This window comes from Aythya fuligula, chromosome 12 (genome assembly GCF_009819795.1).
Source record: "Aythya fuligula isolate bAytFul2 chromosome 12, bAytFul2.pri, whole genome shotgun sequence".
NCBI classification, from domain to species: domain Eukaryota; kingdom Metazoa; phylum Chordata; class Aves; order Anseriformes; family Anatidae; genus Aythya; species Aythya fuligula.
The window spans coordinates 1,735,744-1,806,387 of NC_045570.1; the positions used below are offsets into that span (position 1 = coordinate 1,735,744).

Here is a 70,644-nt window from a genome sequence, read left to right on the forward strand (position 1 = left end):
GCATGTCTGTAGGATAATGCTCACCAAAAAAACAGGCACACCATCAGGTACTGGCTGGTAACTATGTGCAGAATGAAATCTGTGTCCAGCTGATTACAGTGGCCAACTCCCATTGATTTTAACAGAGTCAACATTTCTTGGAGAGTGTACTGTGATTTACAGTACCACTTAGAGGATATATTTTGCACAATTATCTCACATTTTCATTATAGTAGCTTCTAGCATAGAAAAAAATGGCATAATATCTGCTGATGTAGTCCTAATAAATTATTAGTGTTTATCCTTACTTTGAGTTCTGAGTTAATAATTCAGTTCAGGATAGACTTATAAAAATTCCCCCCTTCAGTGGTCAGCAGGCTTCATTGCTCTTAATTTTGCTCCTAGGAAAGAAGGAGGAACTTTTGCAAATGTACGCGGCATTTTGGTTCTTTGTTCATTTTAGGGATTACATTTGCTTTTTACATCCAAATCATAAAAATCAGGAGCACCAGCAGACCTGTAACATTTTGAGTTGTTAAACAGAGAGTTATTTTATGTGATCATATAAAGCATGGGGAGGTTAAAAAGTCCCCAGTGCAACCACAGGAAAGAGACTAGAATTGTAAGTGATGTGCTTTCCTCTTTGCATCCTGCTTTTTCATCTTCTCAACGAGGAATTGAGGGGAGATGGCTGACTTTAAATCAGAGATGAAATCGTAACAAAGACTTAGCTGACAAGAAAACAAAACCCTCACAGTAATCTATTCTTGTAAAACAGTTTTTTTAACGTTAGGCAGCGACCTTTTTAGGATTGTGCTAGTGTTAAGACGCAGTGTGGTGTTTCCAGAGCCCGTACGGGGCAGCTGTCGGGCCCTGCCCCAGCTCCTCACGGCTGCGGGTGGTGCCGCTCCCGCCTGGCGCCCCGGGCTGCTGCCTGGCACTGCTGAGCGGGGCACGGAAACACCCGGGTGGGCCTGCTCGCAGCGCGGGTGCCCTGATGGCGTTGTTCGGACAGGCCCGGCCCTCCTTTTTCCTCAGTAGCTCAGCCGGGGCTGGGGCTGCTCGGCGCTCCCCCGGGCTCCGCGCTCGCCCTTGACGAAAGCCGAGGTGTCGCCAGGGCCGAGCACAGCCCCGGGCGGCTGCGGCGGGGCGCCGAGAGGGTGGGGAAGGAGGGACCGGGCCTGGGGCTGCTCCGCTCCGCTCCCCGCCCCTCCGCCGGGGTCGCCGCCGCGGGCCGCGCTCCTCCCCCGCCGACGCCGCCTGCGGGCCCGGGGCCGCCGGCCGAGGTAGGAAGCCCGGGGTCGGGAGCCTGAGCGGGCCCGAGGGAGGAGCCGCGGCCGGAGAGGGCTGGGGGGGGGCTCGGCGGCCGCACGGCCTCTGTCAGCCTGCGGGGGGGGCTGGGGGAGGTGGGCGCAAGGTGGAGGCGCGGCGGCGGGGCCGGGGCCGAGGCGGGCCCCTGGGGCAGCGTCAGCTCCGTGTCACCGCCGGGCCGCGTCCTTCCGAGCGCCCTTCGCGGCGCAGCGCCCGGCACCGGCGCCGCAGGAGAACTGAAACGAAAAGAAACGGCAGGCGTGGCTGCTGTGCTCAGCCTGCTGCGGGCAGAACATCGGCGCGCTGAGTGATTGCATCTGCTTTGTGCTTTTGTAGGGAGTCGGAGGACGCAGCTTTAAAGCAGGACCGAATCCAGAAGGTACCGCTGTAGCGTGCCGCCCCAGGTGTCTCTGCAAGGGATCCCGCGCTGCGACTCAGCGGCTCCCCGAGCGTCTGCCCTTTTTCCTTTCCTAACTCAAAGTCTGGTCCTTTTGGCTTCAGTGCAGCTAGGTGATGCAAGGGGCCTGTAACTCCTGAATCTGTTCTCTGAAATGGAAAACCTAACTGGGAAGCGAAATAAGTTTCTGCTCAATTGGTAGATTAAAAAAGACAATTGGGTAGGGCTAGCGTTTCTTAAGTGATAAGGAACTTGTGGCCAGCCCTTCGCAGATACTTAGTCATATAGCAAGCTTCTACATCCTATAGGAACCTGATGCTTCACCTTTGGGTGTCTTTGCTCACAAAAAGTTATTTCATGTGTGTTAGAATTACGTTGGTTTAGGAAAAGAAGCCAGTTTGACTGCGGGTGGGTGGGGGACACATTATGGCGCTCTTGCTTGCAGGTGAGCAAGAGGCTGAATTAGGCTGGAAAAAAGGAACAGATGATGCAGGAAAGAAAGGATGGGTAGAAAGTGTTTATTTGTTGGTTAGTGATACCCATGAGGTTGACTATCTGAGGTAACAGTCTCATTTTTCAAATGCAGAATTCTTCATTTTTAGGAATATGCTGTGGCAGAACAGGGTGTTTTCAACTTCTGGTAAACTTTCTGAGATTCCTGAAGCATTCTGTCATTAAGTCCTCTCAGATGGAGAGCCACGGGTTTGGGTAGATGCTAACCACTGTTGCAGGTCTATCCACCCAGGTAGTTAGAGATTCTCTAGCATTTCATTTGACTGCCAACCAAATATTTAAACCTCAAAATAGTTATACTTTCCTTTATCTCTTCACAAAAACCTGTGTATCCTGTGGCCTAGCCATAAAGCATGCAGTAAGTGCTAGGAAAGTTGAGAGGAAACCAATTGCAAAGCAGCTTTTCAGATGAAGAATAAATTGGCTTTTTGTAAGAGAAAATGTAAGGGAGAGGGAAAATCTGAAGTACTTGCTGAACCTGGCCTTGAGAGCTCATCAAGAGCCCGGCTTGCTGTAGGTGTCAGGAAAACTAGGCTCATGTAGTTAGCTTTGATCCTCAGCAAGATCTGTATTGTGCTGCCCTGTCAGTGCTGCAAAGCCTTCATATTGAAGAACTTTGCATGAGAAATTCTCTGCCCAAAGAGAAGAAGCAAATTCAGCACTCTGGCCATTGGTTTAGTCTGAGGTTGTGCTGAGCTGGTGCAGGACACACTGAAGTTGGTTTCCTTCTCGTTGGGAGAAAGAACTGGATTTTGCACCAGTTACAGGTTTAGAGTGCTGGTGTAAATATTATTCTGGGTGGAAAACTGGTTACTTGTTGCTATGTTAAAAAGAAATACTTTTCTTCTTGTTTTTCAACATTACCAGACTAGTGTGCTTTCTACAAGTTGTATGTATTGTTTTTGTTTTCTTGCTGCTCCAGGAAGAACAGAGCAGCCATTTGTTTTTTACTTTGAGCTTGGATTTTATTGAGTGACACGATGGAAGCAGAGCGTGTCACTTTGTCACCAACCAACACACCCTGTTACTCTCATACACTGCTGTGTCCTAAGCCTGACCAAAAAAAAAAAAGAAAGAAAAAAAGCTACTGTGGTAAAATTAGGAACTGTGATATTTTATTTGGGCTGGCATGAAGATGAATGAAGTACTGAGAGGAATGCAACTATTTGACGAATTTCCTGCTGTGTGTCTATGGAGCTGTAGAGCATATTTGCTCCCTTTCCCAAAGAACACGTTTTTGTTCACAGTCAGCAGTGCTTGGGTACTGCAGACACTCAGATAATTTGGAGCCAGCCATTTTAGTGCAAAAGAAACCTTTCACTTTCACAATAGCTACATTTTAATATGGAAGTCTGTGATAGTGCTTCATGTAAACTTTGCACTGGGGAGAGCTGTTCAAGAAAGACCCACAGTTGGCTCAGGCTGAGGAGCTATGACATGCTGTGTGCAGTAAAATCTGTTCTAGAGACGGGAAAATCAAATGGTTGACTATGAGATGGGGCAAAGTTACATGTGCAACAATGCCTCTGTGCCTTCGGAGTGTGTGTGATTATATTTTTAATCATGGCATGTGCTTTCTTTCTTTCCTTCTGCAAGACCTTTCCTGATGTGTAGTGCAGAAGGAAAGGTATTTGTGTCAGGAGCAAGCTTGTTCTTACTGTTCAGTGCCGAGTCCTATTGCCTTATTTACTGAACGCTCCTTGGACTCTGCTGTTTGTTTTGAGTTGCATAATTTCTTCTCTTCATGGGTTTTTCTCTGATCCCAGTGTTTCACTGGTATTAAGCTTGCTTTTGCAATATGAGAGGAGGATATTTTTAGTATCTCTGTCCTCCTAGTATTAATGTATTTGTAAAGCTGACAGTATCTTCTTGCTGTACCAAACTCAAAACCAAAGATTTATTTTTCAGTGTTTGTTGTTCTCAAACACTGTATGTAAACAGAGCTGTGGTTGAGTTTGGTCATTGTTGTGAGGGATCAGGATTTTTGCAGATAATCTTTTCTAGATTGTAGGTTGGGTGTCTGGAAAATTTAGAATAGTAACTTATTTCTAAGAAGTGTGGTTCAAGTGGCTGGCTTAACAGCACACAACCATTAGTAGCTAAATAAGGGGTAGGATCTTGTTTGTTTGTTTTTCAGGGAAGCATTCCGTTTGTTTGGTTTTTGTTTTGTTTTTTAGCAAAGAAGCTATAGTATCTCTTTATCTAGTCTCCTGTCTTGCTCACCATACTTGCTGATACCTGCAGCACTGTGCCATATATGTTCTTTAATATGTAATGTGCAGTAATTCCAAAAACATGCCTATATCAGTAATAATTTAACTAGGTAATGTTTGGTGCATTACCTGCAGCACTTTCTGCTTTGCGCAGCATCTCCTGGCTCCTGCTGAGTTTCCTGTGGCCCATGTAACTTCCACTTGGGAAAGCAGAATTCCCTGGTAGGGTTGCCAGATCCCTCTGGTCACAGTCCCACCCTGCCGTACACACACATCCCTTGTTTCTGGTGCATCCCGTTTATTCCCAGTCCCAGCTCTCTCTTCTGCCTCCTCTCTCCTTCCCCATGGCTCTTCCTGTCCAGGGCAGTGGTTGAGTCACCATCCCTGGAGGTCTTCCAGAAGCATGTAGATGTAGACAAGGAGAGCATGGTTCGGTGGTGGGCTTGTCAGTGCTCGTTTAAAGGTTGGACTGGATGGTCTTAGGGTCTTTTTGAACCGGAGTGACTCTACGATTCCTGCTCACGGTAGCCAGATCTTGGTTCAACAACCCCAGTCTTCTGCCAACTGAAATCTTAATGCAAGTGTTTAAACATGTAAGGAAATGGAGAGAAGCAATACCAAGCGAATAATTTATGGCAAGAATTAGGACAAAGAGGAGATGCCTGGCAGATTTGTAAACTACAATCTACTAGTTATATTTGAATGGGGCTGTTTGGTTGTTCTCCTGAAGCCATACGCAAGGCTGTATAAACATAGTAATGGCTTGAGACTAAGATAATATGCTGTAGAATCAGATGGAAAGTTCAATCTTTCATTGCTATTACTGCTATATTATTTATAATATTCATTGCTGTGGTTTCAATTGCATTTTCACTACCTATAAACTAGTTGTTTTCTGTGAAGGAAACTCCCACTTTTTTTCCCCCCATATTGACTCTACCTCTGCTTTGCATAGACTCCAGAACTGTGCTTCAATCCAGCAAGAGTTAGTCCGTGTTGCATCAATCAAAACTTCAGTGAAATATCTTTTTCAGGACCATAACCAGCCAAGATGCCTGTCAGGGTTGATGACGTGATGCAGCTGCTGTGCCATGTTTCCCAGGAGAAGGGAATGAAAGCTGCTGTGAAACACTCCGGTCGAGGAGCACTGGTGGCAGGTGCAACGGCGTTCCTTGGGGGCTTGATGGGAGGCCCACCTGGTATCGCTGTAGGTAAGTGTGCTTTGATTTAGGAGTAAGAAGCGTGGTTAACTCCCTGAGTGAAGAAACTAGTGAGTCTATGTAGTAGGTACAAGCTGAAGTAAAAGGATGTGTAGTGGCAGGATTTCATGCAACTGAGCTGTTTCAAGATGGCATTGAGTATTTTAGCTGTTCAGAAGGGTGCTGTTAAGTAGGTGTGCATCAAAAGGCATGTGTAGGTGCTTCCTATCAGGGTGACAGTAACCTTGTTGATTTATACTCCTTTGTTGAGAATGGAAAGTCATACACAGAGCAGAAGTTTAGGTATTGACTCCTCTGAAGGCCATGGAACGAGCTATTAGAAGTTTGTTTGCTTTAGATGGGTAGAGTGCTGGTTCCCATATGCTGAGGCGTACCAGTGTCAGTAGTGTAGCACAATCCTGAGAGCAAGCTGACAGGTTCTGAGCTTGTTATTGTGAGCTCTGCTCTGGCACTGCAGTAAGGGAGTGGAAATGAGGGGTGAGGCAGTGGCAGGAGCCTGAGAGACAGTGGTAGCAGTTGTGGTGGTTGAAGAAGAGCAGCAAAACAATGTTTTGTTTCTGTATTTTAAAGCTACCTGCTGTCCGTTTCTTGGTGAACTTTCTTTCCCCATCTGGGAAACTTTCTAAAAATTACAAAAAGGCCAGAGTCACAAAAGTCGCATGTGCGTCAGCCCTTGAATAGTCTTTGCTCTTGTGAGCACTTCCATAAATTTAAAGGGCTTATTGGTATTGGAGTAAGTGGCAGTCTCTGGGCAGCATTGTAAATTGTGTGAGTTACTGTTGAAAAGCATTGTTCTGTAAGTTTGGTAGCCCTTTGAAAGAGAATGTCAGCGTAGGGCCATGACACCGACTTTCTGTTGTTACTGGTCATAATCACATCAGCCATGTGGGATCCTTCATCTTGATGACCTGCAACTACGCTTCTTACTGGAGCGTTTCTTGGTCAGCTGGGGTGGGGTGTTGATTTGGTAGGTGAAAGATTGAATGTGCCTGAATAACCCCACAAAGTTGATGGTCTTAATCTCTGTTAGCTACCTTCTGAGGTGTGGACTTCATGGGTGCAGTGGGAAGGTACTATCTGGGGCTTGGCAGAAACAGAAAGCTCTGACCATTCTGGGAATCTATAGTAAGAGATTACATGTTAATGGCCACTGATAAGGCAGTTGTCAGTGCTTGTTTTTTCCATGGAGAGGGATTTAGATGATAATAGAGCGTATTTTAAAAAGACAGCTGCCTAAAGGATGCTGTTTTGCTTTTGAATTATAGCTTGAAACTGTTAGCTTTGATTGTGTGGAGTTCCTTTGTGATTGTTGTTGATGTAAAAAGCTGTAAAAATCCTTTTTGGTGCTTTGAACATCATGTGTAAACCTTGTTGAAAGTAAACGTGCCCGTCCACGCAACTCTGCACAGATTTCTTATACAGGTGAGAATGCCTCTGAATAGAAATTCAGGTTTTACCATCATTTGCTAGAGGGTAACATCTCTCTCTGTTTTCTAGGAGGAGCACTTGGTGGATTGCTTGGTGCCTGGATGAATAGTGGACAGTTCAGGCCAGTCCCTCAGATATTATTGGAATTGCCTCCTACTGAGCAGCAAAAACTCTATGATGAAGCAATGGATATACTCAAGCGCTTAGACTGGACTGATGTCATTCAGCTGACTGCTCTCGTAATGGGAAATGCGAGTCTGCAGCAGAAGTTGGCAGGAGTGGTGGTGAATTACCTCTCCAGAGAGCTAAGAGCAGAGATACAGTATGGAGAATAAACCTTTCCAGATCAGGTTTTTACACTGTAATGAATTCTACTCTGACAATTGTGATTCTTCAACATAGTAATTATTAGTTATAATTATTAATTATGAAGTTAGGCAAATCTAAGTATCTTTTTCATTTTTTGTTTGTTTGTGAAACTAGTCTTTTGTATTTTCCTGTTATGTAATTATGACCTGCCATGTAATTTTGAATTAATGTGCACCGGAATTCAGTTCAAAATCACTGAAGGGGGAGTTACACTTCTCAAATGGTAATGTTGCACACGGTTTAAAAAAAAAAGTCATTGTGTTTTATTTAGGAGATGTAAAGCATTTCTACAAACAGGATTACATTTCTTCTGTAATGGCCTGTAGGTGTCAAAGTAGCTAAGGAATGCTGAAGAATTTTATCTTTTGAGTCCTGCAAAGGAGAGTTAATAGAAAGTACTTCTACTGTGAATTCAAAAATCTCAAGCCTTTCTTTATTTTTTTGAGGTATTCCTTTCTGTAAGAAGTGAAGCCAATATCTAAACAGACAAAGCAACAGGAAACTACTGTACACAATTAGTTGTTCCTGGTGTCCTAGAACGGGAAGGTATGGCAAGAAGACTATTAAAAGAGGGGGGAGGGAAATCTGCCATTTTTATACTATCTCTAGTATTAGCTTGTCATATTAGCATCAGTTTCCCACCTGGATCTGAACATCTGCTCCTCTGTTTTCATTAAAATATTCCTAAGAAACATCATAATGTCTCTGTTTTGCTTTAGAGTAAATGAACTCTTTAAAACTGTGCACTTAATACCTTAGCCAGTAGTTCACCATTTGTTTAAAGGCACTTGAGAAACAAGTTTGTAAATAGAAATATGTGCAGATGTACCTTTTTTTTTTTTTTTTTTTTTAATGTTGGAACAAGTGAAACTGCTCTGATAGTTTTGTTTTTCCCCTAAAACAAAGATTTCTCTGTGTGTTTCTCTGAGGTTTATCAAAGTTGAATTTTCAGTGGGGAAGCTTTTAACTCAAAAGTTGCTGTTGTATACATTTGATTAATTTACTTCTGTAGGTATATGTTGTCATTGGTAAATTCAGTTTATTTTCCTGCCTGGAGTGCAGGGCAATAATTCTTCTTCTTATCATTTGAAAACGCTTTTTCAGTGAAGTGGAAGATGGAAGCAAATGGTAAGTGGGAACTTCCTACCTTGTAGTAGTTTCATAATACAAACCTGAAATCGGTGTGTTTTTTTTTTTTTTTCAGTTTAATTGACAGCTTACACACACTGCAATTTGCTTTTTAAGGCTTCACATGCTCTAAAATACTATTCTTATGAAGGCTGATATTTGCAATTTTATGATTAATTCACAAATTAAGTTTGCTCTTTCTAAAATAACACCCTGCTAACGGCAGCAGATGACTGAATGATACACTAAGAGAGAGAGACCAGCCCTCTTGAAGTTGGCAGTTTGAACACAGACATAAGAAAATTTAACATCCAAACGTGAAGTAAGCTGTAGAAAAGATGTTGGTTTCAATGAATTTATAGTAGTAGCCACTATTTAAACAGATCACCAGCAGATTTCACTGTGGATTCAGACATCAGGATAGTGGCTTTCATTTTATATAGGTATTCATAAATTGGGTCCCAGAATTCAGGTACAGAATTAATTTGTATGGCTCATGCCAGTGTCATAGACATGAAATGGAGCTTACATTATGTGAATACCAGTCCTGCTCTGTCCAATGTTACTCTGTTTCCTGTATTCTTTCAAATGCTTTTTATTAGACACTTAGAAATGTTAAACTGTTTTTAATCACAAACTTTCAGCCTTCACTGTAGTATATAGGGATTATGAGCTATAAGTATATGAAGAGAAACCTAGACTAAGTTGTTTGTAATTTTGTTGGGGGCCAGTCTAGCTTATGTTAAACCTTACTGCCACTGAGCTCTTGAGGAGCTTCATACTCTGTGCTACAGAGTAACATGCTCTTAGCCATTATAAATTTAATTTACACATGTTTTCAGGTGACTGAAATAGAGTCAGAAAGAAGTGATTGAATTGTTTGTTCTCTGTATCGCTATTTAATAGGTTTAATGTACGTGGAACTCCTTGGAAGGTGGCAGCTACCTACTTTCAGAGGGGTAGGAATAGGTTTGCAGCAAGATTTGCAGTTTGGTCTGAAATACTTTTCACTGCTGGTAATAGAAGAAGAAAAGAATGCAGCTCAGCTGTTCATCTCAAGTGAGTTTGGATGTACAAGAAGTAGTAAATAACCACCTGTAGTTAAGGAGACCTTGATACATAGCTACTGTGGGAGAATGAACATGGGAACCCACAATATTCAGTGTTTTTATTTTAACAATTTATGGCAGTTCATGCTGTTGAATGCTGCAGAAAGATCAAATTCGTCCATATTTCTCTGACTACAGACTAAGGCTATAGTGTCCAGGTCACCACAGTATTTGCATCTTAGCATTACTGGGGTATTTGGGCAAGTTAAAAGAACTATTCAGCACATTTGATCATCTGAGGAAAAGACCTGTGTGAGAATGTATTAATATCAATCTGTTAGTGTTCTTCGGTACATGTGTCATTATTGGAAACAGCCACAGGCAGGGGATGACATCCTCTGAAATCCATTCTAGCTGTATAATGTCCATGCTAAGTGTAGGACAGAGACATCACCGAGGAAACAAGGTAAAGCAGTGCCAGCAGTTTCAGGAAGCAGCTGAGTCACTATGGGTAGATGTACATATTTATATAACAAATCCACCTGTGATGCTGGTTATTAACCTGGTTTGGTTGTAGATGTGACAGAATCATGCTAGATTTTTCACTGGCAGATGCTGTATTTTTAGGTAATTTTTCTCCTCTGGTCTTTTTTTAGTTATCTGATTTAAAAATGGAAAGCAAGCATAATTATCAAGTGTTACATTAGCAAAGAGAGGGAATTTTTATTTATATGTTTTATTTAAAAGCAATCCTGAATTCCAACATAGATTAGTCATTGAGATATGCCATCTAGTGGCAATTAGCTTAATTCTTAAATTCAGCCTATCTCTGCTGCCTCTATGGATAACACAGCTATTTTTTTCTATAAAAAATGGGGATAGTTTTATTTTTTCTATTAGTCTGTTAAATCCTTGGCTTCAGTGAATTTGCATTAGATCACAAATATCAGCCCAGCTATGACTAGAATTCAAGTACATTCCCTGATTAAGTTTTTTTCTTTTTTAGTGGTATTTATCTCATGTGACCTATGACTGCCTGAAGTTTACTGCAGCTGTGTGTCACTTTTCATTACAATGAGAAAATGCCCAATCAGCAAGAGGAGGGCAATTCTGCCCTTATGAATACTGAAGGACAAGTGGATTTTATGAGCTGAGCACCAGCCAGTTTGGAAAGAATGAGTGACCACTGGTGAGTTGACAAGCCAGGTAAAGCCACAGGCTCTGCCTGGGCCCCGCTGCCTTAGGAACAGTGCTTACTACTTACATATGGCTGGCTGGCCCATGCTTAATTGCTGTTCATGTGGGTCCTCCTCCCCTCTGGGCTTCAAAGCTGTCGTTTTGATACCTGCTATTATCATCAAGTCGGAAAGACTTAGGTTATAATCAGTATTAAGTCATTTCTTGGTGAAGTTTACCAGCCACATCTCATACTCTTTGTTAACCGGCCTCTGTTCCTGACCGCTTTTGTTTTGTGTAAGCCTAGTTTTCACAGCTCATGTTTTTGTTAAGTCAGTGCTTCATAGATTTCCATTGCAAGTCAAGTATTTTCTATGAAATCCAAATAAGTTACAAAAAATGTAGAGATACTAAAGACTGGGCAGTTTCTGAGAACCCTATGAAATTTCTGTGCTGCTGCATTGCCAAGTCAGTCATCCAACAGGAACAGCAGTATTAGAAAGCTGTGTGACACAAAGCCTCCCTCAGCTGAATGCTGCTTTGGGAGAGGCTTCTGGTACAGCACTGCCATGCATCTGTTTGAGAGGCTTGTGCATGATTTTCTCTTTGAGCCTTATATAATTGTTCACTCAAGATTCCATAATCTTTGCCAGATTTGTTAAAAGTGTTCAGTTCGTTCCTCTAGAAAGTCACATAAAAGTCGCTGACAGTATTTGTGTTCATGCAGCAAAAGACCAAAACTCATGCTTCTTTTATAGCTAAAATCAAAATTGGTTCAAACAGACAAAAAGTTTAATAAGCAGTGATGACAGGAGCAAGGTGAATGACAGGCATCAACTTTTCACATCAGAGAACTGCTTAAACAAATCTTTTTTTTTTTTTTTTTTTTTTTTTTTAAACTTCCTTTTTAACTGTGAACTGATTTGTATATTATTTGGTTAATAGTGTACACACAATGCAACCTGTTTATTACCCTACTATTACCTAATTAACAACAACAAAAAAAAAAAATATATATATATATATCCTCCATGTCAAAGGTAGGTAAATCATTAAAACATTGGTCTATGCTACATGCACTACTGAAATTTTAGTTCAGTTGGCCTTTGCTTTGCAGGCCAATCTTCTGTTAGTAACTTTAGCAGCTGACAAGCCCATTCATGATGGCAGGACGATGCTGTTGCATAGCAATGTTCTCAAAATTCCAGCTTTGCATGTACCAGTGGTGAAGAGAAACTGAACATTGTGTTAGGTTAAGTGAGGCCCAAGAGCACTCTTGCCCTTGGCAAGCTTAAGGAGCATTTGGCTGTGAGAATTCTGTCCTTGCTAGTCACTGTCAGGGTACAGACTTTCTGGAGGGTCTTGTTCCCAACTGCATCTGAGACTTCTAAGGTCAGTCCTCTTGAATTCTCCTCTCCATGAGGAGAACTAGACCCAGACCTTCAGCTAAGGACAGGGAACAGGGTGCTAGAGTGGTGCACCATGGTGGCATTCTGTGCTGGCTGTGGCATTGGCAAATTATCATCATATAATATATATAGAATGGCTCAGGTTGGAAGGGACCTTAAAGATCATCTAGTTCCAACCCCCTGCCATAGTGTTCTGCAGGGTGTTTGCCTTGCCAGCTGAGGAGAGTGTGCTGGCTCGGAGAGTTTGTCTTTGTCACATCGGTTCTCACCTCTTCCCCTAGCATGCAAGGTAACACAAATCAGCATTATGTTGGCACTTTTTGCAGGTCATGTCCATGTTCTTCGAGGACTGCAAACCAGTGGCTGTAAAGGGCTTTGCTGGTGAAGAGCAGTCACAACCCTGAGTCTTCATGAGCTGCTGACAATAGGGGGTGCTGTGTAGCTGTCTTTGTAGGGTTTCTTTCTTTCCAGGGACAAAAACAGTATTTGGGTTTCCTCTAGGTGCAGGCTGGTTCTCTTCCCTCCCTGCCTGTGCTGCAAATGCCTTCTCACTTTGAGAAGGATTGTTTTGGAGACAAGTTTTGCTGATCAACTTCTGGCAGTTTAAAGAAGCTGATTGATCTGCTGCAGCAAGAATTCTCTGTGTGACTTGGGCAGTCACTTAGCTCCCCCCAGTGACCTGCTTTTAGGTGGGATGGCAATGACAATGCCAAGTTACTGGTGGAGAGCTGTGCAAGGTGACAATTATGTCAGCATTGTGTTGTTATGATTTGATCATTTCATGCAATATTGTTTGAGATATTTCCAGTTGTGTGGTGTGTGATACTGTCCACTATAACTTGATTATATGCCACTGTACCCTGGCGGAACTGCATTCCCCTTTTATAGCTTGCACTTTATAGCTCCTGTCATATGTGTTTAAGTGCACCAGGTGAGTAGGAATTAGTGCTATCCACTCCTCCTGTTAACATTCATCTTACTTTTAGAGAGGAAAGCTTGTGGTTCAGAGGGCTTGGGTGTGCTCGGATAGCTCTTCTTTGGAAGTGAAATTCTGCTCAGTACACATAGTGTAAAAAGCTCCCAAGACTCAATGTGTTCCGATTTTTTTCACACGACAGCTATTTGATGATTGCAACCCAGTGACTAGACGGTGATGGTTAGTATGCCTTTTTCATTTTTGGTTGTTTTATAGAAAATTAGTGTTATAAAACTAAGTAATAGATCTCATGGAAGGGAAAGGTGATTCTATTATTCAGAGTCACTAAGCAAATTGATTTTATACAGTCATACTCCCATGATGTATCTTTTCAAATAGTCTGACCAGGATTCCTTCTGTATGACATGAAGGACAAATCAAATCTTCATCTTCCAGCTTCTTCTTGATTGCCAATGATGAATTAACTTTTGGGCTAATCTTTTATCTCCCTTAAGATATCTTTTATAAACTTTTACTATTGTTTTACTGTTAGCCTTTCTGTTATCCCGTTAGCCCACTGGGTTAACAGAAGGAATGGCATGTGTGATTTGCTGCCACCTCTGACATCGTCTTTATGTCAGAGTGCAGGGTTTTCTGTTAGCAAGAAGTCTGTGCTGTGGTCTTATTGAAGGGGGATCTTCTGGGCTCAGTGGAAACAGCACACCCTTCAACTTGATGAAATGGCACCCCTTCTAATCAATACAGGCTTCTTTTTTAATTGATGTTTCAGTGTTTTCACACACACCTATTTCCAGTCATACACCATTTATACCAATTTCAGTTAAAAATATGCAATTTCATGTGGAAATACACTTCCTTCCTTTTTTTCCCCAGTACTGCAGCAGCTTCAGCAGTGATAACTGGGGAAATATGGCCAGGTTCACAGGGTTTATCCTGTGAAGATGCATTGGTATGTTGGTATAACCTATTGAGCTCTGTCTACACTAGCAGTTTAGCAGCAACAACGCAACTAGGAGATGACTACTGGTAATGTAAAAGGAATGCATATTTTTCCCCCAGAGTAAATGCTCTTATGGAGAAAGCACGAGCTTCTTAGAAAGGCTGATGTTGCTTGACCAGCTGATATATAACTCAAGACTAATTGAATAGCAGACTTTCAGCAGGGTTAGAAAGCTTTAACAAAAAATAATAATTTTTTAAAAAAGAGCTTTGTATTGCAGTGAATTAAAGTTATTAGCCCCTAACTAAAACATGAAGTTTCATCTTTACCTTTCTACAGATCACAGAAATATCTATGTATTTTTCAGGCTGTGGAAAAATGGAGAGAAGCAATAAGAAAATGGAGAAGAAAATGGAAAGAAGCAATACCAAGCGAGTAATTTATGGCAAGAATTAGGACAAAGAGGCCTGGCAGATCTGTAAACTACAATCTACTAGTTATATTTGAATGAGGCTGTTTGGTTGTTCTCCTGAAGCCATATGCAAGGCTGTATAAACATGGTAATGGCTTGAGACTAAGATAATATGCTGTAGAATCAGATGGAAACTTCATTCTTTCATTGCTGCTATTTGTTCCTCCCTGTTCAGTCTTCTGGATTCATCCTCCAGTCTGTACTGTGGTTTCAATTGCATTTTCACTACCTATGACCAGCAGAAGTTGGCAGGAGTGGTGATGAATTACCTCTCCAGAGAGCTAAGAGCAGAGATACAGTATGGAGAATAAACCTTTCCAGATCAGGTTTTTACACTGTAATGAATTCTACTCTGACAATTGTGATTCTTCAACATAGTAATTATTAGTTATAATTATTAATTATGAAGTTAGGCAAATCTAAGTATCTTTTTTTTTTTTTTCTTTTTTGTGTGTGTGTGTGAAACTAGTCTTTTGTATTTTCCTGTTATGTAATTATGACCTGCCATGTAATTTTGAATTACTGTGCACTGGGATTGATTTCAAAATCACTGAAGGGGGCATTACACTTCTCTTGAGGTAATGTAGCACTAGGTAAAATTCATTTAAAAAACAAACAAACGCAAATTTCATTTCAAATGTTGTTATATGTTATTTAGAAATTGTAATGCTCTTTATGGAAATGGTTTAAATTTCTTCTGTGAATGGCCCTTAAGTAGCTAAGGCATGTTGAAGAATTTTATCTTTTGAGTTATCTTTTATTTATCTTTTGAGTACAAAGGAGTTATGAGAAAGTACTTCTACTCTGAATTCAAAAACCTCAGGCCTTTCTTTATTGTTTGAAATATTTTTTGAGTATTCCTTTCTGTAAGAAATGAAGCCAATACCTAAAGGAACTTAAAGGAACAGGAAATGGAACTGTACAAAATTAGTTGTTTCTGGTGTCCTAGGGAAGACATAGCAAGACTGTTTAAAGGGGGAGGGGGAAGGGAAGGAGAGAAAGCAAATCATAGAATCATTAAGGTTGGAAAAGACCTTCAAGATCATCTGGTCCAACCATCTCCCTGCCACCAATATCACTCACTAAACCATGTTCCTTATCACCACATCCAACCTTTCCTTAAACACCCCCAGGGACGGTGACACCACCACCTCCCTGGACAACCTATTCCAATGTCTGACTACTCCTTCTGCTATAAAGTGTCTTCTATTTTCCAACCTCAACCTCTGCTGGTGCAGCTTGAGGCCATTCCCTCTACTCCTATTGCAAGTTACCTATGAGAAAAAGTCAACCCCCAGTTCCCTACAACTTCCTTTCAGGCGGTTGTAGAGAGCAATGAGGTCTTTCCTGAGCCTCCTCCAGACTAAGCAACCCCAGTTCCCTCAGCTGCTCCTCACAGGACTTGTGTTCTAGATCCTTCACCAGCTTTGTAGCCCTTCTCTGGACATGTTCCAGGACCTTGATGTCCTTCTTGCAGTGAGGGGCCCAAAACTGAACACAGAACCCAAGGTGCAGCCTCACCAGAGCAGAGTACACGGGGCTGATCACCCTTCAGGTCCTACTGGTTAACTTATTCCTGATACAAGCCAGGATGCTGGTGGCTTTCTTGGCCACCTTGTGCAGCCTTGAGAGGCTCCTGTGGCCCTGCAGCGCTCTCTTAGGACCTTCTGGAAGACTGGCAGGGCCTTGCAGTGTCCTCTAGTACCCCCTGAAGGCCTTGCAGGCCTCCCCAGTGCTTTCTGCAGTCCTATTCAGTGCCCTGTGCTGTGCCCCAGTGCCCCCTGCAGGCCTCCCAGCACTCCCAGTGCACTCTAGCATCTGCTACCAGTTTCCCAGTGCGGCCTAGAGGCCTGCCAGTGCACTCCACTGCATCCTGGCTGCCCTTGGAGCCTCCTATTGCACCCTTGGGGGCTCCCGGAGCCCCTTGCTGTAGTCTACTGGAGGCCTCGAAGGGCTCTCTAGGAGGCCTCCCGAGGCACCGCAGGTTGCTCTAACGCCAGCTAGAGGCCTTGCAAGGCTCTTTCCAGCGTCCTCTAAGATGCCCTGAAGGCCTTCCAATGCTCACTACGTGCCTCCCATCAATCTCCAGTCCACCCTAGAGACCGTCTGTGTCTTGCAGGAGTACACAGTGCACTCTAGTTCCCCCCAAAAGCCTCTCAGTGGCCCCTAGTGTCCTCTAGGGTGCCCTAGAGGCCCCCCCGTACAACATTCAGGCCTCTGATGGCCCCCAGTGTGCTCTAGTGTCCCCTGCAGGCCTCCCAGGGCTTCCAAGTGCCCTCTATCACATCCAACTTCTTCTCAGCCCACACCCAGTTTCCTCTAGGATACTCTTAGAGGCCACCCAGTTCTCCCCAGTGCACTCTAGAGAGCACTAGAAGCCTCCCAGTGCACCCTACATTCTTCCAGGGCCTCCCAGTAGAGTCTGGCACACCCTGAAATCCTCCCAGTGGCCCTAGGTGTGCTCTAATGCCCACTAGAGATCTCTCAGGGCTCTCTAGTGTGCTCTAGGAAACATGCAAGGCTACCCAGGGTCCCCCAGAGAGCTCCCGTACAAGCTAGAGGCCTCACAGGGCTCCCTGCTGTCCTCCATATGAAATAAATGCCTCCCAGTTCACACTGGAGGCCTCCAGTGGCCCTCTGCTCCACTCCAGATCCTCCACAGGTCTACCAGGGCCACCCAGTGCACTCCAGCTCCCCCTGACTATCTTCCAGTGACCCCTAGTGCACTCTAGAATGCTCTAGAGGCTTCCCAGTGTACCCTTGAGGCCTCCTGTGGCCCTCTAGTGCTCTCTAGAACCTTCTGGAGGCCTAAAGAGCCTCCTTACCCTAATTATGGCTCTAACCCAACAATAGCCCCACTTAAGTCTCACACGAAATAGTCCTCACAACGGAAGCCTTTTGGTAGACCTCCACTTCCTTTGTCAGTTCTTACACAACCCCCCTCACAACAGCACTCTGCACTTTCTCTCTTTCTGACCCTAACCCTTACCATAATTATGACCCTAATCGAATCTGTTTCTGCTGGTTTCCATAAAAGGGGATTGCTTGCTTTTTCACAGCTATTCTCTCCAGGAATCTGTATATAAAAATATTTGTTCTATAACCACATTGAACAGTCTTGCATTGCCTGGCAGACATTTGTGTGCTGGAGGCTTTCTTCAGTTTCTGAAGTTTAACTCTATAGGAGCTTGTGCGGCTGCTGAGTCTAATCCTTCCTTCAGTCTTTTTTGTCCCCAGCCCAGGCCCTGTGGGACTTGGACTGTTGTCAGTGGCTGTAGCACATCCCACTTGAGTAAAGGTCAAAGATTAGCTTTCACATTGTACCACTAATGATAACCAGCAATGAGGATAATAAGGAGCTCTCTTGTAGTGTTTTACGTCTTCAAAGTGCTCTAGTGATACTAATTAATCTGCCAAGTAGCCTTATGACAAAGGTATTTTTCTGTGTGTAATTTAACTGCACTATATTGTTATGCAATAAAACAAAACAGGATGGTGTCTTCAGATTGGATTCAGAAATCAATTAAGCAGCTATTCTTTGCTTATATCCTTGACACCCCAACAACTGAGTCAACTTCAAAGCTGTCCTATTTCTTTTGGTTAGTTTTGGCACAACTTGGGGAACCTCAAATATTCATGCAAAGCAGCACAATGCCAAGTGTTTAACAAAGTAGCTCCAGTTATTTGCAGTAGCTCATTTCCATTGATGCACACCCATCTCTTAACACTGTCTGGCAGATGTGGTCCCAGTGCCACTGGAACCTAAGTTAAACCTGGGCACTCTGCTATGCTTAATTGAAGAGCTCCATTTTGTGTGCTAATGGTGCTTTGTTGTACTTAAAAGTATTGTGTGCGTATTGGTCACAACAGAAACCAAGGTCACGCTGTGTGCTGGTGCTGTGCTGACCTGTCAAGTAAGAGTGCACAAGCTCTATTTTAACTGCAGGATTTCAGTGCCTTTCTGCACAGATAAATCATCTGCTCCAAGTACTCCAGTGTCTGCTACCTTCTGTCTGCGTCTACTGCTAGCATGAACTTGAGTGACTGATCAGTAGAATGGTCAGTAGAATAAATATTCATCGAAGAAAGATAACCTTGATTATATAGTCATAATGCTGATCTCTGAAAGACCTATTTCCACTCAGGAAAGAGCTTGAGGTCACTGTGGACAGATTTGTGAAAATATAAGCTTAGTGCTCAGCAGCAGATCAGAAGGCAAATAGAAAGGCCAGATGAGACAAAAGGCAGTAAACATTGTTATGTCACTGAATAAACCCAGGTTGCAACCACATTTTGAGCACTCTGTACAGTCTGCTTGACTGTCTCTGATTAGTCCTTCTTGAGACAAAAAGAACATTATAGAGCTAGAAGAGATTCAGAGAAGAATAATGTGGTGTGGAAGTGCATCTGAGTAAAGAGATTTTGAACAGTCTGAAACTGTTTAACCTGGAAAAGACACTAATGGAGGGAGCTTTAGTAAAGGCTATGAACAGTACAGAGAAGAACAAGAAGAAAAATAACATTGCATAGAAGTCAGGGTGTACCTATTGAAATGATTGAGGTAAAAGGAAGTGTTTTTTCACACAGTGGAAAAGTGAATTGTGGAACTAATTGACGCAGGATGTCTAGATGCCTAATCGCTTTTTGAACACATTTTTCTTTTGGCAGATTAATGGTAGAGGGGGCCAGCAAGGACTATTAAACACACAAGTCCAGGATCAAACACTGGCTTAAGAAGCTTTCAACCACTGGTTGTCAAGAGACTAAAAGAGCGGAAGTATCACTCTGTGGTTGCTTGCTACATGCTTTCCCTAAGGATTTTCAGGTAGGTGAGCAGCGGCTCTGGTTCATGAAGTCTACTTAGATATGTTATCCCAAACACATGCTAGCACACAATTTCTGTAGTGTTGTGGCAACATATACGCTACTGCAAGTAAAATATGATGTGCTGCCAAAGAAATCACATTCTGAAAACAGTGCAGCACACTTAATATTGTTTAAAATGTTTTTCCTGTAACAGGGGAAGACCCGCCCATTTGCCTTTGTGCTTGTTATTCCTTCTCAGGAGTGGAGCCTTCCTCCCTGAAAACTTACCAGTGTATAAAAAAAGCAATTAGGAAAACCTAACCTTTCTTAGTCAGTTGCAGTCAGATACTTCATCTTCTCAAAACTGCATTATCAGCTTAAAGATTAAAACAAATGCCTTTATTGTTTTCACCAACAAGAAAATGCCTCTGTGCCACCAGAATCAAAGTCATTAGACAGTATTTTTAAAGAAGAAAAGCTCCTCTGATTCATACCCAAATTCAGTGGAAGTTATGTTAAAATACTGTCAGGCTGTTGCTTTGTTTTGCAGAAGGGAAAGTTGTTTTAGAGAGAGACATTACATATGGGCCATATGCCATATTCACACTTCTTTTTGAATGTTAAACTGTTCTCACAGAACTAATTTAAAGTGTATATAAAAAAGCTCCCTCTCTTTACCTGTTTTGCTATTCTTCCAGGAACTGCATCAAACTCCACTCACAGATATAGCTGAATGCGCCTCACATAAATGTAAGTGACATATTCTACCAGACACCCTACTTCCTAAAGCACAGTGTATTTTCCACATTCCAGCATACATTCCAGGGGCCATATAGCTGTGTGAGTTTGTCTCCAGGAAAGTTCAGCCTCCAAAACACAAGAGACAAATTCTGCTGGAGGAGTGGGTGGGAGAGGACAGGCAAGGAGGAGAAAGTTCAAGTGCTCCTGGGTGGGAGGTGGAACAGTACTGGAGGTAGATCAGTCTGTTTTGGTGAAAACAGCTGTTATTACCACATCTGGTTCTTTAACTGCCTGTGAAAGTGTGTCTTGTGGGAGCTGCATGGCTCATGCTTAGATTAATGACTTGCTCCTCTGCTTGATTCCAATACAGGACTCTTCCCCCATCTCCCAAGTGGAAGAGGAGCTGCAGTCTTTAACGGTCTCCCTGCATGATTCGTGAATTTCCCAGATGATTCTCCTGAGTGGTGAGGACACTGAAATGGGGGAAGCTGTGTAGAGGATTAACTCTATTTTACCAGAATCTGTCTCTAACTTGCAATGTGTAAAATGACAAATATGTCTTTTAGAATTCCTTCTGTAATATGGTCATGTGCAGGACTTTGGTTATTGCATGTCCCTGAGGAGAGAAAGAGAATGTCAGCCTAAAATGTTGAATGCTTTGTTAGTGATTGCCAGCATGCTTGCAAAGTTGAAGCTCATGTAAGGGGTGAGGTTGAGAAACAGAGGCATGATATGAGGGACCGTCCTTGCTCTGGCAGCTACACTAGCTGCATCACAGATCCCATTTTTATGAGGTAACATGTGCCTAGGGAGTATGCTTCAAATCTGAATAATCCTGCTGTGGTCACATATAGCAAGTCTGTAACTCAGTAGCTCTGCCATGTACCAAAATATCTAATGTTAGGAAGTGCCATTTCAGAAATCCTGGTCTCATTTCTCAATGCTCTGTGCTAGAAAACAAACTCCATGGGTGTGTGTAGTCCTGCAGTGCCTCTACAATAGGAGGCTCTGGGGGCTGGGCTTGTGCTGGAAGATTTTCCATCTCTCTTTGTGCCTCCTGCTTCATTCCAAGGGAGTGAGACAGAAATGAGCCAGTGGAACTGTACAGCCGGGGGCAAGTAATGAGCAGATATAGAAGCTCTGTGATTCCATGGGGGTATCTGAAAAATCCAGGGCTAGTTTTAACTAGCATTTCTAGTGGCCAATTTGAACCAATTTTATTCCACCATGGTGCAGAGACATGGTGCATGGTACAATAGTAGGAAAATCCATGCTGTACATCTACTGATGGTGTTTTTCTATCACACCTCTAACTGCTGTATCATAGGAACACCCATGGTACTGCTGAAACCTTGAAACAGCAAGGCACAAGTCTCTATTTGTCATCCTCTGTTCATTAACACCATAGCTCTTTCCCAGTTGGGTTTTGGAGAACCTCTCATCATTAAGACTGCTTCTGTGAGAACAGATGGCTGCACTGTGTGACATCCCAAGTGTCTGTTGGGACCTAGCACAGATATATGGGTTTGCTCAGCCTGTTGGCCTGCACATCTTGTATTTACCTGGTACTAGGAGAAAGAACAAACATGGAAGCAGCCTGAAACCCTGCAGACCAAGCCCTCCCATGGCCATAGGACCAGTGCTATTGACACTGGCCCATCTCTGTTTAGGTTTGGGGGTGAATGTGTCCACCCTTTGAGAACCACAGCCGAAAGCTCTGCTGCAGAGGCCCTTGCAGAGTTAATGCATAGCTCCACTGCTCCCTCAGCTCCACTGTTGTGATTAAATAACATCAGCTGTGCTAGGAGTGTGGCAGGGAGAGCAGGTGGATCCTGCCAAGCCAGTGAAAAACAGCATTTCCTCTGAGAAGAAACACACCTGCAAGTGGTGTGGAGCTTCCTCCCACTGCAGCAGAGGTGATGGGGCAGCGGTGGCTCAGGAGCTCTGCTGTCATGCCTCTGGTGACATTGCGTGTCAGGCTGCTACTGAGGCTGGGCAAGTGTGCTTGTCCCCAGTCCTGCAGGGGAGCTGAGGGGAGCACAGAGGCATGCAAAATCCTGAAGGAATGTACAAAATACCTGCTGGCTAAGAAAGCTGTGCACAGTAAAATCTTGCTGGACTGCCTGGCCTTTAGAGGCTGTTCTGTAAACAAGGTTGCTTGAGCCTATTTTTTGGAAGGAGCTAGAAACTCTGGTTTATCTGAAACTTGCTGCAGAGTAAACATTCTTGAAGACAGACTGATGGAAATGAATTAGTTGCAACTCGGGTGCAGTGACCTTGGTGGTGGTTGTTCTGGTCTGTGGTTTTGGTTTGCCGTCTTGCAGTATGTTATCTGAGCCATCCAGGCTGTCAGGTCAATTAGCGGGTGCTGCTCTAAGTGCTGCTTTCCTGCCCTAAAAAGCCAGGCACCGGGCTTGCCCCGTGGCTCTGGTAAGGCTTGAGGCAGCGTGTCATGTGTGGGGAGAGGTGCTGCTGCAGCAGGTCGCTGAGGGGGCCGCCACCACACGCTCGCCCCGGCCGTGGCAGGGAGGCAGTTACATGAGGGCTGCCTCCTCATGGGTGAGCTCCATCGGTGAGCTTTGACAGGAGTGGGAACAAGCCTGCTGAGAGGCCTCGGTGCCACCATTATTTTTCCCTCTGGCATCTCTGGAAGAGCCTTGAGACGTGAAACCACTATGGTGTCTGTTTTTCCCTTATATGTAACTCTCCCGATAAAGGCCGCATGTGACCTTTTCTTTCTTGTTGTTCTCTGTTAGAGGAAAAGAAGCCTGCCCGGCCTTGGGTTAATGCTTTTCCTTGCTCAAATCCTGTTTTTCTAAAGTTCTCACTGAAACACTCATATTGTTTTTAGGACAAAAATATAAAGCCCAAATATGCACTGGCGACATACAAACAAGGCGTTTCCTTGAAGCGATGAGAGGCTGCGCGACACTGCCAGCGAGCCCTAGGCCGGTGCCAGGGCTTCATTGCTGGGCAGTGGCTGCTCTACCAGGCACATTCCTCCCTCCCCTCAGGAGAAGCACTGTGTGAGAGCCCTCTTAAAGCAGAACCTCTCGTATTTAGCTCCCCTCCTTCCTGTAATAACAAATGGGGGAGATTGTGTAATTTGCCGCTGGCTGCCAACGTCTCTCTCAGAGGTTTACAGAAAACTTGCTCATGGTTTATTGTCATTGCTGGGCCTGACTGGAAATGAAGTCAAATGCCAGCTTCAAAGCGAGCTGCTTGGTGTTACTCTGTTTGATACTTTTTCCCTGCATGCCTCTTCTCCCTGGGTAGCTGTCTTGAGGTCACAGCACTGATGGTTGTTTCTCTTTTGAGGTTTCATGAACAACTGCAAGGGCAGGAAAGGCTCTTTCTCATACATGCATGCCACATAGTGCTTTCTGTTGTGTGTGACACTGAGCATAAACCAGGCCTGGCTGTTGGTTGTGCCCTCAGTGCATGGCTTCACAGGAGCTGAGCTCTCCTCCCCAGATGGTCAGGAGAGCACCTCCAGTGCTCAGGTCATGGTCGGTTGGCCACGAGTCTTTTTGGAGCTGTTTTGCGATACTGTGTCCACCATGGAAGTGACAGTAAACGTAGGTTAATGTCCTCTTTCTACTAACACCTTTCTTAAAAGTCCAAGGATTGGAGCAGAAAGAGTCAGAAACAGAAGCCTCTGTTTTTAGTTTGTTTTTAGTTTGTGTCACTTTAAGGCTCTGCTGTGGTTGGGGCCATCTGTGTTTGTCAGTTCCTTCTGTTAACCAAAAATCCCAAGCTGAGGAAAACGAAAACCTGCCTTGCAGTTGTAGTGGGATGGAATTGGCCATGGGCTGTGGCAGAGCCAGACAGAATTCCTGCCTGGATAAAAACTGACTATTTGAGTAACTTGCAGCAAGAATTTGACTGCGAAGCTGGCTCGCTTCATCGCGCTGCCTGCAGATGTTTGTAGGCTGTGCTGAGTCAGCACCGTGCTCTGGGGTTTGTGGTGTTCCTTGGCTGTGCCTCAGGGGAGGCTGAGCACAATTTCTCACTAAAGCTCTTTGATCCTTTCTTTTTGGTTTATTCACAGTTCAAATCTCCCCGTTACCTTTCATTCTGCTTTTGTGACCAGCTGCTGCAGTAGTGTCTCTTCCTCCTTCCCATGGATTTTGGAGAGCTGATGTGGATTTCATCATGGCATAGCCATAACTCTGTTTTTCTGTCACTTTCCTGAAAAATCCCCAGCAGTTTCAGCAGGTCTGATGTTAACATTTGAGTTTTGTTCTCCTTGTTCAGTGCACCAATGTACTTCCTGTTCCTGACAGCTATGGGGACTGTCCTCTGCCTCGTGTGCCCAGCTGAAAAGCAATCATTTTGTTGAGGGCCAAACATCTCTTGCATTTTTCTTAAAGTGACTGGGTTCCAGGCTGACTCGAGGAACAGAAAGACCAGCTTTCAGCCAGTCTCATTTCCTGAACTAGGTTACCCCAGTGTCAAGCAAGTGCCCAGGTTGGTGCACGGTGGGGATGGCTGTGCAGTGCTGAGCTATATGGGTTTTGACACCTTCAGACAGCAGTCTGAACAAGGAAATTCTTCTTGTAGCTGATCCCCACACATCACATTTAGGAGTCTTTTAGGAAGATGTGACTCCACAAATCTCCCACCTGTATGTGTTTTTTTTGAACTGAGCATTCAGGGTGCCGGTCTCCTTCCTGCTGGGTTTGCAGACTTTAATGAATTCTTGAATTCCTGCTAACAGATTTATTTAGCTAAAAAATAAAAAATAAAAAAAAATAAAAAAGGAAGGAAAAAAAAAAAAGGAAATGCCCCATGAATGCACTGGAGATAGAATCAGGCTGGAAAACTTCAAGACGGACTGCTGTAATAGCACAGCCCATGATGTAAAACCCATGTGTTCAGCAGGCCAGATGCCAGGAGTCCCAGGCTCTAATCCCAGTGCTGAGCTCCCAAGCTTGGGTAATAAAATTAAAGAAGAGAAAGAAAAAGAGATCTTGTTTAAATTTCCTCATGTTTTCCTCAGCAGGCTCCTTTTACCACATGCATTATGAATTTAATAGTTGCTAGGTTTCTTAGGTCTTCTGCATGAAGTGTTTTCCAAAATCTGCAGCAGCCCCAGCCTTTCTGGGTCTCCCTGCTCTCAATTCAGTACAGTGAGGGCTTGCAGCAGCTGTGTGATACCCAAAAGCTCTGTCTGCATGACTGCGTAGCTGAGAATAGCACTGACTGACAGCCTAGCAGTAATGGAAAACTTTGTGGGAAAGAATTTTAAGGTACAGGAAGCCAGCATGTCTGTCAGAAGCCTATGGAAGTGCAGACGCTAATTTGCACCTCAGGTCCAAAACACGACATTCAGACTGATACTCAAAATAGCATCATGTGTCATGCTTGTCACCCTTATTCTCAAGGGTGTCACAGCTCTTCTACCTTTGATCATTCTGCATACCTTCCTTCTGTAAGGAATGGGGAAGTAAGTTGGTGGAAGGTCTGTGCATTTTGGGAAATTACATGAACTATACCATGCACACAAAAAAAGTATCTGGGTTTCTTTTTTTTTTTTTTTTGCCACTGTGATTACAGAAAGATCTTGCTCTACAAGAAGGCATTTGTAAGAAATGTGACTGTCCTTCATTAGTGGGTAAAAACAGTTCATAGGTCTTTTGGGGCCCGATAGTAGTAAGACCTTTGGACATACAAGATAAAGAAAAACTGATTTCTGAAAGCACTAAGGAGTAGATTCAGAACTGGAATATATTTCTGGAGCCAATTAGTAGGAAGAAACTTGAGAGTTTTGCCTAAGGAATACAGAATTGGAACTTAAGTTATGGATGCTGATTCAACAACTGTGCTATTTTTGGCACCTGAACTGTTCTGATGGCTGTTTATTTTTAAGGTCAGTTTCTGTTTGCATAGCATATACACCCTTCTGGTGGGTGGGAGGCATTATAAAAACAATCACCGCTGCTCAGAATTATGAACTAAACTTGAAGAGGGATGGAAAAAACAGAACTCAGTGTACTTATTACTTTAAAAAACATCTGTTCAGGTCATAAGGTTTGTTGATCTGCTGTAAGCCGTGCCCCCACCAGAAAAATACTATTGCAATTAATATAGACTACTGCAGGAGATTGCAAAACACTTGGGAAGACTTGGATGATGATAAAATGGTGTAAGAAGAAAGATAGAATCAGATTTGGCAATTTTTTTGAACGTATTCACCTTCAAGTAGTACATAAAAAAAAAAACAGAACATTCATCCCATGGTTAAAGAGTTGCTAAGAGCTGGATTTTGTGCTGGCTAGCCATGCTTGAACCAGCACATTTATCCCATCCCTTGTTTAAGACTCCTGTTAAATAACAACACATTTCAGTGACATATTTTTCTGTCTTCTTTATGTTGGCCATATCTTTATTCACACAGTCAAGTAATACAAATTCATTTGACAGTGGCAGTTTACAAAAGAAAGTACAAATGATTATTTTGAGCTGATTTTTTTTTTTTTTTTAATAAAATAACTCTGGCCAGCTGATATGCAATGCAGTGTTTGGACCAGATACTGGTATGAAAATGATTTATAACATTGGCAGTGTACCCTCGGCTATGTTCCTTTCCCAGAATTTAAGATACACAATACAAAAATATACTAAAATAATAACTGAGTTTGTAGAAATGTCTGCTGCAATATAATTGCTGTTGTCTAAGTCTCAGTGTACGTACTCCCATGCTACATTATGATAAAATATTTGAATAAACACAGTTCATTTCTAACAATTTGAATGTTTTAAGTTCATCTCAAAATAACTTGCTTGGGTTCTAATCCTGAAGACACATTAAGGACCTTAACTTTGAACTTGTGAGACTGATACAGTGAGATGAGCATCAAAATGAATGTTCAGTTTCTTGGTTCAGAAAGGGAGTAGAGATTGAAATACTGAACCTCATAGGATCTTTACTTGGGATATTTTCCTGGATTTTTGAAGACTTTTAACAAGTCCTCACTGGGCTACCCCTTTATGTGGTAGGCTTGAGGTCATCAGGTTCTGGTAATCTGGTGAAACTGCCGGGAGGTGAGGTCTGGGATTCTGCACTTGATTCAAATGCAGTAAGCTTCCTCCTCCTTCCCTTCTTTCTATAAATGTACCTGTCCCTCTTCCCCTCCCCTCCTCCTTCCCTCCTTGCCCGGTATCACCAAAATTATATATATATTTTTTAATATGAAAGTGCCAAATGCTCCAGCACTTTGCTAAGGCTGCTCACGTTGAGCATCATATGACCCCTATGCCTTCACAGGACAATTTCCTTAGTGTTTCCAAAGTTCAGAAACCTTGGTGTAGAAATCAAAGTCTGTGCCTATCTTACCACATGCTGATAAGCAGCTATCCAGTCAGGTTTGCAAACCTGCAGTGAGAATACCTGAAGTAGATCTAATGCTTACAAAAAATGCCAGCCTTGGAAGTTCTCTGTTCTCCTTAAGAAAATGCATCATGGGAAGCAAAAGCACCAGTTTTCTGCATTGCCCTATCTGGAGCTTTCCTTGCCTCTGAAAGAGAAATTCACTGCTGGCAGGCAAGCATGTTTAAGTCAAGGATTTGCTCCTTTTTCTCCTGAGGGTAATCTCAAAGCATTTGAGAAAAAAAATAAAAAAATTAGTATTGTTCTATTTTTGCAGACAGGAATACTAAGGCACAGAAGGGTGAACTCGTTTGGATCAAGACTGATCTGCAGGTCTCTAGTCCAGGCTCTTCACTAGGCTGTCACTCTCCGCATGCGAGACATTCTCAGAATGATGAGGGGTAACACCCTGACCCTTTGTTCCCTCGCAGGCAGCACAAACAGGAACCAACATCCACCTTCCCAGACACGGCCTCCAGAGAAAATGATAAGGAGGACATGCATTGAAGGCCAGAAGTTGGCTTCCTGGTGTTTAAATTCCACTGATTCCCAAGGAGGTCAGCTATGGAAAGATGACCAAGATACTTCTGAGGTATAAAACTCCGTGTCTGCTGGCCACTGGTCAGCTTTGTCATCGTCGGATTTGTCACTGTCGTCACCGCTGGAGGGTTCGCAGCCTGCGATGGCAGAACAGTACCGCTCCAGCTGCTGGCAATCAGCCTCTGCTTCCTTCTTCTGCTCTGCCAGCAGCTGCCTGTAGCACAGGTTGCAGACCCTCAGGGGTTTGGGGGACAGCCGGGGCATCAAAAACCTCTGCCTGGAGCAGTCCCCACACACGACAAAGCCACACTTGCGGCAGTGGTGCCTTCGAGTGAGGGTGGAGAACTTGGTCTGCGTGCAGCGCATGCAGATGTCTGTCGCCTTGTCTGGGATCCAAGGGGCCGCGTGCTCCGTGGAGGGCTGCCTGCCTGTCTTTGTCAGCAGGTGCCTGATGCACTCCTCCAGATGGCTGATCCACTCCTTCCGCTCTGTCAGGGAGGCCGCAGAAACCACGAAGGACTTCTTTGAGGTTTTAATCATCCAGCGGTTCTTCATCTGCAAGGTGTCTGGCAGCGTCTCCAAAGTGACATCTTCAAGGGGGATGATGTGCTGGGAATTGTACTTCCTTTTGTTAATCACTATGCTACCATACACCAGGATGTCGTTGAAAAGGAAGAATATGCGAGGCTTTGGTTTCTTGCGGCATTCTTTGGTTAAAATCCCTTCTCCTAGGAGGACTCTTCCTGGCACAGCTAAGGGCTGGCCAGAAGCCCCAAAGCAGTTTTCCACAGCAGCGATGCGCTGGCTGTTGATCTCAGTGTTTGCGAGGTGGTCCACCATCTCCGGCTCACTCTGAGGAGAGGAAAATAAAGACGGAAGTGATGAAGTGCACTGAGCAAACTGTGCCAGGATGAGGCCAAGCATCAAACGTATGCACAGGTGAGGAGCTTCTAATGCAGACTGGGGTTAGGAGCCATCTCCTTGCCACTCTTCATGAGAGATTATTGCCTTTTAAGTTTTCAAAGGTTCTGTCCCCAGTTTACAACAGCTTGGTCTCTGCTGGGCTGGCTCTGTTTACAGCAATGGAAGCCCTCTAATACGGTCACCTCTTCCATTACAACTCTGCTTTTCACCAGTATAACTGCATTCCCACATAAAAGGAGGCAGGCTGGTCTAAGTACTGCATACGTGGGTGCATTACTTGTTGTGGAGTTGCTGTACTGTGAAGCTGGAGGGTGCTAGGAGCACCCACCGCCCGTCCTGGCCAGTGAGTGTGGCTGCAGCGCTGCACAGGCACCCTGCTGGCACACGGAGAGCACCCGTGGTCTTCAGAGCAAGCGTCCCATCTCTGACAGCACGCTCACCGAGGGTCAGTTACACACACACACGGTTACACACACAAATGAATGCCATTTTAGGCCAGAGCTCAGGCAGGCTTTTGGAACAAAACAGAGTGCTCTATTGTTTGTTCCCACTGATCCTCTGTGCGTGACAAAAAGGAGAAAAAAGGTAGGGGGGAAAAAAAAACCAACATCATCTGAATGAATAAGCCCACACGAGCCAACCGTTCTGCCGCTGCCCCAGCTGTTTCAGCTGCCTATTGCATGTTCCTCCAGCTACAAGACACATCATTCTGAAAAGTCTGATCTCTGCTGAAAGGGAAGTAGCATGCCGCACACTCACCCTTCCCTACACCTCTGCACCCTTGTTCTCATACAACCCGTGTTTTTTTTTCTTGCTTTTAAACATAGATAAAAGTAACTCCAAAGCAAAAGCAAATGTTTTGCTATTCAGTTTGTAGTGAAGAACTGCTTTACGTTGCAAGTTCTATTTTTCAGTGCACCTAATTCCCTCTCTGTTTCATGGTGATGCATCGAGACTATTCAGGCCTAACAATCCACAAGAAAGTGAGTCATTTCCTCTTAAAGCGAGGTATTTCAGAGATCACGAGGTAGCACAGCAATCACAGGGATGTGTGTAGCCCTAGTTTCTATTAGCATTTTGTATAATAACTAATATATAGAACCAGCCTCCACAATTTTTCCCATCCTTCTTACACAGAGTCCCTGCAGCCATGGAGCATTGCAACCTGGAGGGGAAAGGGAAGAGAAAGAGGGCAATATGCTGAGCTGGGTATTTTGAGGATGATCATGATTTACATTCTTGTCTTGCCCTTCACCCCTTCAGAAAGCTGGAAGGGAAACCACATAGTGGCTGTAAAAGGTTGCTGCATGCTGTTTACGTCTTGCCTAAGCTATTTAACAAACAGGTCATTCAATTCTTCTGAGTCCCCAGATTTTTTTTTCTCTAGAGCAGGCCAGGATGTTTAGAATTTCCCTACAGCCTGCACAAAATAGATACTGGTTTATTCCCGGGGAGAACCTGAATGAAATTACCATCTCTGCAAAAATAGCTTTAAGCAAGAAGTGTTGTGTAGCCAGCACTTCTGAAACTCTGGCTTCTGTGAGGGCAAGTATTGGGATTTCTAGTTAATCCATGAAGACAGCACCTTCTGCAGCACAGGGCTTGTCTGAGACTGCAAGAATGCCAGCAGGGCTCCTGCCAGCCCTGTCTGTTCCACAGAAATCTTTCCAAGACTCACTCAAGAGCTGCTGGGATCAGCTTGGATACCAACCCAGTAAGGCGAACAGAAGCTGACAAGTTACTAAAAGAGGACAATCCCAAGGTGAATTGTTCCCTTGAACTACAGGGAGGATCATGAGGCTTCCAACTTCCCCCTTTAAGGATGTGAATTTTCAGGGTCTTCAAGTACCAGAGCAGATCTGACAGATTTGGACAGAGCAGATTTGATGGATTTGTTTTATGTTAAACATCAACTCGTGTGTGTTCTCCAGCGTGAAATGCAATTTAAAATTAACTACAATACGACTACTTACAACAAAAGCATCAGCGAGACAGTAGCAGTATAATAAAATACCTTCAGAGGAAGTCAAAGAAGTGAGCAACTCTGAAGAAGTAGGAAACTTCTGAATTTTTGTTTGGCTTTTTCAAGAAAAAGCGAGGGGAAAATAGCAGGCTTCAGCTGGCTGATTGCAAAAATGATCCCATGCCCCATTCTCCTGAGATCAGTACTGTGCCAGCAATTTGTAGTCACGAGGTGGTCGCCATGAGCTGACGGCATGCTGAGCTACTGGGGGCGTGCTACTGCCAGATGTGCAAGAATGCACAGGTATGATACAATCAGCAGCAGCCCAAATGATGCCCCAAAAACCCACTGTTTAGTACTTAGTACTTGCTATCAGGAGAGAAGAGAGACTCTGTTCCCTTCCTTACAAAATGCAACAAAATGCTGTAAAGAATTTTTGGCACCAGCAACACCAACTGGGATAAATCAAGCAGTTTATCTTGCTCTCGCTGATCTTGATTCCTAATGCTTGCAGATCACAGAGACCAACTTTTCTCCTGTGTCTTTTATTCTATGCATTTTACAAGCACAGTCCAAGCTCTCAAGTAAGTATGGTACTTGAGACAGCTCTATTTCCAGGGTTTTCCATGCACCAGATCCCAGGGGAAATGAAAACATTTTGCCAGATGTAAAGACTGTGCCTGAAGAGCCAGGACACACAAGCTAGATCGTTTTCAAACAGGAGTGCAAGCCCTATTGAGGTGAGAGCTTTATCTATTGGATTTCTTTGGCCTATAAGCAGGATAGAATGCTTTTGGACTTCTCATATCATAGAATGGCTTTGGTTGGAAGAGACCTCATAGATTATCTAGTTCCAACCCCCCTGCCATAGGCAGGGACTTGCTGCACGGGGCAAAAGGACAACAGGACAGACAGGTGATGGACACAATTCTGAAACGCAAAAGAAAGAAAAGCAAGTTTCCATTATGTGTCACACTCCCACTGGGAGGATATCTTTGTATTCCTCCATCCCTCTGAGTCATTACATACTTAAAATCCATGAGTTAACTAAGAAAAGATAACTCCATCCTAGGTAGGATTCACATTGCTTAACTCCAGGCTCAGACAAATAACTCCATGCATCTTTGCACTCCCTTATCAGTCAGTGGGGAGAAACAGCCATCTGTAAGGGCACCTCACCTCTTCCCACCATTTGGGAGATTAATCCTGCCCTGAGTTTCTAGATACTGCTTGCTTTGACTAATCACCCACAAACTGATTTTGTTACTACTGTGACTCACTGCAAATAATGCTCAGCTTTGCCTTGGAATGGGAGTACTGCCTACGACAGTTTCTGAGTCTGACTATTACTGCGGTTTCCTTTACTGTGAAGTGAGCGTCTCTGCCTTTAGGAACAACAGTGATGCGATATAAAAATCAAGATATAACTTCTAATCTATTTGATTAATTTTGGTAAATATATTTTTCCCTCTTTCTTCAAGTTTGTTCTGTGACATCAGCAGGATCATGGTGCTTATTTACCAAGTGATACACGCATATAAGCATCTCGTGGCAGAAATATTCACAATTTAAATGAGAGAGGGAAGATGCACTTTTACTGGTGTTCTACTTTACATGGGAGTTTTTGGCATGGCAAAGTTTGATTTTCTTCTTCTTTTTTTTTTTTTTTTGGTCAAGTTCCTTTTTTTTTTCACGTGATCAAATATTATGCAGTGAATATATTAACCCAATTTATACAATTGGCATTCAAAGGAAAAAATACTATTTTGTCTTCACTCAACTCCACATCTTTCAACAAAGAGCGCTTGTTAACTTGTGATTATAAATAGCCATGTTGATGCATGCCAGGCAGAGCATTTTGTCCTAAGCTCCTGGATCAGTGAGTCTGGAGTAGGTTTCTCAAGGCTGTTTGTATCTAACGCGTAGACCTAGCAAAGCTGTGAGCTGTTCTACCTGGTTCTTCAGTTCCCTCTGTCAACCCTAACTGACAGTCTTGTATCCCCTGCATACATAATGCATACCAAATGCAAGGGTTGGCCCGCGGAGATGAGCACGTTGAGAGCAGGTCTGCTGGCAGACTTCAGCAGGCAAATGCTCGGAGCCTCCTCTCTCTCCAGACCTCGCTCCCTCCTGGTTCAACCAGCTGTGAAGTCTCTTCTGGAGTCAGAGCTGCCAGGAGCTCCTCCTCACAAAGCACACTCGTCAGGAGGTGGTCACCTTTTATCCAGGCATTCGGTGCCCGGGGCAGGCATTTAGAGAAATAGAAATCCTTCCACTCCTCTCCCTGCCTGATTAGAGCTTGCCTCTCCCTCCCTCCCACGCATGCTGATAGCTGCTGAGCCACCGGGGTACGGGAGGGCGCTGGCAGTGCCCTCCCAGTGCTCTTGGCAACCCCGCTTTAGGGCTTGGACATTTTGGGAATGGCTGTCACGTCAAGCCTTTGGCTGAGAAATGACACCTGTCCTAGTGGGGTATGGACTAACCATGCTGAGCTTCTTGTGTTGCTGCTTGGTGCATTCAGGACCTCTGGGACGTGGGGCCAGAGTGGGGCAGCAGCCAAGCAGGGGCTTTAGAGGAGCTCAGACTGATGCTGTCCCGGCCAGCAGTTGGTCACTCAGGTTCAGCTGTAGCTCTTGCACGTACCGCCCAGCTCTGGGGCACCCGAACAGCTTCGTGAGGAGGGAAGGAAAACCCAAAACTCCCAGAACGGCCTCCTTTGCCTTCCTGTCCCCCACTCTCTCCATGCACCCGCTAAAGCAGCGCAGCCGGGCTGCCCTCTGCACACCTCTCACTGTCCTTGCTGGGTCAGCAGCACGAACCCGGGGACCCGCCGCTGTCCTGTGCCCTAAGAAGCCCTCGGGCCCTCCAGCAAGGAGGCTGCGGCTCCGACCTAAAGGCACGTGCTCGGGCAGCCCGGAGCCAACGCGAAACAGGTACGGGACAGCAGGACCCGGGGGGGAGCATCTCCCCCTCTCGTGCCCCGTGCGGGCACACGGGCAGCGCCCCCCGCCCGGCTGAGCCGCGCCCGGGGCACGCTGCTTTTCTGCCCCCCTTCCAGCGCCGAGCCCTCTCCCAGCCCCGGGGCTTCCCGAGCGGCGGGGCCGCCCCGCTCCCGGGCGCTGCGGAACGGCGCCCGCCAGCTCCCCGGCACCGCTGCGGGCTAACGGGGCTCGCTCCCTAGGCAAACCCCGGCGGCTTGCCCGGAACGCGACACCGCGCCGCCCGCACAACCTCCCCCCGTTCCCGTTCCCGTTCCCATTCCCGTTCCCGTTCCCGTTCCCGTTCCCGTTCCCGTTCCCCGGCCGGTACCTCCGAGTGGGCAGCTCCGAGCAGCTCCCTCCGCGCCGGGCGCCCCTTCGAGAGCCCGCCCCGCGCCCGCCCCGCGCCCGCCCCGCGCCCGCCCCGCGCCCGCCCCGCGCCCGCCCCGCGCCCGCCCCGCGCCCGCCCCGCGCCCGCCCCGCGCCCGCCCCGCGCCCGCCGTCCAATAGGCGGCGCTCGGACTCGGCGCGCCGCCGGGAGGCCACGCCCCCTGGTTGGGCGGCGGCCAATCGGGGGCCGGGGCGGGGCGCGCCGCCGCCAGGGGGCGCCCCGGGGCGGTCTCCCCGCGGTGCCGGAGGTTGGCGCGGGCCGGCGGGGCGGAGGCGGCGAAGCCTTCGAAGCTACCGGCTCTGTCGACGAGAACTGAGCCGCCCGCGCCCATGCATAATTCAGGCGCTCGCTCGCCCTAATGGCTTTTCTATTTTTAACGGGAACTGATGGACCTGTCAAGGCTTTAGAAATGTTTTTCTTCCCGGGTTTTCGTTTTCTTAGGTAATGATAATGTGTGCTGGGAGCTTATGGCGCCCTTTAGAGCTGGAGTGCTCGGGCAGCTGCATGAAGTTTCCCCGCGACGCCGCAGGAAGCAGATGCTAGGGTCAGGCCATCCACACCTTCCTGAGCATCTGGGAGGACAGACCCGGCAACGGAGGCTGTTGGGCTGAGCGAGGGTTTTCAGGTTGTTTCTCAAGCTCAGCTGTGGGGTCTTCCCTGTCCTTGTGGGAAGCATGCCCAAGCAGCCTGTCTGTGCTGAGAGGTGCAGAGCCGGTGTCCGTGCTGGGCACTTGTGAGCCTAAGTGCTGCTCCATGCTCAGCCCTGGCACCAACTGGCCCAGCTGCCCCAAGAGCTGACTGTGGCAGACTGGGGAGCATCTATCCAGTTAATCCTTGATAAAATGATTTTTTTAAATTGTAAAACTGTAAGTACACAAAACCCTGAACTGAGTATGCTAGAGTCAGAGCCTGTCTTATCCACCACAGTAATTTAGATCTAACCTAATGGACTGCCACTTTTAAAACTTTTTTTTTCTTTTTTTTACCCCCCCCCCTCCCCCCCCCCCCCCCCCCCCCCCCCGTATATCCTAAAATTACTCTGAATTCACTGTTGGGTTGTCGTAATCAGAGTCTTCATCACTTGTTTCTCAGTACACTCACCTGTGCAGCAATCACTGCATGGTAACGTGTCAGCCAAAGGCAGCATCTGGTGAGGCAAACAATCTGGGGTTTGAAGGTTGTGTTTACTTTCTGCCACTTCAGTTGGGAGTGAAGGAGTGTTTAGGCAGCTGCTGCATAAAGCAAGGGAAACTTCCAAGTATACACTGTGCATGCCTTCAGTGTTTATCAGTTGCATTGGGGAGATGATTTTTTTGTTTGTTTGTTTTTTTGGAAGCTATTACATCCCAGTTTGAATGCCTTGAGTTGAGATATAAACTCAGAAGGTAACCAGTAATCTTAATGACCATTTGATAGTGAGGCTCAGGAGCTCTTTTTTTCCTGGCGGTTAAAGTGAAACATTTGTGAGACCACTTGAAAAAGCTGCCGCCTGAATTACCAGCTTTTAAAGTCTCCTTATCTTGCTCTGGTTGTATTATCTGATCTATTGCCTCTGGCATTTTCTCTAAAACCACTTGTTTCTCAGTAGCAGAAATACCTTGCCCAACTGGGATGCAATAATTTCAAAACAAGTAAAGGAAACTGCAGCTGCTCAGCTGAGTCAGCCAAAGGTAAGCTCTGCAGGGGTGAAAATGGATTTTTATTATCTTCTAGTGGCAAAGTTACTACAACAGCCTGCAGGAAAAACTTAGATTATAATACTTACAAAAACATCTGTTAAATTCTGAGCTCAGTGTATGTTTAGTGCATGTTGAAAAAAAAAAAAAAAAAAGCAGATGCTTTATAAAATTGTTCTGAATAAAACTCAGTGTTGAGATTCAGTTTGGGATGTTAGGAACCCACTGTGATCTTAGGATAGGCGGAGGTTTTAATTAGTTGACTACACGTGTCATTTCGTCATCAGATAAGACAGTTTGTAGCTATGGAGATACAGTGTGGTATCAAGATTTTAGTGAATTGAGCATGGAATATACTCCTATTAGTTAACAAGTGAATAAGTTAGTGTGTGTTCTTTATACACGTTAGCTGTAAGAATGAATAACCTCTTTCCTGTGCTCTGTGAGAGTGTGGTATGCATCTGTCTCCCAGTGGATTCAGCTAATCAGGGTATTTTAGAAATTTTTGAATTGCTGTGGTTGATTTGTGTCACAGAAGCACTACCAGCATTGTCTGTGTGCTTTAGAAATGAGGTCCTTCCAAGTCTGACAGTGCAAAAATGACAGAGCCATACTTGGCTCTGTCAATATAGATCTAACCTGAAAAACATTGGTTTCCAAAATATTACTAGTTTGAATCCATTGAAAGCACTGCCAGACAAACGTGTTTCAGAGGGTCCTTCTGGCTCCTCTCTGCCCAGGCGCAGGAAGTTGCCTACTTTTTGAGTTTTTCCTAGGAGCCTGGCTGCAAAATGATTGCCAGTGATTAAAGTATTCCCCAAAGCAGCCTTGAGACTTGCTTGTTCATTTTCCTTTTGTGTTAGGAAGTAATATACGATAGACGTGCTTTTGTTTTTACAACAGCATTGCTGTACTGTGCACACATGCAGCACTTCATTCCAAGGATCCTGAAGTGTAGCATAAATTCTAATAACCATGTGAGGGCTTGTGTCCTCCTTACAGAGAGTAAAACTGAAACTGTGTGAGTTATATATGGTCATATGCAGCTTGATCACTGAAATAGGAACAGTGGTTTATTTACCATTGTTTTCAGCAGCAACTGGCTATGGCTCAAAGTGAATCACAGGGAGGCCGAGGAACAGCCCCAGGAGCTCCTGACTCACAGCCTCATGTGCCTTGCCACAGGGTCACAGCCCAGCTCAGACATCTCAGTGATCATTGCAAAAGCTGTCATGTACAAGGAATTAAACAAACAAACAAACCCCTCTCTCTGCACTTGCTAGTTTCCATCGTAAAGAGCCTTTGCATTTGCTGTGCCTTGTCCTTCCCTGCTTAAATCAGCAGCCCTGTTTTTCTGATCATGTATTTGTCACCACAGTCACTAGTGGGTTCTGCGGGGCTCCGTTTCAGGGCCAGTTCTCTTTAATGTTTACATAAATGACCTGGATGCAGGACTCAAATGTGTGCTGAGTATGTTTGCAGGCTAAATGAGGAGCTGTTGGCTCCCTCAAGGGCAGAGAGGCCTTGCAGAGAAATCTTGATGAATTAGAGGGCTGGGCAATCACCAACTGTATAATATTAACAAGAGCGAGTGCCAGATTCTGCACCTGGGACGGGGCAGCCCTGGATGTTTGTACAGATGGGGCATGAGAGGCTTGAGAGCAGCCCTGCAGAGATGCATCTGGGGGCTCTGGTTGATGGCAAGTTGAATATGAATCAACAGTGTGCTCTGGCAGCCAGGAGGGCCAACAGTGTCCTGGGGTGCATCAGGCACAGCATTGCCAGCCAGTAGAGGGCAGGGACTGTCCTGCTCTGCTCTGCGCCGGTATGGCCTCACCTCAAGTGCTTTGTGTGGGTTTGGGTGTCAAAGTACATGAAGGACATAAAATGATTACAGTGTCCACAGGAGGGCTGCAAAGGTGGTGAAAGGACTGTAGGGTAAGGCATACGAGGAGCTGCTTGGTTTGTTCAGCCCAGAGCAGAGCAGGCCGAGGGGAGGCCTCATGGCAGCCTGCAGCTCCCTCACAGGGAGCAGAGGGGCAGGCGCTGAGCTCTGCTCTCTGGGGGGACAGCGACAGGACCCGAGGGAATGGCATGGAGCTGGGACAGGGGAGGGTCAGGCTGGGGGTTACGGAAAGATTCTGCACCCAGAGGGTGGTCAGGCACTGGGACAGGCTGCCCAGGGCAGTGAGCACAGCCCCAAGCCTGACAGGGTTAAGGAATATTTGGGCAGTGCTCTCAGACGCAGGAGCAGATTTTTGGGTGGCCTTGTCCTATGTGGAGTTGGGCACTGGACTCAATGATCCTTGTGGGTCCCTTCCAACTTGGGTTATTCTGAGCCTATTCTATATGCAGTGCTGTACATAACCTTTAGGTAGAACTGTGATTTGACTGCTGAACAACCAAAAATGACCAAGGACGTAAATGGCATAGGTTAAATTTAAAAGCTCTGTATAAATACATAATAGCTAATTGCTCTTGGGGTCTAGGGAAAAAAAAAAAAAAAAGGGTGTGTGTTCTCACCAGTAAACAGAACAAAACAAAAAGATGTTTGTGGTTGTCACCCTTATGAGGTTTTCAAACCTGTTTCATCCTTAAGCTGTACACCAGTGTGTGTGTTTGTGTTAAGCTTTGACAGTTGTCTGTGCATCTCAGGGCTGTGGAGGGATAAAGTATTTTCCTTGTTCCTTCTTAATTTTCACTGATAAAAAGCAATGGTGAAACATATAGTTGGAGAGAGGAATGCTAAGGATTTCCCTGCTAAGTCAATTTCAGTGTTAATAGTTTGTTCTCTTCACAGTGGACTGTAATTGTAATCACAGAAGTAGTTAAAAGATCTGATCCAAAGCTTGATAAGAGTTTTAATTTCAGTGGATCAGCATGTAACATGTAGTTCCATTGAAAGCCCCCATCTTGACTGTAAAAGTGATCAAATACCCTCAGTATTTTATGTTCCTTATATGATATCTTCAGTGCGTGCCATTCTGCCTGGTATGGTATGCTAGACATGTGGGACATGCTAACACTTGAAATGTAAAACCATGAGCAGAATAATTGCGCTGCCTTGTTCTTGCAGGGTCACATGGAGAGTGGCAGGAGTGTGGCAGATGTCAGGAGGGCTTGCTGGACTTCTGGTGCTGGGAATACGAGGCGATGACTAAGAAGCTGCTGTGCCCAGGACCGTGAATGTGCCTTGCCTTGCAGTGCAGACCCCTCACCGATGTCCCACGCTGGCACCCCTCTCCCTGCTGTGCAGAGCACTCAGCACCACATGCCCCATGTCAGCTCTGCAGCTTCTCCCATGTGTGCTGTTGGGTTGAAAGTAGAAGGGTGCTTTAAGGCTGGAAAGTAAGCATGACAAGCAAAGAAGAAAGGGGTTGTATAATTTCAGTGGAAAAGTTTCTTTTATCTAGGTTACTTAGACTGACTCTCTCTCTCTCTCTCTCTCTCTTTTTTTTTTTTTTTCTAATTTTTCTTTCAGGCTCTGTTGCTAATCATGCTTTCTTTCACTCTTGACAGCATGTGTGTTCCCTGAGATTTGTGTTCATTTTTTGAGTGGATTCATCAAGTGGCTCGGACACCATGAGTCTCTACATCTCACTAAAGAGCTGCCCAGTATGGGGACATACATGTATGACAAGAAAAGCTCAGAAGAAGTTTTCTCTGTTTTATGGAGCTGAAGGGGTGAGTACCCAGTAACGACTAAGCAGTAAGTTGGGCGTACTGCCATGTCACTATTTCTGAGTAGTGATCATGCAGTAATGGGAGCAGGCTCTAGTTGTAATATGAAAAGGGAGGGTGAAAAAGATGTGAGGTAAGGGAGTATGAAATGCCAGAGCCATGAGAAGGCGTAGGCATTCAGTGCAGAGAGGTACAATATTGGAAAAGCAACATATGAAATGAACGTAGAAAAATGACATGTCTAAAACAACATTTTGCAGCACGCTTGGAGAGAGCTTTTTTGAAGCTTGGCTGTCCTTCCCAAATAACATAATTCTGTTCATGTTCTTCTGAACTCTTCTCCTACTGTTGTTGTATTTAAACAGGGATCTCATATTCAGTATGCTTTTATTGCACAATATAATTCATGGTAAACAATTAGGTATTTCAAATACTGAACTTAGTCAAATTAGGCATTTCAAATATTAAAATGGAGAAAAAAGCAGAGGGAACAAGAGTGTGATAATCATGACTTAATTATAAAAGATGTAAATGTGTTCGCTTATGATTGACTGATTAGTCAAAGACACATAAAAGAGTTTAATTCAGAAACCCTGCTTTGTCCATGGATATAGCTTCTATTTATGTGAAGAACATGCTTTGGTCTCTTTCCTTTGGAACTGTTGCCCAGGCTGTGTGTGTGCGTTGCTTGGAAAGGAAGTCATCTCTGTGTGAGGGACCTGTGCCTTGCCCCACATCAATGCCTTTTGTGCAGGCGGTATCTGTTGTGATTGCCTGGGGCTTCTGGGGAAGTTTTATGCATTGAGTGCATATTGCAGAGTTCTATGAAAGGGGAAAGAAAAAAAAAAAAGTAAAAAGTAAGGAAATAAATATTTCCTCTTGGGTTGTTCAAATATAAGGGGAAACAGAAATGCGGCATGTTTTCAGGGTGTTCTGCTGAAATCCTGGAAACAAAAGAGTAAACTTGATAGGGATTCCCATCCATTGACATGCTGGATCTTAAAATGGAGAGGTGCTGAGCTGAAGGAGGAATCATGGGGGTTTCGTATAAGGTAGGAGGAGGTTTATTGGCTTTTAGGGAGCCTGACGCCGACTGGGCTGTGCAGCATATGAGATGTGACACAGGCCAGAATACAGAGGATTTGTGTGAAGGATTGCACCATAATTTATGAAGTGTAAAAAATATTGCCTGCTTGAGAAACCGGAGGGATTTCTTGTAATAGGAAGCATGTGGCAGGCTGTTCAGGGACATCTGAAAGGAGGAGTTAAGGGTCTTGCTCTGTACATCAGCTTGAGCTGTGAAAAAATTGTCCATGTGCATGTGCTACCATCCTGTCTTTTGGGGAGTTGAAGGTACCTGCAAGAGTTAATGTTTCCTGAGATTTCTCTCTTTCTGGTATACTGAGATATGCAGAAGGCTTTGTTTTTGGGTATGTATGTGTTGTTGTTGCTGTTTGTTTGTTTGTTTGTTTGTTTGTTTTTTCCAGAATGAAATGCTTCATCTCTAACCTGAACCCTGAAGAGCAGTTGAGGGGAGGTAGGGGAAGGCAGTGCAATTTGGCTCTGTACCATTTGGGCTGTTTGAATTCATTGGCTTGGGAGCCCCTAGAAATGCCTCAGGCTGTGTACCTCCTCCTGCACCCAACTTGGGAGAATCTCTTACCACTACTGCATGCATTAGCCTTCATTAATACAATTAGCATAATAGTGATTAGGATTCATTATTCCCTACCAAAAGATAAAGCCAGTAAGACATATCTCAGAATCAAATTTCTTAGCGCCTTGTCTTGGGATTGCTTTATTTTGGAGTTGTTTGCCTCTTTATATCCTTCCATCTCCTAGAAAAAAGAAAGCCACTTAATTGTAAAACTGTTTAGGTCAAAGAAATGCACTGAGATGATCTTTCACGCATGCTAAATAGGTGAATTGATCTATGGGACCCACACAGCTCAGACAGCTACTCAACAGTAGAAACTGCGAACTTCATCTTCTTCAAGCACAAAAGCTACTTAGTTTCCTCATGTTGAAGACTTTTTATAATAGCAATAAGACAACTCTAGAGAGAACCATCTAATATTAACTCCAGGGAGTAATCATCTAATCACAATCTGGGGGTGATTTGAAGCACTCATCTGGACCAAATGCCTCACAACACCCCAGGAGTGGTTTTATTGCATGATAGCAGTACCCCATTGAGCCTTATTGCTTAATTAAAAACAAATTCCCAAGTAATTTTTTTGCCTTTCCATAAAAACACAGTAGTACATAGCATGTATAAAACATCCATTAAATGATGGTAGATGCAAATTTACATTGTGCGATACAATCCGTTTCTTTACCACTTGGGGTTGAAGTTAAATGTAAAACCATTTCCTATAATCTGTGCACTGCTGCGTTTAGAGAGGAATAAATATGGGAAGGAGAGGTTCATTGTAGGATGCCTTGTTTTTATTAAGTGATATGTTTGGTCTCTTTACAAAGCAGTTTGACTCCCCGTCCATTTTACAAACTCAACAGCCTATCAACAGTGTGGCCTTTTTTGCTACTTCCTGAAGATTTCCTTGGCTTGCTGTCCTGTTTCAATGGCGATCTTCAATAGGAATCCTGTGTTTCTGTCTGGGGTTTCCATTTCTCTCTGGGCAGAGAGAGCAGGAGCAGTGCAGGTGATGTATTTAGAATACGTCTAGCATACTGTACAGATGCTGCTTGGTGTCCTTCATGGGTTTTGTAGAGTAAAGCAGATTAAGCCCAGTAGACACACAATACGGCCACTTTTGGTGGCTTTGCTGCACAGCTGAACTCTGCCTGCACCAGGTGGGTGGCTGAGATGTCTCAGCCTCCCACAGTTTGAGTGTATCTGCTGCAACAGCTGTAGCTGCTCAGCAACAGACACAGGTGGCAAAGGAGAAGAGTAAGAAAGTGCCTTCTGTCTATGCTGAGGGGTTTTCCTACCTCAGGGTCCTAATCCACAGCTTTCTTTACACCTTTACAAGGTGCTTTCATAGCCCCGAAGTGATTCCCAAATGTCAGGTTCCCTAACGATTTTGGGTGTTGTCCCTCTGTTGGTAGAGGAAGCAAATTGAAGGTTTTAAGTGATTGTGTGAGTGCTGGAGACATTGCTCCAAAATCCTGGCAACCACACCTGTACGGACTTTACGTCACAGTACTGAAGTAAATGAGGGAAAGAGGGCCAGTATGACTTTTTCTTCAGGTTAGTCACTCAGGGGTTCCTTTAATTGATTGGTGGAGATGTACCTGCAAGTTCAATTTTTTGAAAAAAAAGCTGAGAATTAGTAATAACTATTACTCCAGTTGTCCACGTGCCAAAGCCTTCTTGTGGCACTCACAAACTCTGGATGGAGGATGACAGATGTGCCAATCCTGCCTGCTGTGGGCTCCACTCAGTGCTGCACAAACCCTTCTGTTTCTCTCTGGCAGATGGTGACTCACAGAGGCTGGTGGGAGCTGAAGCCACGTGTGATATGCGAGTACTGCTCGCAGCAGGTTGCAGCACTCAGTGTTCCTACTAAAGAGGCAGCGTGCTTTGTCCCACATTTAGATTTTGGGAAAAAAAGAAATTTTGTTTGCTTGGTGAACCTCTTAGCTAGAATGTTTTGCTGATTCCATTTTTAATGGCCTGTTAGAAAGATGTTAGGTGTTGTGAAGGACAATTTGTTAAAAAGGGGTTGTGGCATTGTAGTGATGAAATGAACAAGAGTAAAACTAGCTGCTGCTCCTGCTGCCTAAGATTAGTAAGGGTGGTACATAGCATAATTAAGTCCGTCTATTTAAACTCTTAACGTAGCAACCTGGGACGCTGCCAGGTCAGGAAAGGACATGAAAGGACCTGACTGTTCTTGAACAATGAACATTTTTACCTGAAAGATCTCTGCTGGCTTTATTAGAATCGCACAACTAGGAATGCCATTATCTTGCTTTGATGTGGCTCTCGAGAGCTAGCTGCTCGTACAGCTGACACAAAGCAAGTAGCCAACAAAGGGACATCCTAATGGACTTTAATACTTTACTAAAGAGTTTCTCAACCCCTCAGCTGCATGTCATCTCACAAATGCTCATTTCATCTTGACACATCGTGGAGATGATTGTGTGCAGTGAGGTGAGCATGTACCTTGGCTAAGGGGCAGGGTTTTGCAGCCTTGCTGCAGTCAGACTTGCCCAGCCCTGTCACAGTGGCTCAGTGCAGGGCTGCTGGGGTGTTCAGCAATACTTTTTGCCTGCTGCAGCCCGAGCGTGTCTGTAGGACAGTGTGGGGGGCTGCCCTGGAGTGGGCCTGAGGAGCGCTGCTGCAGCTGTGCTGGAGCTGCTCCCACTGCTTTTTTTTGCAAGTAGGTCTTGAAGCAGGATATCGGTTTTACTGGCCTGCCTAACAGTGAGAAAAAACAACCATACCTTTGTGGCAGCTGGTCATGCTGGGCAGCTGCATGCTGCTGGGGTGAGGAAAGGCATGTTGCTCAGCTGCAGGTCTTCCTCTGAGTGACAGCAGCAATGCTGAAGTACAGACCTAGCCTATTTTCTCATCTGAACGTGTATTTTAAGCTTTAGGTGTAGTATGATGTTTGTTCTGTATCCTGCATTTACATGGCTTTCAGCAAGTAGTGTGAAGATTCTTACTTTGATGGTTCTGGGAAATGTATGACTTCTAAGAATACGTCCCCATGTGAGTGAAATGAAAGGTATGATATTTTAGCAGTTGGAAATGCCTGTCTTAGTTCTTCTCTTCTGTTTCCTGATTTCATTTTGGCACCAAAAATAATTTAGAAAGCATATTTGCAGAAAGTAAAATCACTTTTTATGGAAACCTCAGAGAAAAGCAGCTGACATAGGGTAAGGCATGCACCAGATTAGCTGTACACATAGGCATGGCAAAAAAAAAAAAGAAAGTTCATGTAAGGTAAGGGAGCAGTTTCTAGGCACTGTCTGCTTCATGGCTGTTTTTTTCTGTTAGAACAGACGAAAAAAAAAATCACTTTAAACCTGTGAGCATCTGGCTCCATCTGCTGGTAACAAAGCAAAATATATTGCACTAAGCATAGAAAGAGGTGGGATTTCTATTTTTATGCCAGCTGCAACAGAAAACAACAAAACCAAAAATAAAAATGGAATAAAAATGGAATGCCTGTGCGTCAGAACTGAGCCACAAGATGTTAATGTAGTTTTCTTGAAGGTTCAAAACATTCTGCTGCCTGGGAAGAAAGCTTTATTTTCCTCATAAGCACATAGCCCAAAATTGGCATCTTTCAGAGCACAATACCTCCGTTCTGCATGAAAATGATGTTTGCTCAGGGCGTGGACTATACCAGCAAAGCTTGATGCCTCTGTAGGCGATAACTGTTCCCTGCCCTGCAGCTGTAGGATGTTTTATTTTGTTTCCCACTCCCCCAAAATATCTTTGACAAAATAGCTAGAACTCATTATACCTCTTCCTGAAAATGCTAGCTGGGGAGAAGGAGAGATGAACAGTTCTTTGAGATAGACTGCCAGGAGTCAAAAGAAAATAAAGCTGTTTTAGCACTTCACCAAACAGTGAATGTTACATTGCTTATTGTGCATGCTTAATTGAGCTTGATTATGCAATCTGTTCACCTTAAGAACTCTGTTAATTATGGAAGTAAGCCATTGCATGAAAACAGAAAACCTCAGGTTTTCTAAAGTATTGACCCAGCTTTATATATATATATATTTTTTTTTTTTCAATTGAAGTAGAAGCAAAGGAAATTATGTTGGTGCAGTGCTGTCCAAAAGCTGTTTTTCACAAGTAATTGCAAATAGGAGGTAATGCAATGTGAATGCAAAATAAAAAAATACGTGTCTTGTATTTTTCTTATTTCATTTCTATGTACCTATGTGCTTTTTTTTTTTTTTTTTTTTTTTTTTTTTTTTTTTTCCTCTTGGAGATTGAGGCTAGGATATATGGGGCCTCATAATCTTTGTATGAAGAGTAGGTTTTCAATCCAAACTACTGCATGGTAGAACTGTGGGAATGCAGGTGAGGGAATATAAATTTAATGGCTCTGCTACTTCTTGCCCTTACTGTGCCACTCTACAGCTAACATGAGCGGTGAGTTATTTGCATGCAGCGCTTCCCTGAGGGGACGACTGTTTGAAGACCTGCTTGGAAAGAATATGTTCATGTCAGTCCAGTCCTTGTATGGCAGGCAATCATTTCAAAAAAAAAAAAAAAAACATCACCAAAGTGAGAACTAGCCAGGGTTTCTCATAACGGCCTCAACAGAGAGGTGGAGGATCAAAATGAGAGGTAGAACTAATCTTTACTGTTTAGTGTCATACTTTTAAGCAGTACCAGGTGCCATGCAGAGGGAAGCATGTGGTTCCTGAGGTTTCTTCTTGAAGCTGTCTCCAGTTCCTACAATTCCCCCCCAACACATACACTTTTAACTTTCAGATTCATCCTGTTTCATTTCACTGGTGGTTCCAACTTTTGAATTCTGGGGTTTGTGATTTTCTCCGTATCCTGGGGATCATTCTAAAGGGATCCACTCACCTTTTTGAAAGATACTGTAAGGGCAGCACCTTTTGCTGAAACTAACAGTAGATAAATACTACAAGCATCTTTTATTAGAAAGTTCAAAACCACAACAAATCCTGCCTGGAGTATGTTGGATAAATCAGATCTTTTGTAGACATCTGGAGATTGTGTTTGCAAATCCCCAGCCGGTTTGTTTCATAGTCATTGTTACCATAATTCAGGTTAATGTTGTTGCCACTTTTTACTTCCTTAAACACATGTTGTGCTTTATGGTTGGGGCAAAAAAAAAAAAAGAAAAAAAAAAAAGGTGGCTAAAAGGTGGCTGCATTGGAACAGAAGTTCTTGTAAAAGCCTTTGTGGAAGCTTCCTGTTTGGAGAAACAAATGTCAAATCAATTGTCCTAGCTCAGAACTACTATTCTGAAAATGCAGCTGTGGAAAGAGATTACTTGGGTACTGTGATGGGGAGTGCGTAAAGGTCTGGATTGAGAACTATGTAGCAACATAGACCAAAAATAACAAGCAGAACAAGTAAACTTTTAGGTTTTCTTGCGAAGATTTGCTTAAAAAATACTAGATCCCAAGTGAGAACATTCATGCCAAGTTTGAAATCTCATTTGAATTTTTGTAACTGTTATCATCAGTGACATATAACCTGGAAATAGGGTCTCATGACAGAAAGGGTGAGTCCCTTGACTGTTACCTCACAAAAAAGGAGATGCTCCAATAGGTTACAATTCTGAGACAAATCTGCAGGGCTGGTTTATGTCTGCATAACACCACTCAAATGGGCCTAAGCTAAGCACTTCACATTGTTTGAAGGTATTTGTAGGTGTGTGATCAGCTGTACACAGCTCTTCCGGTAATGTTAGCCTTTAAGTATAACAAGCACAATCCAACAAATCCTTTATCCACTGAAATGTTGCTGCAGGGAGGGGGCATGAAGATTGGACACAGTGTCATGAAAGTAGAGAAGAGCTTATTTTCCTTTTTGTATCTCCTTATTCTTCTGCATTTATATGAAGAAGAAATGGAAGCTCCCAAGGAGCCCAGGCTGCAGAAAGAGTCCATGTGCCAGTACTCTTTTTCCTCTCATTATCATACGGTTGCTATCAAACTCTAATTTTTGAAATAAAAAACCTGCAGGATTCTTTATTGGTACTATTAAACCTTCAATCTTCATTATTTAGGATAGCTACTTACGTTTTACTCAATGAAGTCATAATGCAACTGCTCCCATAAAAACTATTGAAATGGCTACTGTGGCAGCGAGTAGATTTTCCTTCGTGTAAAATAATCCTCTGTGAGTGAGACATAACTATCATTTACGTTAATTAGGCAGCCATATAATGGGGTGTTCAATAGCTATTACATCATTTAAATTCTTCAGTGAGCACCTCAGCCACCCAAGAACTATCCAACTGAACATTTCTAAGTCCATAATTTTGAAATAATCCTTTAGAGGAAGAATATGCATGGCAGAGCGTTGCTGACAATTTCACAAAAAAAAAAAAATCATTTGGATTTATGGGGTTATTTTAACATTTGGAGGAGGTGTGCAATCCTATATTTCTCTGCCCCCCAAAATAACAAAGCTATAAAGTGGAATCAGTTTTGGGGCTGATACTGTGTGTACACTAGAAGCTGGTCAAGGAGCTTGTATTCAGAGGTCTTCCCTGACAGCTGGAGGCATGTAAACAATGAGCAAGTTTCCTTAAACACTGTTACAAGCCTGGGGCCCTTGCCTGGATTGCTCAGCTGAGAAGCTGACTCACAGACAAATGGGAGCCATCCTGCTGGTGGTTTGGTTTTTCAACTTCTGCCTTTAACAAGCATGTGAGGTCTTCAGCATTTGCATTCAATTTTGATGGTTGTTTTAAAATTTGTGAGATGAAAGCAAACTCTTTCATCTCTAATGATATAATAATTAATCTAATTAATTTAATAATTTAATTAATAATTAATTAATGATTAAATAATAATCTGATATTAACATTTCTGGTAATATCATACTTCCCAGGAACTATTATAACAGATATTCTAACTGTACTATTATTATATATTTTCACATATTTTAAGATGTGAGTCACAGTCAAAAGTTTGCACACATCGTAAAGCCAGGAGCTCATTCTGAGAGCTGAAAGAAACGAGGCTGAATTTATTAACTAGTATGCCAGGAAGAGCTTTGTATTAATAGGCCTGTACTGCAAATCTTTTAACATGCTGTTCAGCTGCCTATAGAAGGTGATGGTTATGAGGAAAACCGTCAGTATCTGAAATGACAAATGGCATGTTTTAAAGCAGTTTTTCTGGGCAAGAGTTAGGCCCTACGGGAATAGCTCCAAATTGAATGAAAAAAAAAAAATTAAATTGTTGTCTTAGGTTGTGATTTTTCATTCAGCAACCCAGTTCAAAACTGTCAGTCGTGTTACTTTGGTCAATTGCATACTGGATTTTTTTATCTACTTAATGATTATAAGGTGCTGTACCTCATCTGACTGATATAGTAGCGAGTAACAGAGCCTTTTAGGGGGGATAGCTCATAATTTGGTGTTAAATGTTGCTGGGACCTCTCTAGTTTTCCACAATCCCCATCTACGTGCAGACTGTAGAGAGCTAGGTGTCAGAAACCACCTGCAGGTAGAGCACTAGGTTCCCTTGGTGCCGCAGCCCAGGGGGTTTGTATTTGCCAGATGCAAACGCTCCTCTCAGCGGCAGTGGATGTGATCCTGTATCTTTCACATTTGGTAGTTAATTTAATTAAACCAGTACACCGAGAGAGACTTCTGTCTTACCAAAACAATACATATTCATCAAACACTGTGGGAGATATAGTTCAGAATAGAAATGACAGAATTAACAAAGGGGAATGTGAGGCAAAGGTGGGTCAAACCTCTGAAATTACATGGGGCTGGTCGTTGTTGCACGTAACCTGGACTCATACTTCTTAATCTGCTACACAGGGGCATGGTCTGGTGAATGCTGATGTACAAAAAGCTTTGTAAATCCAATTTTTCTTCCTGTTTAAAATGTATGAAGGTGGGTGTTTGTTATATTGGTCAGTTAATGTACTGTACTCACCAAGGGCCCCCGTGCTGACTTGCTGACTTAGGGTGCAAGAAGCAATAGAGCTGGGACAAGAGGAACAGCTAATGGAGGTGAGTCATTCAAAGTACTCAGGTGTTTTCTGTATCAAGAGACCTTGTTTGGAGTTTGTTGCCAAGGAGACCAATTGCTGGACATGTGCTTCAGTTGTGATGTCGCAGAAGGCTGGCCACATACAACTGTTCCTGGCTGTTGGGACCCTCATTTTGTGCTGGTGCTGCTGAGATCTCTCCTGAAGTATGGGCTGAAGAAGGCTGTGGGAAGATTGGTACCAAAAAGGAGAATTCATGGGTAGGTGAAACCTTGTACTTGCATTGCCTATGGTAAGATCATTGCAGAAGCAGTGAGAGCTTCATTTCAGAAATGTTCGTGTGGGTTGAGGGAGGGGTACAAGTAGCAGCTGCTAGGAATTAGCCATCCGGCAGTCTTCAGGGTGGAAGTGTGAGCAACTGCAGCAGGAATAATAAGGTAGCTGAAACTTTTTGGTAGTTATAAAACCTATCTCTGTGTCTTTAGACTTGTATATGGGGAATGGATGTGTGTAACTGGTAATGGGCTGAGGAACTGGCCTGTTCAGGTAAAAGCAGTGCCACTGCTGATCTTGAGAAGACACTGTGCCTGCTTTCTGAAAATATGCTGCTGATGCAGAGGAGCAAGCAGTTGTTTTAGGTGAATGGCTCTCACAGTACAGTGGGTCATAGCTGCTTTTTAAGGGAGTTTTAGAAGCTGTGAAAGGAGGTATGGAAAAATGTGAATTTGGTTATGTGAAATAAGGAAGTATAAAATATGTGAAAGGAAGTATAAAAACACTTCAGATAGCAAATTCTAGGTGTTTTCTTGGATGTGATTTAACTTTAACTTCAAGTATTTCCTGCAGTGAGTTATTTTGGGGTTTGAAACAGAGCTTGGGTTTCTTTGTTTTCCCCTTTCCTGTTTAAATGTTCAAAATGCAGTAACTGGATAGATTAACCTAGTTTTATACCACAACCAGTGATGTAATCTGAACTGAAACAGTTGTATGAATGTGTATTTTTATTATATACATGCAGTAGTGATAGGAAAGCAGAAATGTGAGTAAGGTAGTTTGACAGTATATTGTTCATTGTTGTTGATTATTCCCCAATTAGCTTTTTCTTTGGAGAGTCTGGGTACAAAAATCATTAAGAAAGATGTGTCCCTGCTGTATGCAATTCCAAGTTCAGTGTAAGAAGGGGTATGTTAGAGACAGCTGTGATTAGTTCCCCAATTTGCTAGTATTAAATCCATTAAGTATTTACTGTCTCAGCTAATGAAGAGATGTGGGAATGGTTGTGAATCAGCAGGGGAAGAATGGCGAGCAGTCATTTTTGTGTTACGCAGTTTCCAAGACAGGTCCTTCACAAGCAACGGGGAGTTTATTGCATTCTAGTGAGGGATGAACACAGGCAGCAGACATGAGTTTGGTTTGAGCAGCCTGTGGGTAGACAGCAATACCAGTGGTGTAAAGGAGAGGTTTAGCTTAAGTAAGTGATTTGTGGGGGCTGTTCAGAACACCTCACTGAGTCATTAGAGGAAGGCCTCTTCAGGTGATTTACCAACTGCAGTAAAGGTGTCTTGAATGCTTTGGCTGTTCACATCTCTTGTTAGTCTTCATTTGTCACCTGTTTTTATGTGCTACGAGCACGCGATTACCTTGAGGAGACCTTTGAACATCTCTTCAGTACTCTTCACTGTAAATAATGAATACCTGGCTGTTATTTATCAAAAGGGACCGCTAAGCAGCATTTGTCTTCTGGTCACTGAAGTAGTTTAAACAATGCCGATGGTAGTAGCTAGGGGAAGCTGTATCCTATTTATCTGTGTGTCCATATGGCAGAACATGGTATGTCCTTAGGCACGATGTTTCATTGTGCTGCAAATTCCGGTTTGTATGGCACTGCTATTAATTATGTCTATTTAAGACATCCATTAATGGTCTTTCCTGTTAATTAACAGGACTATGCCAATAAAATTCTATTAGTTTCCCCCTATTAATTTAATATTATAGGCACTTAACAGCTGTCTTAATTGGATGTTACACTGATAGCTGTAAGCAAAATTAAAACTAGGTCATTGTCCTGCAAAGGAAGTTTCTACTATGATTTATGCTTCTTAGCACTTTATTTTTCCTTCTGGAGTCTCATGGGAAACTAATGGATTTCAGTGAGCTTAAACCCAAGATATTACTCTACCTTTTATACACTAACAACTTCAAGACACCTTGATTTTGCTTCACAGTTGTTAATTGTAAAAATCTTCTAGCCTTTGTCACTTTTGAATGTTATCTGTCTTTTCAAAAGCTTTTTCAGCATCTCACCTACTTTTCCTTCAGTGTGAAATGACTTATTTTTTCAGTCAATAAATGTTTTATTTCCATTCCAACCTACTTCAAAGGGGTTAAAGTCCTGAATTCAGAGGGGGTAGAGGATTGTGTTCTTTTTGTAAATAGATATTGCCTATGCTGTTAAGCAAAGTGATCAGAATCTGGGTCAGTGATGCTGCGGCTGATCTGTCTGAGCAATCCTCCCTGGGAGATGCAACTCTTGTAACCCAGAATGCTGACTGGCTTAGTCGGTGTTCTCATGGGTATGCTAAATGGTTTGTGCATTATTACAGTGCTGCTATAAGAGCACCACCTCTCTGCTTGAGCTATGCTCCTAACACTGGTACCAAGCTTCCCTGTGCAATGTATGTGAGAGAACAGCTCTTTTTTAAGGAAAATACTTTAAGAAGTTTTCCTAGTTGGCTACAAACACTGGAATGGTGGCAGGGAAAAGTTCTCCATTAAAAAAATGAATTCACAAATGAGACTAAAAAATCTGAAAGCTTTTAGTGCAAATATCAGATGCTTTTTTTTTTTAAAAAAAAAAAAAAGTGATCCCAATACAGGGATTGCTTCCATCTCCCAGACAAGTCAAAACTGACTAACAGATCTGATTTGGGGGGACTGAATTGAATTTCAAAACAATCATCTGGGATTCCAAGAAGGATCCTGGGAAGTACTGAGTAAAAACAGGGTATGAAAAAAGGAGATAAAGGGGTTGAGGATACTTCATTTCTTTTCTAATAACTTGGATTTAAGTACCATGTAGTTCTCAGTACCCGGAACACAGAATTACTTAGTTTAAGTCTGATAACTTGCTTTTCTGGTAATGCTCAACTAAGAGCCTGTTAATTTTAAACACGTCATGGACCAGAATCCAGATGATTGTTTTGAAATTCTGAATTACCATGTAAGCTCAAAAGACAACTTTTAATACTTATATTCCTCCATTTAGAAAACAGAACTCTTAAAATAGCACAAGTAATTCTAGACTAATAAGTAATTTTACTACCTTGGTATTTATCAGTCCTTGCAAGTTAAATACTGAAGCATCTCATACGGTTTAGCTGCAGAAAACAATCCAGAAACCTTTCTTGATCCTCTTAAAATGAATCCTGCATTGTGCTGTCAGGAAAAGATTCCTTTTGTAGTACAAAACACCTTTGCTGCTGACATGCAGAAGACATTTTCCCCCCTAATGCTTACTTTAAAAGGTTTTTCAGAATAGCATGTATGGACTATGAACTACTTATCTGTTTAGTACTTGGCTTTGGCTAAATGCAACTTGGAATTTCATTATGAATGCTAGACTAACTGCTATAGCCAGTCTGTATGCTTAGATTTTTCACTTATGTATCACTTACCTACAACAACGTTAACCACTGCAACAGAGATATTCAAGGTAAAACCTGTCAGTTGAACCAACTTACCTGCATATACTTGTACCAGGCAAAGATGTTGATGTTCACCAGGAGCAATGATTATAGAAAAGCAATTTTCCTCAGCTTCAGTCTCCTTATATGGAGAAAATAGGCAGATGTTGCCCAGTTTATACGGAAGGCAACAGCAACATTTATCACAAAGTTCAAAGATAAAATCTTCATTGCAAATATATTATTAATAAACTGAAACAGAAGCCAGGGAATCAGTACTAAGTAGTTTTAATAAAAGGCAGAATGTTACATACTTACATACAAATAACACAACTAAACTCCAACAGCCTTACAGACTGCTTTCAAGGCAACGGAAACTAGTCTTCAGTATGAAGAAATGCTCTAGAAAGCTTTCAAACAGTCAATTCCAATTTCAGTTTGCCAGAAAACCTGATTCTCAAACTGCAGGAAAACAGTAGGCATTTTTATTAAACATACTTCTGTTTTGCTGTGAAATCATAGGTCAATAGTTCCTTTTAGCTTGAACTTCTTTGCAGATCGCTCACTTGCTCTGAGCTGGAACTTGCTTCCATAGATGTAGGAAATGAACCCATCAATCTCCAAGCTAAATACATTGTTAAGTTTGGGAACAACTGAAAATGCAAAAGGAAAGAAATTAATGAAAAAGGACTAAAATCCCTGTTCAAAACAGATATTGATATACCACAGGATATTACTCACACGTAGGCTTCAGGTTTGACACATTTGACATTTATGCTTTATTAAGAGAAAAAACGTAACCCAAACCTCTGTCTTAAACAGCAATTACTAAAAGTTAGTCGTCTTCTACAAGTGTGCAGTAAGTGTTGCAGAGAACATGAAAAGTAAATCAGATGAATACACCACAGGCGCATTAGGTTCACTGGAAATGTTTTCTCTTGCTCACTTCTGAAATACTTTTGGCAAGATACTGGGCTTTTACACCATTGGTAAAAACATTGACTTCTGCTACTATGCAAAGAGCTCAAAAGGACCAATACGGAACAAAGCACATTTGCTCAGAAGCAGTGTGAATTTAAGAAATTTTGGTTATTCAAATTGTAAGAAGCACTGAAAAAAAATCTAGTATACCTTTTAATTTGTCCTCCTTAGTGATAATTTTGAAGATATGTTTAAACTCCTGTAGAATGATTCCTTTTATCCCAACGTAAGAGGGACATTTTGATTTTGTGACTGAAGAAACAAGAATACGTATACATTATAAAAACTCAGCTGCAGTTTGTTTGCTGTTCAGTGGTTGTCTCATGATTTCAAAAGCTCATTGTAATGTTCTGAAACAATGCAGTTACAGTAATAACTGGTAGAACACAGTTTTATTTGCAATCAGGTTTTCAAAAGCAGTTGAAAGTTAAGTAGAATTGATTAACGGAGAGAGCATTAATCAACACAGTAACAATTATGTGATTCTAGATTCAATGATACTGAAAAGAATTTAAAAAGCAGCATCTGAAATACAGGAGAGTCTACTGAATTTCAGATATTTTGTAAAGAAAATAAAACAATCAGAATACCTGTAACAATAGCTCCATGGAGATCAGCTTTTAGGAGTTTGGCCTGAACCATCTGTGGTTGCCTTGGAGAAGAGGGTAGGATCAGAGAAAGAAAGAAAAATATATGGAGAAGAGTAGGTTTACAAAGTATGACTGTGACTACTGAAATCATGGTCAAAACTCATTTTACAGGTGTATATATACTCTTTCTATAACTCTGCTTCAAGAGGTAAAATAAGTAAACCTGAAAATAATTACTAATCAAACCCACTAATTTTAATATATCTCAACTTACGCATCTGGTTTAAGTCCATAGCATAGGTCTCTGATGTACTGTTTCCACAGTTCATGCAGTGGTAAAAAGATTGCATATCTGCAGTTAAAAGGCGAAGATTATTACACAAAACTTAATGAATAATCAATGTTAGTCTTAACGCTTTAAATATAGATGGACTATATAATCTGCTCTAATACCTTGCATGGGAAGTAGGCCACTCTAACCAACAGGTTTGTTTTTATGAAAACAAACTAAATAGCCTCCTATCAACCCAAAACAGCGATGCATTAAGAGACTTCTACTCCCTACCTCCCTCCTTACCTCATTTTACAAACAAGGACTTCATTCAACATCTATTAAGTTGAGAAACCTGATACAACATTTTGGTCATAGTTTAACTTTTAAAAACAGAAATCCAAGGCAATTGTATTTGGTTTCGATTTCTTGTATTTGGGTACACAAGAGGACAGAGAACCCAGTAACAAACAAGTTTGCTATATATTCAGCCAAAGTAATTGCTGTGGATAATTGCCACAGAGTAACAGACTGTATGTACTGAGGAGTGGGTAGCCACATATATGTGCTCCTGGTTTTTACTTTTTTTTTTTTTTTTTTTTTTTTTTTATTCTCACACAAAGTATTTTAGATCTTACCTCTGCTGTTCCGGTTCGATTTCAAAAAGACGCATTTCTCGCCTCTGCTTGGCAGTAAAGCTTTTAGTTTTCTTCCTCTTTCGCTTTTTCCTTTTTTTGGCATAATGCTCCAGAATCACAGCTTTCCGAGACAACACATCCTGGATGGCTTCATCTTTCATTTTCGGCATGCTGCGCTTCAGGAAGCCGCTTACAAAGGCTTTGGCCTCTTCTGACCTCTGAGGCTGCAGACATTTTGACGAGGCACTTTACAAAGTTACAGTTAATAAAGACTAAAACGGCCGCAGCCGCCTGCCAGCCGCACCGGTGACAAAGCCGCGCCGTGACCACACGGGAGCGGTACCGACACAGCTCCCGTGCTGGAGCCCCGCGCCCACACCCCGGGGAGCCCCCAGCCCCTCAGCCGCCGGCGGTACCTGCAGGCTCAGCTCCTCCGCCGCCTGTCGGGGCAGCCCGCCGTACAGCGCACCTGCGGGGGGCACAGCACGGGCCGTCAGGGGGCGGCCGGCCCGCGGGGGGCCCCGGGCCCCGCCGCCCGCCCCCCGCCCCACTCACCCTCCATGGCGGCGGCGCCGGGCGCGGGCCGCTGACGTGCCCCCGCGTGCGCAGAGGCTGCGCCTGCCCGCCTCCTGAGGCGGGGTTAGCGAGCCTTGCGCTGCCTTAAGCGGGATAGTAAAGAAACTTCAGGAAATACAGAAAATTACACGGCACTACTTGAGTTAAACTGTGGATTTAACATGGAACACTTAGAATTTTATTAAAGACAATGTAACTGTGTTAATGAATTTGGTAGGCAGGAGAGCAGGCCTTTGGCTCTGGCACTGCCAGAAGGCTGCGCTGCAAGGGCATACGGGACAAAGGGAAAGGAAAGGAAAGGAAAGGCGCCTCAAAGCTTCCTGAGCAAACAGAAGTAAAAAACAAAACAATGATTAGAGTCTGCTTGCTAGAAAGCTTCTTATAGAGAGGTTTTACTACTTGGCATATCAGAAGAAATACCACATCATTACTCTGCTGCTGGCTAAGGTAGCAGATCCCAGCCTTAACCTCAAATTTCAGCAGCTATCCTGCGAGAGGTGACAAAGACTTCCTAGGTCTGGGAAAGCCTTGCTGCATATGCCCTTGTTTCTGGAGTACACGGCTGCTGGTGTGGCTGGAGCTGGGTTTCTGCAGAAGTAAGGGTCCCACAGAGCCCCTGTGCCTTGTAAATCACAAACCAGAGGGGCAGTCATCTCTAAGAACAAAATAATAATAATAATAATAATAATAATAATAATAATAATAAAAAGAACCCAAAATGGAGAAGTAACATTGCTTATCACAGTGAGGAGGTCCTGCAAAGGATGAAGCTGTGGCCAGGGTAGATTGTTAGATTAGCCATTTAGATTGAAGCAGATAGGAAACATTTAATGACATTAATTTCTGTTAGGCTTTTGAACAGCTACATTACTATTATTACAGCAGAGATCAAGGTGCAAAATGAACATTATTTCTAACCAGAGTCGCACATTCATATTCAAAAGACAAGGAAGATGCTACCTGCTGTGAGGTTTGCCTCTTCTGCCCCTGTAGCTGCCTCTCTACTCTTGGGATAAGACACGTCTTGCTCTTGTACAACACAGAGGTGCTTTGAAACCAGTGCAGCTAATTCCTTTTCCTTGCCAGCCGAATCCCAGCTTGTGCTGCCCTCTGCTCAGACGTGTTGGTTCTCCAAATAAATAAAGTGTTTATATTCCTGTCACGGGGTGGGTATTGGCTTAGCACATAATGAAGCACTGCTTGCTGAAGGAGACGTACCAAGCGAGTTACTGAGGCAGAGTATAGGAAGTGCAACAATTTGTTGAGTGCTGCTGTGGAGCACAAAGGCACTGAAGTGATACCTAATGGGGAATGAAATTGTAGATATGTGTGTGTGTTTGTAAAGAAAAAAGGGCCAGCCTCTTCAGAGTATTAAGTATGAGCACCGATTGGTGTGTATCAGAGACCTCCTGGCAGTTAAGGACATTGCCACAGCAAACAGATCTCTTGATTTTACAAAGCTGTGACTCCTTGAGTTGTCATTGCTATTAAGAAAAGATCAATTTTCATCAATGGAGTACCAGGATGAGCACTATGGGTCTTCAGGGCCGTATGAGTGCTCCTTCACTGGATTTATGCTGCAATTCCTGAGGCACTTAAGGGATTAATAGTCAAATCAGTGTTGGCGATGCTGGTGTTGTAAATCCAATGATCCAGGCTAAACTGGTGCCTGGGGAAGCCAGTCTCTTCCAACAGCTCTACATCTTCATTTCCCACTTTATCTTCAGATACAATGGCTGAGGGAGCGAGATCAGTGCATTAGTATGTGTTCCAAGAAAATATGCGGAAATAGTGGAAATATGCGAACAAAAGAGCAAACAAAATAACTCAGAATGTGCAGTACCACTACTCCACCTGTCTTAGTGTTTTAGACCTTTGAATCTTTTTGCTTCTTCAAGTAAATCAGCGTGAAAGCATGATACAGGTTTATGGTGATATAAACCCCTAATGTATATTATTTATTCCAAGTTACAGGAGCCAGCACTGGCATTTCTTATTCCGTTAAATCTATGTTTGGCGTTATTTATTGTTCTCTAAATATATATATATATTTGTAAAAATCCAACACTGAACCACTATACATGTGTACAGTAGGGGGCTATATTGCTTTAGCTGTCGGTATTGTTGAATTACAGTGTGTAATGGGAAAAAGAATGTATGCAGGCCAAGTCAGGTCACAGCAGTGTCCTGGGGGAATGTCAGCATGAATGTGGGAGCAATGACAGAAAGTGCTTTACAGTCAGTCACAGAAAGCTAGAATTTAGGTGCAGAGTAGCCAAAGACTAATGGTGAAATTGAATTCCTTCAAAATCCTCCTTCCACAGATAAATCTACTATAATGTAAAAGAAGATATTTGTATGACATAAGAATAGAAGATCAGATTGGTTGTTGTTTTTTTTGTTTGTTTTTTAAAGAGTTATCATGAGCTGAAGCTGGAGATGAGCACAGGTGGACTGATGTGTGTAAAAAGTGACTGGGCTATAATCACTGTTACACTTTTGCTGATTGCAGGTGATACAAGAAATAGATACTGTAATTCTCTAAAAGACTATCTCAGCAAGCATTTGAGCTCTCAGGATCAATATAGCTTATTCCTCTTGGCCAAATTGCATTAGCAGTTGAATTTGGTCCCTTGGGACAGCTGTACTAGCAAAAATAATTTCAATTTAAAATGCTCTGATCTGATTTCCTCCATCTGAATACCAGGCAGCTACCATAACTTCCCCACTGTGTGCCGAAGCAGTGTGCAGCCGGCCCAGGTACCTCAGCAGCCCCGCCACCGCCACCACCTTGCTGTCCTTCCTCCGCCGCCTTTTCCTTGTCCTGCTGACGGCTCCTTTCAGTCAGGCCCAGGTCAGGCCCATGCCAGCATTTCAGGCTGTGGAAAAGGCCGTTCCTGGGGAACGGGGAGTGCAGGCACACTAAGAATTGCTGCTCGGACAGCTGGATAAACAGAGTATTTGGGATCAGTAGCCTGGACTTTCATTTCGTGGCACTGTAGGTTTACTAGGGGGGAGTTTGTAATGTTTATGTGTGGAAGCCCAAACTCTTGCATTATCGATTTATTTGATGAATTTCAGACGGCTGGGTTTGGTTTAAGAGTGTGATCTAATGATATACCTTCTGGTCCCACAAATGTTCCTTTTCAATGTGTTTTTCAGTAAGTTTTCTGCTTTATCAGTTTGTCTAACTCATTGATTAGGATGAGATATTTCCCCCCAACGCAGTAAACTATTCACGCTGACTGAAGGGTCATTATTACCCTAAAATCCCAGCTCCTTGTCCTCTCAAATTGCAGATATCACTTATGCGTGAATAAGAAAGTCTGGCCTTGCTGTGCATGAAAAAATACAATCCAAATATATATTAATGGGTCAGAAATCTGGGGGACATACAATAACCCCCAAATTCTGGGGGGGTTTCAAAGCTTTTAATGATTTAAAAAGCTGGGCTTTAAAACACAGGCAAGGAAAGGAGCCAGCTCTTCCGGAGTCGCAGTTGCTGCTTGCCTCACCAGGGGGCAGCGCAGGACAAGGATTGGTGAGCCTGCCTCGGCGATCTGCGTTGGGGCATCTCTTGCTGCAATCCAACCAACGGTTTGAAGTTTAAAAATAAATAAATAAAATTAAATATTGGTTCATCTTTTGGACGAAGTTTACCAGTTTGCATCTTCTTTTAGCATACAGGGTTCGAGGTCTCACATACCCCAACTTCTTTTACATTATAGTAGATTTATCTGTGGAAGGAGGATTTTGAAGGAATTCAATATCACCATAAGTAAAGGAAGTGATTTTTTTTTTTTAAACACCAACGTATTTTTAACATCAAAATAACTAGCTATATCCTTCATAAAACATATATAAAGAATGAGTGAAACTAGAATACCTGGGGATAACTACTGCAGAAATATCATTGCCCAGCCTCATACAATGCTAAAAAGTCACCACTTGCTCCCCAAAACAATAATGAAGAGTCAGTAAGCTGAGGTTTTGGCAACTGATATTTGATTTCCCTGCGTGCTGAGATCACGCATGGTTCAGTATGATGGACACCGCTGTACACCTGAACAGCTTGTAGTTACTAATTAACAGCAGCGTTCTGCACCCATGCATTAATCTGTTACAGTCTGTCTTAGAGGCATTATTTTTCTTGTTTCTTGGGTTTCATCATTTAATATTTTAAAGCATAGCGAACATTGGCATACATTGAGATAGGGTTGTATGATGCAAAATGGGTATTAAATAAAAATGATAAACTATAACATAGTAATAGTTGTTGGAGTTATAGCAGATTGAACTGTTTAATGTGGCATTTTGTTTGATTTTGGTTAAACTATATTAAATTAACATAATTAAAAAGAATACAAATAAAAAGGTTTCAAGCACCAAAAAGATCTATTATGCTGGATGTTTCATCCAAGAAAAATGAAGACTTTTTTCCTAGGAAATGGTTGTCCAGTTCTGGAAGCCTGTTTGATACGGTTTGGTTGTCTCGACTTTGCAGTGCACCACTGGGGTACAAGTTTTGTCCATACCTGTGTCCCTGCAGACCACGACACCATTTGTAGAGTGCGAGAGAGACCTGCTAACCTGAAGAGCGTGGAGTGAGCCATCCAGTTCAATAACACACGTTGGCTTGTGCTATCCTTGTCTAAGAGGTGCATTTCTAAGGCCACACTGATGAAGGTGTCAAGTGCTGAGTTTTAGGTCCTCCCAGTTTGACTGCATCTCACAGTGTGCCCGTGCACGCTGAGCCCTGCCTGTTTTACCTGTGTGTCTCCAGGTAGTGAGGCCCAGAGAAAAGTATTTGACTGTTGAAACTGGGCTGAGCAAGATTAACAGATTGACGGCCACTGCAGGCAAGAGCTTTATGAGGGTTGGTCGGGGTGGCAGCTGCTAGCGTGGCCCTAATGGTGAGACTTTAGTCTTGCGATATGCAATCTGACTTCTTCCGAACTGCAGCTGTGGGATGGGGCTGTGAGGGGTTAATGCTGCTGTACTGCTTTGGTAACTGAAGAAAACCCAGAAACCTCTGTTTGTTTCAGTTCAATGCTTTAGTAAGTACCTTTAAAGAAAATACCACCTCATGCAACAGAAAATATTTTGTCCATCTCTTCAGCACAAATCTGATAAACCATGGAGAGAGGCAGGTGTCCAAGGAGATAAAAGTAATAAATGTGGCTGCGGTTCAGGAGTGAGCTAGCCTGTCAGGCTGTTAATTAAATGGCGTTCCAGCTCAGAAATACTAGCAGCTAATAGATATACATGCCAATGCCAATTCATTTACCTCATCAGTGTATGTTAATTTTAGCACGAGCTTAACTTACACATTTTGCAGTGGGTCAAAATGGCAGTGGATGTGTGTGTGGGGACTTTCACCCTATAGTGATTAATTATTTCAGGAGGTATAGACTATTAAGCACTTTATACTTCTTAAAAACAGAACAGCGGGTGAGAATGGGTGAGAGAACATTTTTAATTTAGGCAGATCCTCTAAACAGAATAAACTAATCACAGACTTATAACTGAGCTGAGCCATATTTGCAGCCAGCTGCCAGGGGATCCTTTCTTTGCCGCAGCTCAGCAAGTGCAGAGCCCTAGTTAGCAAATAGTTTGAGCTTGAGTCACGCCTATGTTAGTGTAGTTTTAAAAGGATTTCTAAGAGTTACATTAGTGTGAAATTAGGACTGCTGCAACGGCAAATCGCACCTACAGGAAAAATAGCTGCTATTTGCGACTGCTCTGAGACCAAGGCTGCTTTGGTAGCTGCACAGAGAAGGTGCAGTAAAGGACTGTCTTGTGTGTAAAACCGCAGTTGTATTCAGTGACAGAATTTTGTGTGCTGTCTGGCCTTTTAATGCTGATGATTGAGTCTTTGTTCAGGCCCACATCAGCTCTGGCCATTTGGCACTTACTGGTGACAGATCTGCCCAGCTCCTTCTGGTTTGTGGTGGTGGTTTTTGTTCCTTTTCTGGAAGAAAACCAATTCTGGGGCCGGCCAGCAATCAGCGCGGGGGAGATGTCCACCTGACGTGGCAGGCAGCAAGGAGGCCGTGACCCCACTACGTGTGTGCATGTGATGTGTGTGCCTGTGTGCTACAGTCTCTCGCTAAGACCATGGGTAACCCTTGTGTCCAGTTGCAACCAAATTTGTCACTGACATCAAACTCATGTAACATCCCTGCAGCTGCCGTGAGCACAGCCGCCTGCATCAGCAGCTGGGTGTGCTGCTCACATGGTGCTCTCTGTCCTGTGAGTCCTGAGTCACAAGGGCCTGCTGCCACTGGCAGCGCGGAGAGGTTCTGCTGTGTGCATGGGGCTTGTAAAAATGAGGCTGCTATTTACACTTCCAAGTGTGGCAGTAAGGGCATGACTAAAGGTGTTTCACCTCTGAAACACATGCTGCAGCACAGCAGGCTTCTTTCTGGAAAAAAAATCTGATCTGTAAAAGTATCAACACTGAGGCAACAGAAGGCAACACAGATACTCCTTTATTTTCTTCTGTCTTTGAGGAGGAATACTCTCTTGCCCTTCAGCATGATTATAGCCCATTTACCAACACTTCTTCTTGAATTTCAGACCTATTTTGGAGCAGTCACAAGCAAGAAATGTTTCTTTTCAGAGCCTGAAGCAGTCAGTCCAAGGGTAAAGTTTATTTAACAAAAAGAATAGTTCCAGCTGAATTCACATTGTGAAATTACAGGTCCATTTAAAGCAAAATAAAAACAGTGGCAGGTTAGGGTCAGGAAGGAGGATAATGACATCTGCTGCAAAGTGCATCCAACAATGGTCTTGAAAATTTTAAGTTTCTTTAGGACGCTTTTCTTTTCTTTGTATAATTATGGAAAAGAATAGAACTAAAATAAATGTACTAGATGCTGAAAGCAAGCTTCAGGCTTGCTCAGGCATATGAATTCCAAGCAGAGACGTTATAAATGATGTCTCAAATGCTGACTGATTTCAGAGCTGTGGGCTCTTTCCTTCGTGTCATGGACGAGGAGGGAGGTTTGTGACCTGCCTGCCCAGCTGTGCCCTCCCAAGACTCGGCCTCCCTGCAGGGCTGGCCATGGCAGCAACCCCAGGAGGGGGCGAGCCCTGGGAGGGCTGGCCCTGGCTGCACCTTCCTCGCTTTGCAGCTATTGTCCTGATCCCACAGAAGTCACCTCAATCCCTTTTGTTCCAGAGTGCAGCTTGTCACAAAGCATATATTATTTTTTTTAATGGGAAAGAGGGTTGCTGCTAGCTTTCATAGCAATACATATGCTCATAATATAGTTTGCTCTTGCCACCACTGCTGAAGAGGCTGGCTTCTGCTTTGTCTTGCAGGCACTGTGGTAGTATCCTTCTGCCCCTGCTCTGAGGGGACCCCATTGGTATTACAGCGGTGAAGAAGGTGAGCAAGAAACAAACCTGGGAATATTTTGCAAGTTCTGCCAGTATCACTCCCGTGTGTTTGCCTGTAAGGACTGTAAGAGACATGAAGCAGTCAGGAGAGGCTGTACCATTGCAGGAGGGGTTCCCGTGTCAGGCAGATCATCATCATCAAGCCATCCCTATGGCCTGGGTAGCTACCTACAGCCCTTTGAGATTACTGAAGACACTTGCAAGGGGTTTAAGAGATTTTGGAGCATGCCTTAGTGTATCTCTGTCTTGACACTACTGAATCCTGGTAAGCCCTTTGTTAACCTTGGCAGAGAGTTGTGAAACCTCCTCTATGAAACAGAGATCAAGTTTATACCCATCCTTTTCTTATAAGTTAACAACAACAACAAAAGATGCAAATAACGGTTTTGCACATTGTCATGTAAAAATACCAAGCTCCACAGCTGGTCTCCATTTGCTGGCCACAGACATGTAGGGTCAGGTTTGGGGGGTAGAAGAGACAGGGATGCTCAAGTTGCAAGTGAGGATACACTAACTGAAAATTACAGCTCAAATTCTGCTCCAGTTTGGGAAGACCGAGACATTTTTCTACTTTGAACTGGGGCAACCAACCAACCAACTGGTCTGAGCCTTTTTTTTTTTTTCCCTGAGCTTTGGAGGAAGTGTGTATGCCAGCTGTGAGCACACCTTCAGACACAGAACAGCACTTGCTGCAGCTTCACTTCGAGGTCTTGGTGCTGTCAAGGCCTGAGAGTTTAAAACTAGCTGAGCCTCCCACGTGGCAACATGATTTACTAAACCACTAAGATATTGGGTCAGCTTTGTAAATCATTTTAATTATTGCACTAAACAGGTTGTGGAGATGGATCAATAGAAAATATGACATTTAGGCTCACAATGCTGCGCATTCATTATGGGAGAGAAATTATATTAACTGATTTAGGAGCTAATAATAACTGAAAATAACAATTTAATGGAAGCCTTCCAATCCTGCACTTTGAAGCAGGATACTGCTGTACACAGTCTACCCATTTTAATCTCAGTCAAGTATACATAGCAATTTTTTTGACTCTCAGAAATGTCAGTCAAGTGCAAGTAACTTACAGAATTTCAGCATCCCATATATTACATTATAACAAAACAAAATTAAAGAAACTGTCAACAACCATTTTACATACAGGCAGGGTCACATAAACCAGGGACATGAAAAATGAGAAAATGCATCGCAATATAATAATGTGGAGATCTTGCACACTGGGGCTATTTTCCACTTGCAATTAGTATTTCCACGACCACAGTTGTACTGCTGGGATTAAAAGGTGTTTACTTCTTTCTAAGGTGGTGAGTTTTGGTCTCAAATATCTGAGTACTAAATATATGGTATGGTATATCTGTATATATACCATATGGTATATGGTGTATATATATATAGAGAGAGAGAAACTAATCTCTCCTGTGCAGTGAATGCCAGGTGCTACCATTCAGTAGCAACTGCCAGCATTGTCTTATTGCAATTATTTCACAGTGGCTAAACTAAATTTGGTTCACTGTGGCATGTTTTTTCCTCAATACATGTACAACAGTCACCTGTGCTGTTAAAATATTTTCTTTTGAAATAAGCCGTACGTTGTGACTAATTAATGTCTAACAGCCATTGACTAACTATACTGAACCAAGCAGGCATGACTGGGGACAGAATTTAAGCTGCGATCAGGTAGTGCACCTCTGTCACCTGCTCTGTAGAAAGCCTGCAGCCTGCTGATACCCAGTTGTCACAGCAGCCCTGCGCTCTGTGTTTTTCAGCGAGGGTTAAGCTTTTCTTTAAACCCTCTGGCTAGATAGCATTTGAATTATGCACTTCATTGCACCCCAATTAGCTACAAATGCATTGCAGAAATCATTATCAGTTTATTTGGGAAAACACCTTATTTTGCTATTTGGTTCAGCATATGAAGAAAAAAAAAAAAAACACGCACCCTTTTTGACTGAGAAGAACTTGTTTTAGAGCAGAGTGAAACTTTGAGCCATGGGCAAATCACGCTGCTCCTGCTTATTTAGCTGTCCCCTTGGGCTCCAGCCAGCTGTTTTGGGAACACAGGCTGCCCGAATCAAAACAAATGGCTTCAGAACGACCACAGAACTGACTTGAGCACGTTCCCTGCACGGGCTGTGCAGCACGGCTATCTCCTACTTCAGAGAACCCACAGCAGGTGAATTTTAGTGTCCCCAGGTAAACAGTACTTGGAGCTTCCTACACCACCTCCCCCTCCTCCCTATGTGTAATTGTGTTCCCGGCTGTACACAACAGATCGGGTGGATATTTTTCTCAGGCTCTGTAAATGCTAGCAGCAACAGCTGAGCGCTGAATCAAGGGACACATGCCATGTCAAACATGTGGCATTTTCATGGCACCAAGCGTGAGCAGTGCTTTCTCTGGCGCTGCTCTGCTCCAAGACACCGGAGTGGCAAGGTTTGAGTTACCCCAGGCAATGAGCCTAAGCTTTGCTGACTTTTCTATGCACGTTTATGACCACATTGACAAATACTTCCTGAACCCAACAGAGCTCCACGTTTCCTTTTGAGATGATTTGTCTTGGTGAAATACTGTAGTCTAGAGTAAGATCTATCTGATTTCAAAATAATTAACTCTTGGATTAATAAAGAGATTTCATTTCTTGAAAAAAAATGAAAAAAGTTTTAAGACTTTTGACGCCATAGCAAGCTGGATTTAGTTTCATTTACTTGGTCTTGCTATTAAATCATGCTACAGTTCAGATCTTGACAGGTACTTAGTGTGTGTTTCTTAATTACTATTTGCTTTTGTTTGGAGCTCCCACAGTTCTGGATGCAGAGGTGAGTCTTTGTTCTTCATTTCTCTACATGCTGAAAAATCTGCTAGGTGGCCAAATAGGCAAAACCACAACTGATTGATGCACCGGTATGTACTTAATTTTGTTTTTGTTGTCTTGTCAAACCCTGCTTACTTCCCTGGAGACCAAAATGCCAGTATTATTAATTATTAAAAGAGGTCACATAAAAGATTTCACTATATAAGGAGTTTGGCTGCTGACTTTAGTGGGAATTGAAGCTAGCTCTTCTACAAAGTCATTAGCTCAACCAGCAACTTACCATAAACTGAGGTTCATTTTGACCAGGATTGCAATTAGCACCTTGCTGTGCATTTAACTAACTTCAGACTTTCATACCACTACACTATAAAAGTTGAAATTATATCCAAGCACTCCATAAATGGATTACACTATTATCATTACTTGTAGCACTGAATGATTGTATTTTTTTTACTGTCTTGCACTGAATTAGCATAAATGAATAACAAATGTGAGCGTATTTGGTAAAGATCATAAAGGAACTGATGTTTCCTTAATCAAATTGTACATTTTCATGGTCTCATTTGACTGCGTTGCCTTTAGATTCTCTTGCACACTTTTTTGAGTTTTCCTCATGGTAGCAGGCATCACTGACGGGCATAGTTTGGTCTAGCCCATCACTCAGTGTTATTCCTTCCCGACTCAGATTTAAGCGTGCACCCCATGTCCTTGTCCAAAGATTTATTAACACTCCCAAACCACCACAGCTCCCAGGCTCACACGCTGCTCAGCCTAGCAGCAGCAAGGCACGCTGAGTAGGTGCTTTCAGCTTTCCAGAGCTCAGAGCAATGTATGTTCATGTGTGATAAAATAAAAATGTGGGTTGTTTCAACAACATCCCAGTTCCTGCTGGAGACACAGGATTGCTTAGCTTAAATAGGGAAAGCAGGCTTTGAAGACCTGAGGCAGCTGAGGGTCCTTTCAGGAACCAACAAGGTGGCTTTTCCTTGTGCTTCTGCTGTCCTTGCTGGCTTGAAGCTGGCAGGGAGGTGGTGGCTGTCCTGCCAAAAGATAGCACAGGAGGCTGAGCCACGCACCTTGGCAAGAGGTTTCCTGTGGCTGCACCAGCCACAGCTGTGGGAGCCTGGCAGGCAGCTCTTTCTGTCCTGCTTCAGTGCAAGGGGATCCCAGTAAGTTGAGAAGAAAACCAGTCGTTACTGGTGGTGCTCTGGAGATCCCAGAGCATTAATTCTCCAAGCTTGTTTTTAGTGCTCTCTCCAGCTCCTCAGAGCAATGGCTATCCCCCTGCCCAAGGCCGACCCATGTCATAGGAGGGCACGTGTCCCAAGACATAACCGAGGTACCGTGCCCTTTGCTAACAGTTGGCCAAGCGTTCATCTCTAGGTCACAGCAACCAACCGAGTTGTTCCTGGGAGCAGAGAATGAGGCACACCAAGGGCGACGGGGGATGTCAGTGACCCAGCACTGGGCTTCCTCATACACACCCTCACAGTGTCAAAAATCGCCCTGTGGGGCCAGTGACACATTTTGAGATCTGCAAAGACAGCTGATTACTGACAGGCTAACAGGTATCAGTCACGAAGATCAATGCTGACAACTCTGGAAACACTGATATGCAACTGTCCAGGGTAACTAAACGAATTACAATATATAAAAGAGGCTCTGACATGGAAATTTAGAGATAAATTTTGTTTATGATAGACTGAGTGCAGAGGCACTCTGTTTAAAAAATAATAAAAGCTATTATAAAAACACAGTACTTGGAAATCAGATGTATCCTATTATTTTTTGCCAAAAAAAGCATATTTTGACTGACAGCCTAAGACTCAACATGTAGATACTATGTAGATCACCTTGAAGAAGACCAACTTGAGTCATGAGACTCACTGCATTGCCAGAGCTAATTACAAGCCTGAGACATGCTTTGTAATGAAGAATTCCTCTTCCAGTTTGTTAAAAAAAAATCAATTCCAAATTTTCAAGGAAAATGATGAGCAAATGCAAAAAAGAGTCCATTTGATGGGGTCAATTCCACCCCTCTCCCTTCCTGTGTAACACTCCCAAAGACATTTATCTGTTGCTTCCTATTTCAAGGGTATTAACACAAAGATGAATTAAAGTTTTGGACAGATTCGGTCATGGAACAAAACAAACAATAGCTTAACACCCCTTTTCCCATCTTCACCAGGGTAAAAATGAAAAATGTCCCATTAGATAAAGCTTAGTTCTCTACAGAACTTTAAGCATTTTTGATTTATTTGTTGAGACCTCGTTCATTTCATTTGTATTAAGCTGAAGATGTGATTTTTAGAAACATTTTTAACACTAAGACAAATCTATATCCAGCAAATCCAATTAAGTAAAAAAAAAAAAAAAAAAAAAAGAAATTAAGTAACTCTACAGCACAGTCCTCTTTGATTTGGCTGCTAATATAACTGTGATTTGCTTAGAATGTCCATAATCGCTGGCAGTCACCAGAGGTAAAACAGGAGATTTCAATCCCTTAATTAACATAAGCATGGACCCTTCAAACAGTTTCTCAGTACTGTTTTGCATTATCAGTGATTCAGAACAGAACCAGGTATCTTTCCTGGCTGGTTCTATTTACAGTCAAATCCATCTTTTTACTTAAGAGATGTTGCTGGGTTTCAGAAATACTATCTGAAAAACAAAACCAGATGGAGCAACGTCCTTTTTTTTTCTATCCCCTCTGAACCACATGGCCATGCCTGGAGAAGGGGCTCTGCAGCAGGACTGGGCAGCACAGGAGTCCCTCACCGCTGCCCCCGTGCCAAGGCTGGGTTTCCCCCGGTGTTAGTCTTGTTCCCTTTGTTTTAGGGTGAGGTAATTTTCCAATGGAATAACTGCACCTGCTTCTGCGTGGATGAACCCCACCCCTCCCATGCATGCAGCCCCAGGCTCTGCCTCAGGGCATCTTACTGGGGGACAAAAACAACACGCCATTTCCCTAAATTGTGGAAAAAAGACAAAAATCCCATGTCCTTTCCTGCCAGTAAATGAATATTTTACAATCTTCATCAGCAGTGATTTGCATGTATTGGAGTTTTAGTGCTCTCGCAGGACTTGTAGCCCTGTTGAGATGCAGGCGGTGTCCCAGCCTGCCAGCAGCTCGCTGGGCAGCAGGGGCTGAGCACCCTGGCACGGCTGCAAGAGCCTCTCCCCCTCGCAGGCTGGCGACTGCCATCAGGAGCAGGAAGCGCGCTCACTCACTGCAAATTAATATTCTCACGACAAACTCCCCTCCAGTCAGTCTTTGCTAAAAAGCATTAATTAAGACTTTAACATTTTTGATCCCATCAATTTTCCGTTTTTTTTTTTTTTTATTAAATAGATGTACTGGGGGAGTTTGACTAACAACCGCCTGAAGTTTGGGGATAATGAATAAATGAACTTCGTCAGCCTCTGGCTAAGCATGAAATTTACTGTGTAGTAACAAACGCAACAGAGGCAGCTCATACATTAACCAACCTAGTTTTGACACACAAGTTTGGAAGCACATTATTTATACACTTACTAATTGAGTGAGATGAGGCTCCAAAATATTTTATGCAGGAAATGAAAAATGACAATTTGGACAGTCTTCATTATCCATTGCAGCATGCACCCGCTCACCCACCCATCTGCCCTCCAGGGGGTCTCTGGCCTTCTTACCACCCACAGCTTATTTTCAGGACCGCATGCTTTCCTTATTTTCCTTGGGTCTTCTGCCAGGAAAGGCATGTACCAGGAACTAGGCAGGTAATTTTGCTTTTTACTTGGCTAGGCCTTGGTATGTTGAAGGTCACCTGTGTAGTAATAAAAGCTACTTTTGTTCCATGTATTTTTACATGTGCATGGCTCTGGCATCAGATCCGTTACACCGTTGTAAATCCATTCATTTCTGTTGAAATCCATTAACTTGCAGCAAATTTATAGCGGTATAACTGTGAGCAGACTATGGCTGATGGCGCAGGCTGGAAATATTACAAGGAAAAGTGCAAAGTTCTATTGATTTTCTCTCAGGAAAAATGTGTGTATCCTTACGATTGTATTACGGATGACTCAGCTCTGGCCCCTAATTGCCATCACTCATGCTTCCCAGCTCAGCCAGCTACTGGCTTTGCGGGAGGAGCCACTGACTGTGCTGTCCCCGAGCGTAAAGAGCAGGGACTGTCTCCCCCATGCCCAGGGAGGCACCCAAGCCTACTGCTGGCTCTGGAGGAGTTTTTTGCCTGGCTCTGCGTGGGACTGCAGGAGACACACCGCCTTTCCATGGCTCTGCAGTCCAAGCACTTACTCCTAATCGATTCTGACAGCAGACACCACTAGGAATACTGAGATTTATGAAAGAGCAAGAATTGCCACTAGCCTCTGTCCATTAAGGATACAGCAAAAACTCACTTTGCCCTTTGCAAAT

At 43.4% G+C, this 70,644-nt stretch overlaps 3 protein-coding genes across 5 annotated transcripts; 1 reads left to right on the top strand and 2 right to left on the bottom strand.

The window, feature by feature from the left end:
* Positions 1-1,220: 1,220 nt before the first annotated feature.
* On the top strand, positions 1,221-8,127 carry C12H19orf12 (chromosome 12 C19orf12 homolog). 3 transcript variants are annotated; one of them, XM_032195895.1, is made up of 4 exons: positions 1,221-1,265; positions 1,627-1,669; positions 5,448-5,624; positions 7,131-8,127. In XM_032195895.1, exons 3-4 carry the CDS (start codon positions 5,465-5,467, stop codon positions 7,394-7,396), a joined length of 426 nt encoding a protein of 141 aa, XP_032051786.1. In that variant the 5' UTR covers positions 1,221-1,265; positions 1,627-1,669; positions 5,448-5,464; the 3' UTR covers positions 7,397-8,127. The 3 variants fall into 3 exon arrangements, with proteins under 3 accessions (XP_032051786.1, XP_032051788.1, XP_032051787.1); XM_032195897.1 differs by lacking the exon at positions 1,627-1,669 and having other exon boundaries at positions 1,228-1,265; XM_032195896.1 differs by lacking the exon at positions 1,221-1,265 and having other exon boundaries at positions 1,465-1,669.
* Positions 8,128-27,245: 19,118 nt separating this feature from the next.
* Positions 27,246-34,222, bottom strand: PLEKHF1 (pleckstrin homology and FYVE domain containing 1). The gene is made up of 2 exons (XM_032195615.1): positions 34,197-34,222; positions 27,246-28,852 (listed from the first exon to the last, which is right to left on the bottom strand). Exon 2 carries the CDS (start codon positions 28,838-28,840, stop codon positions 28,019-28,021), a length of 822 nt encoding a protein of 273 aa, XP_032051506.1. The 5' UTR covers positions 28,841-28,852; positions 34,197-34,222; the 3' UTR covers positions 27,246-28,018.
* An 18,989-nt stretch (positions 34,223-53,211) lies between these two features.
* POP4 (POP4 homolog, ribonuclease P/MRP subunit) lies at positions 53,212-55,990 on the bottom strand. The gene is made up of 7 exons (XM_032195977.1): positions 55,975-55,990; positions 55,836-55,888; positions 55,420-55,643; positions 54,785-54,862; positions 54,511-54,572; positions 54,071-54,172; positions 53,212-53,592 (listed from the first exon to the last, which is right to left on the bottom strand). The coding sequence occupies exons 1-7, from the start codon at positions 55,979-55,981 to the stop codon at positions 53,456-53,458; spliced, it is 663 nt and encodes a 220-aa protein (XP_032051868.1). The 5' UTR covers positions 55,982-55,990; the 3' UTR covers positions 53,212-53,455.
* Between the last annotated feature and the right edge of the window lie 14,654 nt (positions 55,991-70,644).

What these genes read in the sequence shown, in the direction of transcription:
- C12H19orf12 (XM_032195895.1), top strand. Translation starts at nt 5,465, where the DNA reads ATGCCTGTCAGGGTTGATGACGTGATGCAGCTGCTGTGCCATGTTTCC. An exon ending in CCCACCTGGTATCGCTGTAG is followed by an intron (nt 5,625 to 7,130) that starts GTAAGTGTGCTT and finishes TCTGTTTTCTAG; the next exon opens with GAGGAGCACTTGGTGGATTG.
- PLEKHF1 (XM_032195615.1), bottom strand. Translation starts at nt 28,840, where the DNA reads ATGGTGGACCACCTCGCAAACACTGAGATCAACAGCCAGCGCATCGCT.
- POP4 (XM_032195977.1), bottom strand. An exon ending in CGGAGGAGCTGAGCCTGCAG is followed by an intron (nt 55,644 to 55,835) that starts GTACCGCCGGCG and finishes AAATGTCTGCAG; the next exon opens with CCTCAGAGGTCAGAAGAGGC. An exon ending in CCATGGAGCTATTGTTACAG is followed by an intron (nt 54,173 to 54,510) that starts GTATTCTGATTG and finishes TTGTTTCTTCAG; the next exon opens with TCACAAAATCAAAATGTCCC.